The sequence below is a fragment of the Heteronotia binoei genome, chromosome 3 (assembly GCF_032191835.1).
Source record: "Heteronotia binoei isolate CCM8104 ecotype False Entrance Well chromosome 3, APGP_CSIRO_Hbin_v1, whole genome shotgun sequence".
NCBI classification, from domain to species: domain Eukaryota; kingdom Metazoa; phylum Chordata; class Lepidosauria; order Squamata; family Gekkonidae; genus Heteronotia; species Heteronotia binoei.
The window spans coordinates 75286856-75339739 of record NC_083225.1 but is presented as its reverse complement, the minus strand read 5'-3'; the positions used below and the strand labels follow the sequence as shown (position 1 = coordinate 75339739).

Here is a 52884-nt window from a genome sequence, read left to right as displayed (position 1 = left end):
ATTGGACAAAAGTCTAGAGGTAAAATTCTACCCTTATGAGTGGTAAAATCCTATCAAGCAGCAGCATTAAGAAGTTATCCAGGCATAATCCAGTATTGATTCTCAGCATACCCCAAATTGATGTGGCATAAACAACTCCTCCAGCTGCCTAGCTAAAACATTATTTCCTAACTTCTGTGTTGTAGAAATGAGCATACAGTGATTCGGATGTATACATGGACTCAAATGTGCATAGTGGGATATTTTTTTAATGTTCCCAGAGCTGGTACGAAATTCTAAAATTTAGGGTTTGCCTGATCTTTAAAAAAGCATTTTCTTCTGGTTTTTTGTTAGCTTCTTTCATGCTGTGAATGCATTATGTCTGGACATGCTTATGTACTCATGTTTTAAACTAAAAGGGGTGTACAAACTGTACATAAAGAAAATGTAAATAAAATATTTTTAATCTTTATTATACTTTGCCTTGTAGTTCAGATTTACTATACATAAAGCATATAAGCTGAACTGAGAAAAATGAGCTAACATGAAATAACTGGACAAAACGTAGCTGAAGTTAAACCCTCATAAATCTCATTATTTTAGTGGGAGAGACTGAAGGATGTACTGAACACTTTCCGATTGGAGCTTGGCATTTAATATTTATAAGTTCTTTTTGCCCATTATTGATATTCTAAGATTTTATAGAACTATTTCACAGGATAGTGTGTTATATCATTATTAGAGCATGTTCAAATGGGAAAAAACCCAACTATTGTATGCAGTCACATTAACCATAATGTATCTTGAGTATCTGAACACCAGTTTAAACCCTTTCATAGTATCACCCTTTTGTCTCCTCTTAGTTGTCGTCTGGAAACTGTATTCTCTGATTTCCCACTTTGATTCTATTTACCACGTCCAACAAGTCACTGCTTTGAAAGATCAATGTCCTGGTTGGTCATGACACTTGGATCTCCCAGCCTCCCCCTCCATTTAGAGTGGTACAATTCTTCTCCATTTTATTTCTGTTTTGATACTATGAACACTTAGTTTGAACCACAGTATTTGCTTCATTATACTTCCCCTAAGCCAGAGCTTGATTTTTTTTAAAAAATATATATGGAATGTATGTTCCATCAGGACTGTATCTGTATTGTGGCCAACAGAACTGCATGTGGAGAACTTCATTTTTCTACATCAGGAGTCCTGACGTGATTTCAAATGGGTAATTGTTTTTGGAAAAACACATTTAGTGGCGATGCTCTCCAGTATCTTCACCAAGTGATTTAGACCAGGCAAAAAGCTTTGCTGCCTCCTTCTCCCATTCTTCCTCTACAAATAGAGTTTGGTTAGCTGTGCCTTCCTGTAATGGAATTTTAACTTCTTGATGGATAGTTAAAGGAGTTGAAATATCCATCTTCTGTTCCTGAATAATAAAATATGAATTGTATTAATAAGAAATTACAGTGTTGGAGTTAGCTTCCTGCTTTTTCCACCCCTTCATTCAAAGCCTTACATGTTGCTTTATAGACTAAGGATAACTTTTAAAATCTTATAAAGTTGTGTATTTTTTTCCAATCTCAGTATCTCTTCAACAAAATTAAGCAAATAGCCTTACTCCAACCCCATATAAAGTATATACATATATATGTATAAAAAAAATCACATAACTGTAACAAAATTCACAGAGTTAGAAAATATCCCATCCAAATGCTGGCTGACATAGCCAAATTATTTGGAAAACTGAGTATATTTATTGTAATTTGGAAATAACCTACCATTTTTTCTTTGTCAAGTTTATAAGCCTTCCTCATTTTTGCAATCTTTTGCTGAGCTTGATAAGAGCGACGCTTAGAAGATCTTGGTGCTGACCATTGGTTTAATCTCAGTGGGCTGACTGTTGTGGCTTTTGGTGTAGCAAATCTAGAAGATAACCGGTGTTTTGAGCCCTTTTTTACAGAATACAAAGGCTAGCAGATTTAATGAGACTATTTTTTCCCTTCTTGAAATGTCCATCTTGCTACTGCAATTTCGTTTTGTATCCAAAATGAAATCTAAAGATGTTTTCTTCCTATTTAAAGAAAATAAAACCCGAAGCATACATAATACTTTGCTACAGATGGAGTTCCCAGTAATCTCTCATAAGACTTGCAGCATTAGTATTATGTGTTCCCAGATAATTTAAAGGGCACTTTTCAATTTTGCTATTCTAAGAAATAGGTTTCATTTAAATTCCCATCTGATAACTGAAGAAGTATGAGGCCTGTGCTGTAGATTCTTAAAAACCCAGTTACTGCTTTTTTGTTTTGAGCTAAGGAAGCACAACAGAGATTCACATCAATATTCCTCGCTAATTTTGATAAAAAGATTAAGGTAAACTATAGCATCTTTTCCTTATTGAGCAGAGGATATCTTGCTCTTATCAAACAGTACCTCTGTTTAAGGGACCAAAGTTTTCTGCCTAACAGTACAATAACTGTAATTACATCAATGCTCTTACATGCCTCTGCCCCATTATGGCAATAATTATGACATGTTGATTTTTAAAAAGTTCTGGTTACGTGTGAATGTTAATATTACTAATCCTGTTATGAGGGCACAGTAATGCTGCATGCTTTGACATACAAGATCACAGTACCTTTGGTGAAACTTTAATACCATGGTCTTCCAGCACAAACTTGCCTACATATGTAAATCCACAAGTAGCTCCAGGAGGAACCTTTAAATCTTTATCATATGGCAAAATTACATACAGGAAACATATAAAATATATAACTGAGTTGATAAATGAATACACAGACAAAATGTTCACACTAAATATTATCTGAATTTTTGATCCACTCAATTGTAGCTGGGGAAAGTTCAAAGAACTTCATCACATCTTTCTGGAAAGCTTGACACTTGCATTCCTTTGACAAGTGAAAACGTTTGTTGGGCTGCATCACAACTGCATTCAGGCCCCATTTAAACAACAGGTCTGCACATCTGCCAAATGCTTGTTCATGTTCTGTTAGCTGTCTTCCATACTTTATGTAAGCAGTCAAATTTCGTGGGCCTCTGATGATTATCAAGTGGAACTGACTGAATCCATGTTCATGCCCATTCACTCCTTAGATCAAAATTTTGTGATTGCAGGGTTTGTGCAGACCCTTTGCGGGATGTCGGGACCTTAGCCTGGGTAAACTCATTTTTTATTTTTAAACTTTGTTTAAATCATTCAGTAAGCATAACATTACTAAAACCAGTCAATACAGAATAAAAGAAATACAACGAAGCATAATTAATAACTGCTGTCTAGGGGTCATATACTTATTAATCACTATATGTATTTATAAATAAGTATTCAATCTCTCCTTTCTAATCAATAAAACATAAAATTTTTGTATTTTTCAAGTACTTTAGCCTGGGTAAACTCATGTCAGCCATGTCTTTGTGAACAGGCAACTCCCTGTTTTCAGTGATCTTTCTATGTTCACGAAGAACATCCTGTCTTTGAGATGCAGGGGGAGTGATTTGGCACAACGTAGGTAACCAGCAGGTCAGAGTGGGTTTAAGGCATCCACTGATGGTTTTCACTGTTGTAATAAATTGAACATCAGGTTTGTGAACATGGGGGCCGTTCAGCCACATGGAAGCAGCATATTCTGCAATACCAGGCGTCGTTTTGTAGAAAAATAGGTGGTGGAGCTTATCCAGGGATTGTTATTCAGCTGCACCTACTATTCAATGGGCAAGGTGGGAAGGAGGAGGGGGAACTCTTAGAAAGATGAAATGTCTCTGGTTCGGGAGGACTCGTCTCAAAGAGATGAAGGGTTAGCTGCTATTTTTCTACCGGGTAACGGACCAGAATTGTCCACTGTGAAGGTGACAAACAATATGGACTGTCTGCCAGAGTCTCGAGGCGGCAGGAGGAAGGTGGCGGGCCTAGCTCACCTGGGAAATTATAGATGTTTGTATGCAAATGCTAGAAGTGTTCGAAGTAAAATTGGTGAATTGGAATGTTTAGTGTTGGGAGAAAACATAGACATTGTGGGAATTTCAGAAACTTGGTGGAATGAGGAGAATCAGTGGGACACGGTGATTCCTGGATATAAGCTATATCGGAAGGATAGGGAGGGAAGGGTTGGAGGTGGGGTGGCTCTGTATGTCAGAGAGGATATACAGTCCAGTAAGACTGAGATCAGAGAATTAGATTCACTTTTAGAAATGCTTTGGGTTGAAATAGAGGGCCCAAAAGGAAATTTAACTATGGGAGTTTATCGCCCACCAAATCAAAAGAGAGAGGACGATTATAATATGATGGAAGGCTTAAAGATAGCAGCTAAATGTAAAAACTGTGTCATAATAGGTGATTTTAACTACCCGCAGATTGATTGGGTCAATATGTGTTCTGGTCGAGAGAAAGAGATTGAGTTTCTTGATGTTCTCAATGACTGTGCTATGGAGCAGATGGTCTCAGAACCTACCAGGGGTGGGGCAATCCTGGATTTGGTCCTAAGTAATGCCCAAGACTTGGTGAGAGATGTAAAAGTGATTGCGCCACTTGGGAGCAGTGACCATAATGTTATTGATTTCACCATTTGTATAAATAGGGAGTTGTTCAAAAAGACCGCCACAACCGCGTTTAACTTTAAAAGGGGTAAATACACTGAGATGAGGAGGCATGTGAGGAGGAAACTGAAAGGAAAGGTACATACGGTCAAAACCCTTGGGGAAGCTTGGATGCTATTTAAAACTATAATCCTAGAAGCTCAGATAAAATACATACGACAAGTTAGGAAAGGCACAAACAGGCATAAGAAAAGGCCTGCGTGGTTAACAAACAAAGTAATGGAAGCTGTGAAAGGTAAGAAGGACTCCTTTAAGCGGTGGAAAACCAGTCCAAGTGAGATTAGTAAAAGGGAACACAGGCTGTGGCAAATCAAATGCAAGACTGTGATCAGGCAGGCAAAAAGGGACTATGAGGAGCATATTGCAAAAAACATAAAGACCAACAATAAAACTTTCTTCAAATATATTAGAAGTAGGAAACCAGCCAGGGAGGCAGTGGGGCCCTTGGATAACCATGGGGTAAAAGGATTACTGAAGGAGGATAGGGAAATGGCTGAGAAGCTAAATGAATTTTTTGCCTCCGTCTTCACTGTGGAAGATGAGAACTTTTTGCCTGCCCCAGAACCACTAATTTTGGAAGGGGTATTGAAAGACCTGAGTCAGATTGAGGTGACAAAAGAGGAGGTCCTACAACTGATAGACAAATTAAGAACTAATAAGTCACCGGGTCCGGATGGCATACATCCGAGAGTTCTGAAAGAACTCAAAGTTGAACTTGTGGACCTTCTAACAAAAATCTGTAATCTTTCATTGAAATCTGCCTCCGTTCCTGAGGACTGGAAGGTAGCAAATGTCACCCCCATCTTTAAAAAAGGTTCCAGAGGAGACCCGGGAAATTACAGGCCAGTCAGTCTGACTTCAATACCGGGAAAGTTGGTAGAAACCATTATCAAGGACAGAATGAGTAGGCACATTGATGAACACGGGTTATTGAGGAAGACTCAGCATGGGTTCTGCAAGGGAAGATCTTGCCTCACTAACCTGTTACAATTCTTTGAGGGGGTGAACAAACATGTGGACAAAGGAGACCCAATAGATGTTGTTTACCTTGACTTCCAGAAAGCTTTTGATAAAGTTCCTCATCAAAGGCTCCTTAGAAAGCTTGAGAGTCATGGAGTAAAAGGACAGGTCCTCTTGTGGATCAAAAACTGGCTGAGTAATAGGAAGCAGAGAGTGAGTATAAATGGGCAGTCTTCGCAGTGGAGGACGGTAAGCAGTGGGGTGCCGCAGGGCTCGGTACTGGGTCCCATGCTCTTTAACTTGTTCATAAATGATTTAGAGTTGGGAGTGAGCAGTGAAGTGGCCAAGTTTGCGGATGACACTAAATTGTTCAGGGTGGTGAGAACCAGAGAGGATTGTGAGGAACTCCAAAGGGATCTGTTGAGGCTGGGTGAGTGGGCGTCAACGTGGCAGATGCGGTTCAATGTGGCCAAGTGCAAAGTAATGCACATTGGGGCCAAGAATCCCAGCTACAAATACAAGTTGATGGGGTGTGAACTGGCAGAGACTGACCAAGAGAGAGATCTTGGGGTCGTGGTAGATAACTCACTGAAAATGTCAAGACAGTGTGCGTTTGCAATAAAAAAGGCCAACGCCATGCTGGGAATTATTAGGAAGGGAACTGAAAACAAATCAGCCAGTATCATAATGCCCCTGTATAAATCGATGGTGCGGTCTCATTTGGAGTACTGTGTGCAGTTCTGGTCGCCGCACCTCAAAAAGGATATTATAGCATTGGAGAAAGTCCAGAGAAGGGCAACTAGAATGATTAAAGGGCTGGAGCACTTTCCCTATGAAGAAAGGTTGAAACGCTTGGGACTCTTTAGCTTGGAGAAATGTCGACTGCGGGGTGACATGATAGAGGTTTACAAGATAATGCATGGGATGGAGAAAGCAGAGAAAGAAGTACTTTTCTCCCTTTCTCACAATACAAGAACTCGTGGGCATTCGATGAAATTGCTGAGCAGACAGGTTAAAACGGATAAAAGGAAGTACTTCTTCACCCAAAGGGTGGTTAACTTGTGGAATTCACTGCTACAGGAGGTGGTGGCGGCCACAAGTATAGCCACCTTCAAGAAGGGTTTAGATAAAAATATGGAGCACAGGTCCATCAGTGGCTATTAGCCACAGTGTGTGTGTATATATAAAATTTTTTGCCACTGTGTGACACAGAGTGTTGGACTTGATGGGCCGTTGGCCTGATCCAACATGGCTTCTCTTATGTTCTTATGTTCTTAAAGGTTCAGGAGCTGTGCTCCTGTGAGCTCCTGCTGAATTCAAGGTTTGTGCAATACTATACACCAGCCCCAAAGCTGAGCATCATAAGTGTTGTAACAGATGTACCCCAAGTTGTACTAGATAATTTTTGGAGGGTGTTGTTTTGCATGTGTACTTTTGCTGCTACATTGGTAAGATGTTGTTTATAGCTCAAGGTCCTGTCCAGGGTAGTGCCAAGGTATTAGATGTACAATTGTATGTAAGTTACGTGTCATTAGACATTCAGTTCACAGTTGGCAAGATTGTTACTGAGGTGGAAATGGAAGATTCTGTTCACTCACTGTGAAGTCTTCCTTCTCTGAGGTCTCAGAGTGGTCCATTCCTGTACTCCTGGGATCATGGCTCCTCTTCTTTGTGGGCAGGGCCAGCAGACTTGAACCTGGAGGGGAGGTGCTTGACCCTCTGTTTCCAGTCAGTCTTCAAGCCATCACACCTCCCTGTAAATAACTGACACCACAAACACAGGGAGAGAAAACAAACAACACTCTCCCCCAAATTGGTGCCTACCCTACCTAGGAGAAATTCCCAGTCCTAGGATGCCCATAACACCCAATGTGCAACAACGGTGAAAATTCAGAGCTCGGCCCAGCGTAGAAGCTGAGGCCACCAGAAAATAAACGGGTGGGTAGGAATGGACCACTCTGGGACCACAGAGAAGGAAGACTTCACGGTAAGTGAACAGAATCTTCTGTTCTCCAGTAGTCCCAGGAGTGGTCCATTACTTTACTCCTGGGACATGAAAAGGCTGTGTTCCTAGGTGGGTCCACTCAGCTTCTCAGCTAGACAGCATGCTGAAGAACCCTTCTCCCAAAGGCAGCTTCAGCAGAAGCAAATTTGTCTATCCTGTAGTGCGTTGTAAAGGAATGGATAGAATTCCATGTGGCAGCTTTACAAATTACCTCCATAGAGGAAAAAGATCGGTATACTGCAGATGTAGCTGCTCCCCTAAGGGAATGAGCCGTGACCCCCTGTGTGGGATCCATGCCTTTCGCTTTATAAGCTTCAATGATGCAGCCCCTGAGCCATTTACTGATCATAGCAGAAGAAATTCTACTACCCATGGCAGCCTTCCTAAAGGAAACGATAAGGGACTCAGTTTTGCGAACTTCCTTAGTCCTGTCCAGGTAAAAACTGAGTGCTCTGTGAACATCTAGGCCAGGGGTGGCCAACGGTAGCTCTCTAAATGTTTTTTTGCCTACAACTCCCATAAGTCCCAGCCATTGGCCATGCTGGTTAGGGCTGATGGGAGTTGTAGGCAAAAAACATCTGGAGAACTACTGTTTGCTACCCCTGATCTAGGCAATGCCACAGTTTTCCTTATCACGCACCGGGTTTGGACAGAACAAAGGCAAAATTATATCCTTGCTCCTATGAAAACCTGAATTAACCTTGGGGGTAAAGGCCAGATCCGGCCGCAGCACTACTTTATCTTGATGAAAAATGCAGAGGTCTTTACGACTAGAAAGAGCCTGAATCTCAGAAATCCTGCGTGCCAAAGTAATGCTCACTAAAAACACCATCTTAAACGTAAGAAGCTTAAGGCTATACAACGCCATAGGTTCAAAGGGTTTTCTACACAGGGCGTCTAACACTATTCAGTTTCCATGAAGGAAACCGGTGAACCTGAGGAGGATTGAGTTGGGAAACCCCTTTAAGAAAATGCTTAATGTGAGGATGGGAGGAAATGCATCTTCCCTTCTTTGCCCCCTAATCAAAGATATGGCTGCCACCTGTCTGCTAAGGGTACTGCTAAGGCCTTTGTCCAATCCCGACTGAAGAAATGAAAGAATCATAGCAATCCTTGCTGACATAGGGTCAGCCTGCCTCTCCCTACACCAGGCAGTGAACACCTGCCATGTCAGGTTATAGACTCTATTGGTGGACGATCTCCTGGAGGAGAGCATGGTGTCTATGACCCCCTTGGGATACCCTAGACTATCTAACTGTTGCCGCTCAACCTCCAGACAGTGAGATTGAGTAGCTCTGGCCGTGGATGAGTCAGGCTCCCTTGAGAGAGGCGATCTGGACGAAGAGGCAGTCTCAACACTGGGCCCACTGCGGAGACAGTCTCCACACTTAGGTCCTGGAACCACGCCCAACTGGGCCAGAATGGTGTGACCACAATTACTTCCGCCCTCTGTTCCTGAACCCTTTGAATGAATCGGGGCAGAATCTGAAGAGGCGGAAAGGCATAAAGTAGTGTTGATGGCCAATCCGCATTTAGAGCGTCTATGTCCAACATCCCCTCGCTTCTGGTTCTGGAGAAGAACTTGTCCACCTGGTGATTTTTTGCTGATGCAAACAGGTTGATTTCCGGTGTTCTGAATCGTTTGCAAATTTGAAGGAAAACTGTCCGATGAACGGCCCATTCCGATTGGTCTATGGACCGACGGCTCAACCAATCCGCTACTATGTTGTCCTGACCGGCCACATGCGTTGCCTTGAGTGAAAGTAGGTGACTTTCCACCCAATGGAAGAGAAGTTTTGTTTCGGCATGCAATGACTTGAATCGTGTCCCCCCTTGCCTGTTCATTTAGGCCTTTGCTGTCATGTTGTCCATCTGGACTAACATGTGTATACCTTTGACAGATCTTGCCATGCTTTGCAAGGCTAGCCTTATAGTACTTAGTTCTAGAAAACTGATACTTTTTGTGGATTCCTGCGTGGACCACTTGCCTTGGGACATTCTTCCAGCAAGATGGGCTCCCCACCCAAAGAGACTCGCATCTATTGTCACTACCAACCTCTTCGGGTCCTGCAGTACTTGTCCCTGAGTGATTGGGAGCCATCCACCAGCATAAGACCTGCTTTAGATGTCTTGGAATTATTAGCTGCGAGGATCTTTAGGCTGATCTCCTTCTGAAAAGGTTGGAGAAAAATCTGTAGAGGCCATGTGTGGAAACGAGCCCACTGCATCACACCCTGACATGGGACCAGCATGCACAAAGTTGGGCTAGGACCATGAGGTCCTCCATACTTCCTCTGGATACATGGCCCAGAAGCTCTAACAGCTTGGACCTCCTCTCCTGCGTAAGGAAGACCCTGTCTTTTGAGTATTGATTACAAATCCGTGATAGGACAGGGTTGAGATGGTTTGTTCCAGGTGTACTCTGGTCTGCTCCATGGAGGGGGCTTTTACCAGAATGTTGTCCAAGTACGGAAACAAGGACACACCTTGAATCTGAAGGACAGCCACTAGCGTCACTAGGACCTTGGTAAACACCCTGGGGAATGACTTGACCCCCAAATGGGAGAGCCCGGTACTGGAACTGACACCTGTCGTAGGCAAACCTCAGAAACCTGTGATGGTGGAGCACTATCGGGAGGTGTAGGTAGGCTTCCGAGAGATCTACCGAAGCCATGAAATCCCCTTGCTGAATGGAAGCTAATATGGACCTCAGTATCTCCATTCGAAACTTCCTTATTGCAATGTGCTTGTTTACCCACTTCAGATCCAGAATGCCACGGACGTTGCCATTCTTTGGAACAATGAAAAAGACCGAGTAAACTCCTTGGAATCTTTCTGCCTGGGGAACCTCTTCTATCGCTCCTATGTTGACCAGATGGTCGATTGCCAGTAAGAGTAATCGGTGCTTTTTGAAGGAGTGGGACCTGGAGACTTCCAGGAATCGGTCCCTGGTAATGGATTGAAATTCCAGTGAGTAGTCGTTGGTCATTGTCTCCAAAACCCACTTGTCCAATATTGATTGGCACCACCTGTGAGCAAGCCGTTGGAGGCGTCCCCCGACTCCCATGTTGGGCACCGTCTTGGCGTAATCATGCTGATGTGGTTTTCATTGGTCCCTTGGAGGAGAGACTCTGCTTTCCCAAGAAGGAGTTCCTGTTGTCTCTGGACTTGGGTTGCCATTTCTTTCTAAAAGTTTTGTGAGTGGTTTGCCTGGGGTCCCTCCTGTTGTCCCGAAAGGGCTAAAATCTACGTTTGTTCCTATTTTCTCATTTCTTGGAGGGCAGGACCCTCTTTTTGTCCCTGTCTTCGATGAGGTATCTGTCAAGTGCATCCCCAAAGAGGAAATCTCCTTTAAAAGGAACTGCAGCCACCTTTGCTCGAGTTGAGGGGTCGGCATCCCAATTTCGCAGCCAAGTGTTCCTGCAAGCAGTAACACTAGAGGCCATAACTCTAGCCGATAACTGCATCGCCTCCAGGGTGGCATCTGCTGCGAAGGCATTAGCTAGGGTGACCATCTTCAGATCATCCTTCACGTCTTTGGGAAGGTCGTCCTTTTTAGAAACCTCAGAAAGCCAGGTATAGGATCCTCTGCAGAAGAGGGAGGCCATTGCTGATACCTTGAGGGAATTGGAGGATGCTTCAAAGTCCTGCCTTAGGGCCTGCTCAATCCGTTTGTCTGAAGGATCCTTTGGCATCCCATCAGCATCCATGGGAAGGATCAAATTAGAGGCCAGACTGTTAACAGGGTCGTATAAAACAGGCAGTTTCAGACGTCTGGTTGCTATAGGAATAAATGAGTAGAATTTGGAATAGAAGTAGCAGCTTTGGGTTTTGCAGGGTGTTCCTGCTCTGCTTTGATAATAGAGAAAAACCCTGCTGGCAGTGCCACTTGCAGGGGCTTGTAGTTAGACTTGGGAATAGTGTCTTCATCTCCCAATGGAAAGTCTGTATCCTCTTCTTCCTTGACCTTAGGAGTATACTGGAGTTTAAGGGTCTGGATGACCTATGGCAACAGACATGTGTAAATGTTTTGGGGAAAGAGCTTAGAGTGATTGGCAGAAACAATCTCCTCTTCTTCCTGAGAGTTCCCCGTCATCTTTGGGTAGGGAGTCCTCAGAGGTGACACAGTCCTCCCCCTGGTCTGAAGGAGCAGGGCTTTGAGGTGGGTCTGTAACTTGATCTGCCCTTTTATGCTTGGGAGGGATGGGAGGTAAATATTCCTCTTTATGCTTCTGCTTGGAAGCCTTCTTGGAATAGTGTTCTGGCTGAGAGCTTGCTGTACTTCCCTTCTAACTAGCTGTTGAATCCAGGAAAATAGACTGGCTTTGGTGTCCTCCCCTGTGAGCTCCACAGATTGGGCATCTGTCCTATCTTCCTGGGCAGGGGAGTCAGCTAGTTCTAAGTTGCATGTGTCATCTTTCAAAACAGTTCTTTTGGGGAAGTTAGAAGATGCGCCCATCTTGAAGCGTTAATACTGAAAGTGAAAGAGAAGATAAAATGGCCACCTTTCCCACCTAAAAAGAGCCCTCTGACTAAGGCTATGGAAAGGGTATTGCTCCCACCTTCCCCCCCAGCTAATGAGCCAACAGTGGAGAAGTCCCCTTTTAGCTGCAGTTCCCCCTTTTAGAGCCCGCAGCTGTTCATTATATGCAACAGAAAGCAACAGAAAAACGGGGAAAGGGGGAGGGGGTTAGAAAGAAGGTGGGGGCAGATCCAGGTCGACCTCACTCCCACCTCTGCTAGGAGGCTACTGTCCCCGGATTCCCTCTTGGGAAGTTCTTACTGGGCTTCGCTGAAGTGTCGGGAACTTCTGGGTCCTGCTGACTCTGGGCATGGGGTTGAGTGCCTAAAGACAAGTGCCTCTTTCCCCAACTGCTTCCGGTGGCCTGGGAGGGCTGCGTGTAATCGCGAGTCCTCTCCTGGCTTTACCTGGTTCGACCGCTGCTCAGCAGGCCCCCAGAATCGCCAGGGTGCCTTTGGGCTGGCCGTGGGAACCTGGCGTGGTGGTCTGCTGCCTCCCTGACTGGTGTGGGGCCGCAGACAGATGGGAGCAGTGCTAGCAGCCGCATGGAATCCGAGGCTGGAGGGGAAAAATTTCCCAAAATCGTCACCAGTGCACCACACACCACTTGCAATGCAAACGCTTTTTTTTAAAACTTTCACCAGGCAAAGAGCCTAGAGCTCTGCTGCCACGTCCTTCTGCTTCCCCCCCCTTGATAACATATGGTAACAATTTCCATTAATAACTTTTCATCTATCCCATATGCTTCTTTCTAATCACCCCTCCCCCGTTACTTGACCCCCGCCAGTGTTATTTACTCAAAATACTAATATTAAAAGGTACCCTTAATTCCTAAGAACTAAAATTAATATTCTTCTTTCTTCTAAAGTTTAATCATTATCAAAAATTATCCAAAGTCCTTTTACTTTCCACTCGTCTTCTACATAACTTCTAAATTTTTTCCACTCCCTTTTAAAATCTTCTAAATCATAGTCTCTTAAAGTTCTTGTTAATTTGTCCATCTCACTCCATGTCATAACTTTTACAATCCAATCCCATTTTTCTGGTATTTTTTTTCTTGCTTCCATAACTGCTCATATAGTGTCCTAGCAGCTGAAAGCAAGTACCAAATTATAGTTCTATCTTCTTTTGGAAATTTTTCCATTTGTAATCCCAACAGAAAAGTCTCTGCAGCTTTCTTGAATTCATATCCCAAGATCCTAGAAATTTCTTGTTGGGTCATCTGCCAATACTTTTTCGCTCTTTCACAAGTCCACCACATATGGTAGAAAGAACCTTCATGTTTTTTACATTTCCAACATCTGTCTGGCATTCTGTTATTCATCTTTGCAATTTTTTAGGAGTCAAATACCATCTATACATCATTTTAAAACAGTTCTCTTTAATACTCTGACATGTTGAAAGTTTCATAGAGTTCTTCCATAAATATTCCCATGTATCCATCTGTATTATTTTATTTTCATTTATTGCCCATTTAATCATTTGAGATTTCACTACTTCATCTTCTGTAGACCATTTTAAAAGTACCATATAAGTTTTTGAAATTAATTTTTCATTATCTCCAAGCAGAACTTGTTCCATTTCTGTTTGCTCTTGTCTTATTCCTTCAGTTTTAATATAGTTTTCCACCAAACTCTTTATTTGTTGCATTTGAAACCAATCATATTTGTTATCCAACTCCACAGGAGTTTTCAATTCTATTTTGCCACTTTGTATTTTTAATAGTTGATTGTATGACAGCCATTTTTCCTCACCTGTCTCAGCTGTTATTTTTATCACTTCTGCTGAAACTAGCCATAATGGTTTTCTTTCATCACCATATTTCTTATATTTCATCCAGGTATTCAACAAATTATTTCTTACATAATGATGAGACAAAAAACTATCCATCTTTTTCTTTTTCCCATAATACATATAAGCGTGCCAGCCGAATTTCTTTCCATGACCTTCCAACGCTAAAAGTTTTTTTATTCAACAGCGTCACCCAATCTTTTATCCACACTAAACAAACTGCTTCATGATATAATCTTAAATCTGGTAATTGGAATCCTCCTCTTTCTTTAGCATCTATTAAAACTTTCATTTTAATCCTTGGTTTCTTCCCAGCCCATACAAATTCCGAAATATTCCTTTGCCATTTGTTAAATTGTTTACTGTCTTTCACAATCGAAATAGTTTGAAACAAATACATTATTCTTGGCAAAATATTCATCTTAATTGCAGCTATTCTTCCAAGCAATGACAAGTTAAGCTTATTCCATTTTATCATATCTTCATCCATTTTACGCCATAGGTTTTCATAGTTATTTTTGAACAGGTCAATATTTTTCATTCCACACCCAAATATTTTACTTTAGAGGTAACTTCACATCCTGTTATTCTCTGCAACTCCTTTTGTTTATTTGTTTGCATATTTTTACATAAACATTTTGATTTTTCTTAACGTAAAATCCCACCAGTTCTCCATATTCTTGTATTTTCGCTAACAACAAAGGTGTTACGTGTAGGATTTTCATTTATAAACATTATATCATCTACAAATGCTCTATATTTGTAAATAAATCCTTTAACTCTCAACCCTTCTATTTCTTTATCATCTTGTATTTGCATCAATAAAATTTCAAGAGTCATTATAAACAACAAAGGTGAAAACGGACAACCTTGTCTTGTACCTTTGCTGATTATCATTTCTTCTGTAAGATCTGCATTTATACATAACCTTGCATGTTGTTCAGTATATATTGCCTTTATCATTCTTATAAAGTTTTTCCCCAACTCTATTTTCTCCATTACTGCAAACATAAAGTCCCAGTTCAAATTGTCAAAAGCTTTCTCTGCATCCGCAAAGAATAACGCCACTTCCTTCTCTGGATGTCTTTCATAATATTCTACAATATTGACAACAGTTCTAATATTGTCTCTTATTTGCCTTTTAGGGAGAAATCCCGCTTGATCTTCCTTTATGAAATTTGTCAAATATTGTTTAAGTCGTTCTGCCAAAATTCTTGTATATACCTTATAGTCATTAGTTAGTAATGAAATTGGTCTATAGTTCTTTACATTCGTGTCATCTCTATCTTCCTTAGGAATCAAAGAAATTACAGCTTCCTTCCATGTATTTGGTCTTTTCCCTTTTATTCTTATCATATTCATCAATTTTTGAAGTTTCGGTACTAATTCTTTCTTTAAAAATTTTAAAAATTTTTGCCGTATATTCATCTGGCCCAGGTGCTTTTCCAATTTTCATTGCATTAATTGCTGCTTCAATTTCTATTCTTTCAATTGGATGATTCAATGTTTTTCATATATTCAGTTAAGGGTGCTATTTTAATCTTTTGCAAATACGCTTCCATCCTTTCCTTCTTTACTTTAACACCTTTAAATAATTTAGCATAGTACCTGAAAAATTCTCTCTTTATTCCTTCTTGATCAACCATCTCTCTTCCATCAACCACAATTTTATTAATAATTTTACTTCCTCTCTTTTTCTTCAGTTGCCAGGCCAAATACTTTCCAGGTTTATTCGCTCCCTCAAAGGACTTCTGTTGTAATTTTTTCAAATTCCATTCCAATTCCTTATTTAACAAATGTCTCATTTGTCCTTGTAGTATTGTAATCTCCTTTATAATTTTCTTTTTCCCTGGCCTTTTCCTCAGTTCCCCTTTTTCCCCCTTTATTTCATTTTGAATGTCCAACATCTGTTTTTCTTTTGCCCTTTTGTCCTTATTGTTTAATGTAATCAATATCCCTCTCATTACGGCTTTATAAGCATCCCACACCATCTGAAATTCTGTATCATCTTTATCATTTATTTGGAAGAAAGCTTTAGTTTCATTTTCTAGAGATGTCACTAATTCTTTATTTTGTAGTAAATCTTCATTTAATCTCCATCTTCTCACTTTTTTAGACAATTTTGTAATCCATAATATTGGGTTATGATCTGTACCTATCTTCGGCAAGATCTCTATTACCTTAGTTATAAGGCCTAAGTCCTTTGTATCCCATAACAGGTAAATTCTGGAAAAAGTATTATGTCTTGCTGAAAAAAATGTATAATCTCGTACTTCAGGATTAAATTTTCTCCATATGTCTTCCAAATTTTCTTGTTTAACCAGTTCAAAGAAGGATTTTGGCAATTTTCCTTCTTTATTGTTATTTTTCCCCCCAGATCTGTCCAATGTATTCTGAATTGTTCCATTAAAGTCTCCCATAATCATGATCTGGTCATATGTCACTTCATTCTTTTTTTGTGGTGAATTTAATCCATTTACATTCCAAGATAATTTATAATCCATCATGGTGCAAATTCTTTATTCTCTTCATAAAATTTATGCAGCTCCTGTGTATTTGTAACTGTAATCCTTCTTCCTTGTAGCTCAAAGCTCAAACCTTCAGGTAGTATCCATCTATACCTCATTCCATTGTCACGTAGTTTTTCTGTTAATTTCTTATATGTTCTGTCATTTATCACTTTTCTTGGCAATTCTTTCATTATTCTTACTCTGCTTCCTCCCACTGTCAATCTCTTTTCAAAATTTTTATTCAAGATTTTCCCCACCATTTCTTTTGTCATATATCTTATAACCACATCTCTTGGTAAATTATTCTTCTTGGCATATGATGAATTCACTCTATACATATAATCATACATATTTCTAGTCCCTTCAGGATCTTCCTCCAAGAAATCAGCAATTATTTTTATTACATGTTCTTTTAAGTCTGTCCCTTCTTCTTCAGGTACTCCTCTCAGATGTATTTGTGTCTCCATCAATTTACAGTCATGGATTGTTATTTTTTCTTGCATTTTTAATAAGGTGGAATCCTGGAGTTTAAGTTTCCCTTCTATCTCCTGCACTTTTTTTTGACACCACCACTGTTTCATTTCTAAGCTCTTCCATTTATTTTTTAAAGTCCTCAATATCTTTTTAAAGTTCTTTTATGCAAGCATTCATCATCTTTTCCACCCCTTTCATCATTCTAGCTTCCATTGCTTCCAACTGATCTTGCATCTTCTCCAATGAGGCAGCCCTTGCACAGGTTACCTTTGACTCTGACATTATAAAAACGCGAAAAGTTTGATATCACCAAATTAAATTTCAACTATCAGGTTTGATAGATTAGAACTTGCCCTTTCAAATGAGCCTAATTTCGCTGTCCTCCGACCTTCCCAGGCTCATATATTTTTTAAAAATTTAGCCTCCCAGTAATTTAGCCTTCCAGAAAAAAAATTAAAAATTTAGCCTCCCAGAAAAAATAGATGTTTTTCTATGGTAATACAATCCTAGAGTAGGTCCACTTCTTCAATAGTTACTTTCTTCTTTGCTTGCCCCAAGTCACGTACTCACTGGTAACAAAGTCTCACGATACTTGACGTATTTCCTGTGGACTGTAGAAACTGCAGATCTCTGATGATGGTGCTTTCACTCCAAGACCGCAGGTAGACAAAACAATAAATTCCTTTCCAATTTTTAACACTGTCCCTAATTTAACAAAGTCCAAAATTCACCCCTTCTCCTCTTCTTCTTCCAAGCTTTCAAACTTTCTCTTTCCCACCTTCTAATATTATTTTGTTTGCTTTAAAATAGTCCCAAAATGGTAGATAGCAATCAGTACCTTTTTCTAAGGTTATCCAAATCAACACTGGTCTCGTACAGCATCAGATGTTTAGCAGTCTCAAAGAAGATTAGGATCTTGTCAAGCTTATGTCAAATAAATGACTCTGTAAGCTTCTGCAAATGATGAATATGCAACTCTTCTGCGGGGATCCCTCAAAGCCTCAAAGGAGCCCCCCGGGACTCCCTTTTAGCCAAGGTAAATCACCTCAAAGTTTCCTGTGCATCTCTTGGACTAATCTCTCACTGAGAAAAGTAGGTAGAAGGCAAAAAATTGCCCTTTATTACCTCGAACAGAAGCTACAGTCTGTCCCCCTTAGAGAGGCAGGTCAGCTCAGCATTCTCCAAATCCCGGAAGTCCTTGTCCTGCTACTGAGGCAGGGCCAAACAGACAAGAAACAGAAGGTCAAGCACCTCCCTCCAGGTTCAAGTCTGCTGGCCCTGCCCACAGAGAGGAGGAGGTATGATCCCAGGAGTACAGGAATGAACCACTTCTGGGACCACTGGAGAACAGAAACATTCTGTTTTCCTTGGACCTGGAATGATTCACCACTTATGGTGGTAGTCATCAAAAATTTTGAGGTCCCTAGTTAATATTTCCTCAGTACTTTCAATCCATTTGCACCTTACTGCAATCGCCATAACGTCAGCATGAGCAAATTTCCTGGCTATAATCTCTGGAACATCAAAGATGTATAGATTGAAAAGAACTGGAGTGAGAACCGAGCCCTGGGGCAAACTGTTATTTCTTCTGCTCACTAACTGACTGACCCATAATTACTTGGAAAGTTCTGTCACTAATTTAACAGTCTAAATCAGTGGTGGTGAACCTATGGAACGGGTCCAAGAGGAGGCACTCGGAGCCCTCTCTGTGGGCACATGCACTCCCTCGCCTCCCCCCCCCCCACACGAGGCTCTGGAGTAATATCTCATTGAAGCTCCTCCTCTCCCCAAACTCAGGCTCCTTCCCCCAAATCTCCAGGTATTTCCCAACCCAAACCTGGCAACCCTAACTGGACCTCTTTCAGAGAGACAACAGGGCACTCCAGCCCTTTTGAGCTCGTGAGCACCTTTTGGAATTCTGACATGGGGGGGGGGTGCAACCACAATGCAGCCCCCAAGCACAACACACAGAGGAAAATTCCTTTGCTGGTGTTCCTGCAGTTTTAGGGAGGGGGCTAGATGGGACCCACTAGGGCAGGAGTGGCCAAACATGCTTAACATAAGAGCCATAAAGAATGTCAGATGTGTGAGAGCCACTGGACACAAACGTCAGATGTTTTTTTGAAAGAATATGGTTTTTTTGAAAGAATATGGATTTATTACAGGAAATGTTGGATCCCACTAATTTGGCAGAAACAACAGCCGGGATCACCTCTGGTTTAGGAGTGGAAACGGAGGAACTGCAGGCTTCCTTGCTTTCAAATACAATGCTTCTGACAGCAGTATCTGAGCAGAGCTCTTTCAAGCTACAGGACCATAAGGTAAATTATTGATAAGCTGTTTTGCACTGCTGTTCTGGTTTTCCAGAGCATCCCTGATAGGTGTTTGTCCAGCCGCTGCTTAAAGACTGCCAGTGAGGCGGTCGATTGCACTGTTGAACAAAGACAGGTTGCTTACCTGTAACTGTAGATCTTCGAGTGGTCATCTGTGCATTCACACCCATGGGATAGTGCGCCTGCGCCGATCCCCGAATCGGTACCTGAAAAGCCCGGGATTTTTTCACGCTCGGCGCCAATGGGCATGCGCAGGCGTCCCAGTGCGCATGCTCACCGGCGCGGGGATCCCGCCAGTTCCTTCCTGACCGCTGGAAGCTCCTACTGGAGGGAGACCGTCAGCAGTGGGGAAGGAGGGCGGGTAGTGTGAATGCACAGATGACCACTCTATAGTTACAGGTAAGCAACCTGTCTATCTTCTTCGTGGTCTCTGTGCTTCACACCCATGGGAGATTAGCAAGCAAAGCATACCTGGAGGCGGGAAGACGGTCAACCTGACGAAACAGCTTGCAGCACCGCAGTTCCCAACCGAGTCCTCTGTTGAGCATGCACGTCCAGCGCGTAATGCTTCATGAAGGCATGCGGAGAAGACCAGGTAGCCGCCTTGCAGACATCGGAAAGGGACAACACCCTTCAGGAATGCCACCGACGTGGCCATCGCCCTTGTGGAGTGTCCACGAACAGGTCCAGGTAAAGGCTTCTTCACCAACAAATAACAAAGTTTGATCGTCTCAGTAAGCCACTTTGGAAGTCTTTGAGATGAAATCTTGGACCCTAACTTGGGGGCAGAATAAGAGACAAAAAGCTGCTTGTCCTTACGAAAACCCCGTGAACGATTTAAATAAAACAGTAAAGCACGCTTGATGTCTAGTGCATGCAATCTACGTTCCTCATCCGAGGAGGGAGTAGGATAAAACGTAGGTAACCAAACTTCTAAATTAAGATGGAATTGAGAAACCACCTTGGAAAAAAAAGTGATGTCTGGAGCTAGAGAAACCCCAGCGTCTCGAAAAACGAGGTAAGGATAGTCACAACGCATCGCCGTGAGCTCCCCTACACGACGTGCTGAAGTGATGGCAACTAAAAATGCAGTCTTCCATGACAAAAGTTGTAGGGAGCACTTTGCCATGGGTTCAAAAGGATGACGAGTCAACTTGTCCAGAACCAGAGTCAAGTCCCACAACTGTGGGGGGGACCTAGAGGGTGGATGAAGCCAGAACAACCCTTTCATGAACCTTTTAGAATGAGGGTGAGCAAACACAGAGTAACCCTCTACTGAACCATGGAAAGCAGAAATAGCTTCCAGGTAGACCTTTATGGAGGAGAATACCAACCCCTCATCCACCAACGCCAATAAAAATTCAAAAATTGCCGAAAGCCCGACCCTGTCAGGTGGCACAGGAGAGTCAGCCACAAAGTTACCAAACTTCTTCCACTTCCTCTCATAAGAGGCACGGGTGGAAGGCTTTCTACTGCTCAGGAGGACTTGCTGGACCCTGGTCGAAAACCCTAGTGGTCGATGAACCACGCTGTCAGCTTCAGATGCGGCACGTTGTGATGGAGCACGTGCCCGCCCTGAGCCGACAACAGGTCCGGTTCCGCCGGAAACTGGTAAAAGACCCCCCTCGACTGTTAGAGCAGGATCGAGAACCAACTCTGACGGGGCCACCAAGGAGTCACCAGGATGCAACGCGGCCTCTCCTGCACTAGCTTGTGGACCACCCTCGTCAGCAGAGGTAGAGGCAGGAACATGTAAAGAAACCGGCCCCCCCACGGCAGCAGGAGTCCGTCTCCCAACGAGGCTGGATCCGCTCCCCCCCTGGCACAGAACAAAGGGCACTTCTTGTTCTCGGCTGTCGCGAAAACATCCAGTTGTGGGTACCCCCAGAGTTGGAACACAGGCTCCAGAAAACGCCGGTGTAGTTCCCATTCGTGTGGAGAGGCTCCACCCCTGCTGAGAGAGTCCGCCTGTATGCTGAGGACCCCCGGCAGATGTGTCGCCTTCACAAAAATGTCTAACTGGAGGCACTCCATCCATAGATCTATCGCCAACGCACACAGCTGGCGAGACACTGTCCCTCCCTGCCTGTTGATATAACACAGGGCAGTGGTATTGTCTGTAAGTAGTGCCACAGTCCTCCCCGCTACTAGTGGACAGAAGGAACGAAGGGCAAAGTGAACTGCCAGCAGTTCTAAGTAATTTATATGGCACCGACTCAGCTTCAGAGGCCATTGACCTCCCACACAGAGATCTTCCAGGTGGGCCCCCCACCCCCACAGGGAAGCATCGGTAGTGATAGTCACAGTAGGGGTTGGAAGGTGGAATGGAGCCCCTTGGCAGATGCTGCTCTCCGACTCCCACCACTGCAGTGATTGGAGAGCTGCAGGCGGGATGATGAACCTCTTTCGAGGTGAGTCTCTGAGAGGACGAAAATGGCGCAAGGACCATAATTGAAGACCTCTCATTCGCAGTCTTGCGAAACGCAGCACGCTTGTCGCCGCCGCCATCAACCCCAGCATCTGCTGGAGCTGTTGGGCTGTGCCCCACTGCCGCCTTTGGAGGAGTTGCACCAGACTGATGATGTCCTTCGCTCTCTGCGAAGGAAGAAATGCTCGGTGTTGATCTGTATCAAGCAGAGCCCCTATGAACTGCACTGTCCTTGACGGAGTGAGATGGGATTTCTCCAGATTGACCTGCAGCCCCAGGGTGTCGAGGAGACGTAGAGTGATGGCAATATGTGCTGTTAAACTCTCCCTCGACTCCGCCACAAGAAGCCAGTCGTCGATGTATGGGAAGACAACTACTCCCTGAAGATGAAGGTGAGCAGCCACCACGCTCATCAGCTTCGTGAACACCCGAGGAGCAGTAGACAGGCCGAACGGAAGGGCTCTGAACTGGAAGTGCCCAGCACCCACTGCAAACCTTAGGAAACGCCTGAACGCTGGATGAATGCTGACGTGGAAGTAAGCATCCTTGAGGTCCAGGGTCGCCATCCAGTCTCCCTGATTGATGAGGGGCAGGATTGTTTGCAGCGTGGCCATTCTGAACTTCTGGTACAGAATAAATTTGTTCAGATTCCGAAGGTCCATGATAGGCCTCAAACCCCCGTCCCTTTTGGGAACCAGGAAGTAGCGAGAGTAGAAGCCGCCCGTCCTGGCCTCCAATGGAACTTCCTCTATGGCTTGTTTCTGTAGGAGGTTGCTCACCTCTGCCAGCAGAGGTGGGGAAGGGGGAGTGGTAACTACAACGGACTGATTTGGGGTTTGAACAAACTCTATTTTGTAGCCCTCTTTTACGATGGACAAAGCCCACCTGTCTGTGGAGATCAACTCACAGGCAGGCAGGAAAGGGCGTAGGCGGATGGAAGAAACACCAGTGGGGGCGATAACGCGTGCTGGAGGAAAGTCAAAGCCCCTGTTTCTGGGGGCGAGCACTTTTGGACTTGCCCGTTGGTTGGGACCCGTAACAGCTTCTGTTGTTGCCAGGGTAAGAGGGTCTTTCAGTCTGTGAAGGATGAGGACGCCATTGCTCAGGGGAGAATTTTTGATATGGTTTCTTGGTCCAAGGCTTAGGCCACTGTTTGGACCTGGAAGCTTTGGGGGCAGTCTGGACACCCAGGTTTCTTGATGTTTTGACACTCTTGTCAAACTCTTGCAGCGCCGTGTCTGTCGTGGTGCTGAAGAGTCCATCATCCTCAAAGGGCAAGTCCTCTATAAAGGTTCTAGTGTCCTGATGTAAAGCCGTCGACTTAAGCCAGGAGTGGCGTCGAATGCAGACGGCAGAGGTGATGGCCTTGGCTGAAGCTTCTACCATATGTTTTGCTGCAGCCAGTTGCTGTCTGGCTACAGCAAAACCCTCCTTCTGCAATTTTTTTGCAACTGCCTTCTTATCTTCACTCAATGAGGAAAGGAAGGGGGAAAGTTGTTCCCACACAGCATACTGGTATCTAGCCATGCAGGCTGCATAGTTAGATACCTTGATACCGAGTGCCCCCGCTGAGTAGACCTTGTGGCCCATTCCGTCGATCTTCTTCCCTTCCTTATCCGGTGGGGAGGAATGAACCTTCCGAGCCTTCGAAGAGGAGGAGACGACCACTGAATTTGGTCTTGCGTGGGTAAAAAGAAATTCAGCCCCTGTCTCCTGGACCCTGTACATGTGGTCCAGCCGTTTGGATGAGACCGGCGTTGATGATAGCCTCTTCCAAGGCTCCTTAACAGCCTGGAGGATCACCTTGGTGACTGGCAGGGCAACCCCAGTGGATGTGTTCTTCTGCATTATATCAAACACATTGTCGTCCACGACGGGTTCTGGCTGAGTCACAGGCAAGTTGAGGGTGGCTGCAATCCGTCGCACAAGGTCCCCGTATGACTTCAGATCTTCCGACGGTGAGATCGGAAGATCCTCGGCCGTCTGGGAAACCGGTGAAGGCTCCACGTCCTGGGCTTCACTATCTGACTCCAACGACGAAGACTCCTGGTGGGCGGAGTGCTCCGACAGCATTGGCGTCAACTCGGGGGCGACCGGACCGGCGGCAATGGCCTTCGATGGGTTTCGAGCGGGACCATGCGTCGTTCCGGGGGAATCGATACCGAAGCAGACGCCTTTCGGGATCGGTGCGAGACCCTGGACATGGAGGAGAACTCTGACTCCCGTTCCCACTCCGGGAACTCCTCTGGGTACCACTGGTACGACGAGTAGCAGGAATACGGAGGTTGCCACCTGCGCTATTCCAATGGTGGTATCGGGAAGCGGCGAGGTGTTTGGAAGGATTCCACCTCTTATCTCTCTCGGGACCGTATCCGAACAGGTTGAATGATCGGTGCCGATGCCTCCACCTCCGACGCCGATTCGCTCGCGGTGCGCCGACGTGAATCCGATGACGAAGAACGCTGAGTCAAGTCGATCTCGTGGTCGAGCTCCGAGGTTGACTGACGTGGCTGGGTCGATGGGCTGCGGCGTGGGGAGGCCATGATTTTCTTCGGCGGTGCTAAGGTCACCGGTGTTGAGGCGTCGACCGAAGGCGAAGGAGTGAGGGGTCGCTTCCGCTTTTCCTTCGACTTTGCCTTCTTAGGAGCTCGGGTTCCCAAGTCCTCTTGGCGTTTTTTAGCGGGCGTGTCCACCGAACCCTCATGGGAACGCTTTGTGGAGCCGCGCTCTTCCGGCAATTCAACCAGAGTCAGGGTCGGAGGTGCATCGGCCGATGCATGCTCCTGTGCCGGGGTGTCTGCCGACTTCGGTGTCGATGAGGTCGCCATCGATTTCTGTGAGCGAAGCGCCGATTCGGTCAGGGCCGCCGATAATCGGGCCGCTCGATTCTTTCTCGTCTGTTTGGAGAAGCGAAGGCAGTGCGGGCAGGCCTCAACGCGATGCGCTTCTCCCAAACACAGCAGACACAAGGAATGGCCATCTGGGGGGGGGGATCTTTTCCCCACAAGCACGGCAGCGCTTGAAAAACCCCCAGCGACTGTCCATAGATGGTAGCCGCTAAAAACCACTCAGAATCGTCTGAGGGAAAAACTGGGGGGAAAACAGGGACGGAATACCCCGAAGGGCAATCCGACACACAACACGCACACAAAAACTGTTTTTTTTTTTAAACTAACTAACTAAGTAACTGTCTATCTAACTACGCTATAAAAACAATAAACAGGCTAAGTAAGAGAGAAGAAAGGCAAAGGCAAAGCCAAAAGACTCTCACCGACCGGAGAACAGGAAAGGTAAACCTCTCAGCGCAGCGGTCAGAAAGGAACTGGCGGGATCCCCGCGCCGGCGAGCATGCGCACTGGGACACCTGCGCATGCCCATTGGCGCCGAGCGCGGAAAAATCCCAGGCTTTTCAGGTACCAATTTGGGGATCGGCGCAGGCGCACTATCCCATGGGTGTGAGGCACAGAGACCACGAAGAAGATCTCTTACTGTTAAAAAGTTTTTCCTATGCCAGCCTTCTCCTCTGCTGCCAGCAGGAACAGCTCCCTGCCCTCCTCCAAGTGGCAGCCCTTCTATTAATTCAAAAGAGCAATCATGTCTCCCCGCCCCCCTCAATCTCCTTTTCTCCTGACTGAATATCCCCAAGTCCCTTAGCCTTTCCTCATTGGGCTTGCTCTCCATGGTTACTTGGAAGTAATCTACAGTGAGCACTGTGGCACCTACTCTCTACACATGCACAGGATTGTAGTTTTAGTTTAAAGAAAGATGATGATATTGGATTTATATCCCACCCTTCACTCTGAATCTCAGGGTCTCAGAGCAGCTCACAATCCCCTTTATCTTCTCCTCCACAACAGACACCCTGTGAGGTAGGTGGGGCTGAGAGAAGCTCTCCCTGAAGCTGCCTTTTCAAGGACAGCTCTGTGATAGCTATGGCTGACCCAACGCCATTCCAGCAGCTGAAAGTGGAGGAGTGGGGAATCAAACCTGGTTCTCCAAGATAAGATCCCACTAAGCGGGCCCGCCATGGTGAGGAAGAAGCTGCGCCGCCATGGAGCTGTCCAGGCGACCGGTGTTGAAGCGCTAAGCATGGAAACCACTGTGTTTCGCTAACACCACTTGTAGCCATCTTCCTGCCAGGCTGGACTTCATTCCCTCCTAGGGGGAATCTCACGTACGCATCCTGAGTCATTCCTAGCCCGCAAGCAACCCATCCGTGTTATGAATGGATTAACAGCCCGACTGTTGATCCTAATTGCTCAGCAATATCCTGAACAATAACTCTTGCCTAGGAGATGATGAGAAAAGAGGAAGAATCTCTCCTGCCACATCCAAGCCTTTTGTCTACACTGGGGATACCTAGGCCAATATTTGATTCCCTATTGTCACATTCCCAGATAATCCCATCTCATCCCAAGCACCCAGCCATCTCCATACTGATACCACCGGAGCCGCCTCAGGCCCTGTTGCAATCTGGAAGTTTCCAGGATGCCCAGGACGAAGGTGAAGTTCATTGGTCAAAGCAAACACCCAATCAGGTGTCACCAAAGACTCACCATTGGTTCAGCCGATGTCCAGCCTTCGTGGTCATCAGCAGAACCTCCCATCTCCCCTCCCAGTCACCTCCCATCCCCTCGGGACTTAGGTGACTCTTTATAACCTGTGGACTAGCTACCCACAGGTGTGCTTCTATTCAGCAACCCATTTACCGCTGTGTAGATACATCCCCGATTCCTGATCAGTTTCGGGTCCTTCCCCCATTCCCTCAATTGTCGCCTTCGAAGTCTTCCTTGGAGTCTGCGAGAGGTAATATCGCCCTGTATGTCTACCCTTATATGTACCCCTATCAATCTATCTTTATTTCTTAGGTCTGTGTGAATGTGTGATTGTTTTGTATTTTTATCTTGTGTGAAAGAACTATTATTCTAAATAAATTACAATTGATTTTATTAAATTAGAGTCCTTTTATTGAGCATTTACTATCTTGATGATTGAGCCTGGTATACATTTGGTAAAAAGATTCCTATTAAGCCGGGTGTCCACCTAACTAATTCCCCAACCTCGTTTTGAGGGCATTTCGGCTAACAGACAATTCTCAGATTTAATATGCATCCACAGCACTTCTGGTTATGCATGGCTCAAAGATCTACCAGAGCTACAAGTCACAGTTCCCAGTACAAGGAGGTCTTGGGATGACAGCACTGATGTGCCAAAATTGGCTGAAAAGTTAATTGGAACCCTATATTCCATTGTGGGGTGCGGGCAGATACCTTGGGGCCTCTAGTGATTTTAGTAAGACTGGTTTCATTTTCTGCTTTTTTTCAGGCATAACATGATGTTGTTTCAGGGGATAGGTGCAAGCCCTGAGCAAATTTGAATTCCTTCTAAATTGTACTCCTCCCTTTCCACATTCCCCTCCCTAGGTCTATTCATATTGACAATGACTCTCCAGTGTATTATATCCCCCTTTGGCTATGGGCTCCCAAGTTAAAGTACTCACTAGACAACAGTTCTCAGGTCCATTCAGCAGAGACAAGCTGGCTCAAAGCATCAACCCTTTATTTGCAAGGAGCTTCAACTGGCCATAAATGCTACAAAAGTGAAACTTAATGGATTTTCCATTAAGGTCTCTCGGCCCAGATATATTCTATTTGGGTGCAGAGACCTTAATGGAAAATCCATTCTACATTTTCTTTTGCAGCTCTGCAAGCCCAAAATAGCTTTCAACTGAAGCCAGCAAAGACAAGGCAGAAGGAGCTGGGAACTTTGTAGGCAGCCTCTGAGCTTTAAAGGCTGAGGACAGGAAGGGAGGGGGAGGAGGGGGAGAAAATTGCTGTGGGTCTGATCAAAGCCCTGGGTGGGCCAGGTGTGGCCTGCAGGCCAGGAGTTTGACAGCTCTGTCCTAGATGAAAGACAGCTTTAAGATAGTGACCCTCTGGGCACCACTGTTCCTGTGACCAATTGTTTAGCTGCTCTGCTATTAGGCACTCCTGTGTGTATGCTAATACAGGCTGGCTGAAAATGGAATAATAGAAAAAGTTAAAAAATAAACCCACACCAGCCAACACCATGAATGACCTGATGGCTCAGTGGGAAAGAACAAATAGGATGTAGAGGTGTGGTTTCAACGCTCATCCCTGGAAGCTCCAGCCTTTTTGGAGCCTGTGGTCACTTTTGGCATTCTGACACAGAGTGTTCGGCACTGCTACAAAATGGCTACTATAAAATAGCTGCTACAGCTTACTTCAAGTCATACAGTTAAGATTCTTGAGCTGTGCAAGAAGCTGTTACCAAATCAACATTTTAAAAATCTGCAGTGCCAGAGGTCAAGCAGAAATCTTGTTGGGCAAAAGCCCTACCTGGCCTGCACCTGCTTTGTAAAAAGCACATGGAGAGCACCAGGAAAGGTGTTGGCAGGTGCCATAGTGCCCAAGGGAAACCATGTTGGGGACCCCTGCTCTATAGGGAACCCAAGGCCTTACTATAGTATAACCCTCCTGTTTACTCCATTTCTTTATGGATCTAGCCATACTACCCAAGCCTGAAAGGGTTTTATCTGAAACTTTAGCTCAGTGGAACAGCATGGATTTCGTACAACAGAGGTGCCAAACTGGATTTCTGATCATGAAAAGATGCATATCTCAGAAACTAGTGAAATAGCCATAGTAGAAGGATCAACAGCTTCAGTGGACAACTGCTGACCAGGGTTGTTTGACATTTGCTAACTAAACCTTCTCCATTCCATCCAGACATACCTAAACACATATAGTTGATAACTATTCAGAAACTATTATTTTCTGAACTGAGAACTAATAGTTTTCCATTCCCTCCACACAGCCTAATTGCTTAGTTCATTTTATTCATGGGAAGGGCGGGATATAAATCTCGAATAAATAAAAATAAAAATAAAATATTAGCACAGTGTCCCTTTTGCCTCTATGATCACCTTTCCCTACAGAAACTAATTGTAAGCTGGTGCTGCTGGAATGCATATGCAGTCGTCTTTATTCTGCCTCCATGTTTCTCTCCTCTTGTCTCATATCAAATTTATTATTGTATGATCCTAAGGGCAGTGACCTGTCATGTTGTTTTTGATAAAATAGATTAATTGTGGAATAACGTAATCTGTCTGATTACATATACAGAAAAGACAGAGAGCTATTGGATCCATTCTCATTATTCTTGCTAGTGTATGAACAAAATGCATGGTGCAATCCTAAACAGAGTTACACCTTTGTAAATCCAGTGAGGCCTTGTGTATCTCCCTCAGGAAGATAGCTGAAGAGAATGAAGGATGGTGTCATAACATATAACACAAATGCAGCTGAAATAATCAGTGTTTATTTAACAACACCATCTGAGGTGTAAGTTCTGACAGCATCTAATGACTACCTGGTTGCCTGTGGAGAGACACAGGAATAGTAAGAATTCATAGGCAACTGCTAGCTACCTAGCTATCTCACTTTATTTCACCCTACCTCCAAGGAATTCAGGGCGGTATTCATGTTTCACTTTCCTTATTTTATCATCACAATGTTTTGAGGTGGGTTAGTCTGAGAGAGAGAGACTGGCTCATGATCATCCAATAAGCTTAACGGCTACAGGAGACCACTGGCAGAGATTGTCCAGGGATTAGAATAAGGTGCTAGCTACAACAAGGCGCGGACCACGAAGAACTCTATCATGCCTTAACAACTGAGTCATGTGGGCCTGTGTAAGTCCTGGACAGATGTCTGGAGCAAATAGTGGGACTGAAGCTCAGTCCAGACAAGACTGAGAAATTGTTAGTCAGTGATAAAGTCGCTTGAAGAGTAGAATTGCTAACTCCCTGGAGAAGAAGTTTAATGGGAAGTTATTTACCTGGTGATTTTCTGATGTTATTGCGATTACAAGCTTCATGTTATTGCCATGAAAAGCTTCAGCTGCTCATTTCCACACATTAAGTCTCTATTAAGAGGACAGGAGATTTTTCTTCAGGCCTGCTGGCAACCCTATCAAGAACTAAGGAGTTAGCCCAGGAGTGTTGAACTTGTTTGTCATGAGGGCCAGATCTGACATAAATGAGACCTTGTTGGGCTGGGCAATGTATGTCGTCAAATGTAATTCCAGGTAGCAGAGGTATAAACTTTATAAAGGACACAAACACAAAGATTTTTTTAAAAACTTAAAATAAGACATGCTTAAAACATTAGCGCTTGTTGGTCTTAGTGGTGCTTTCTTTGTATCTCTCCCATGTGAACCAGGAACCAGGCAAAGGAAGCTTAAGGCTCTTTCCTTCCTTCCCCAGAGGACCAGGAGGGGGAGGATCCTCAGCCAATAGAAGGAAGAGAGGCTTGGCTCAGTAGCTCTGCTGTGTAATTGAGCAAGCCTGGCAGAGCAAGCTGTGATGCAGAAAGAAGCAAGAGAAAAGGACAAGGGAGCAAGACAATGCCAGATGCTTGGGGGCCTGATTTGGCACCCATGAGTTAGGTTTGACACCCCTGAGTTAGCCTATCCTGGAGAGGGTTGCATTTCCCCCTGAATGAGCAGGTTCATAGTTTGGGGATGCTGAAGATTAGCCTGTGTCTGAAGGTTTAGGTCTCCTCTGGGGTACGAAGTGCCTTTAATCTGCTTCATCTGATATGCCAGCTACAGTAATTTCTCAAAAAGCATGATCTGGTCACCATAATCCAGATTCTAAGGCTATAAATGGTATGGGTCAGGGTACCTGAAGGACCACTTGTTCCCATTATGTCCAGCCCACCAGTTAATCTCCTTCTACTAAATCCTATTCCTAGGGCCCCCACGTGCAGAGCAGCCAGGGCTTTTTCACAGTAGCACTTCATCTGTGGAGTTCCCTCCCCCTTGAGGCTCACCTGGCAACTTTCATACTCTTTTAGGCACAAAGCAAAACCATTTATTTTTATGCAGGCTTTTAACCAGAACTTTAATTGCTTTTGAATCTGTCTAGCCTAAGAACTATTATGAGTATCATTTAGGCTGCTAAATATTTTATACTCTGTGTATTTTATGCTGTTTTTCCCCTGTTTTTATTGGCTGAGTTTTTAATGGTTTGTTAATGTTAATGATTTAATACTGGTTTTATTTTGTGAGTTGCCCTTAATAGGCGTCCTAAGAGGAGGGATGTAAATGTAGGCCTTCCCAGGCCAATGCTGTCAGTGTTACAGAATACTGATAGCTGCAGTGGATAGTTCCTGTGACTAGGAACACATTAGCAGATATGGAGAAGTAACAGAGAAAAATTAGTTCAATCTAAGTGCTCTTCTATGCTACACGCATTTTGGGAGGGATAATATGGATAGTTGCATTTGGTGTCTGTCTCTGATTACTCTTATATGTTCCACATATGCTGTGGCTTTGACCCTGCAATAAGAAACAGGTTATTAGTGTTTGGTCAAGCATGTGGAATGCCTCATACTTATCAGATAAGAGGACTATGTTCTCCAATGCCTTAACCTGCACCAGATGTGGGGTTTTTTTACCCATAATGGAGGAGAGTTTGAGGTCAACAGAGCCAGCATTTCTGCACAGAAATACATATGTTCTCATTGAATAATGGAGGGATAATAAGATGCTATATAATGTCCCCATATTTTGAGCGGTAATGTTATTTATATTATGCATGCTTGAGTGTTCAGCACTTTTCTGAAGGATCAGGGACTAATGGATATGCAGAATCCTGCTTCAAGATATGGTTTCTCCTTGCCTGACTTACTTGTATGAGGTGCCTTGTTCTTGCTGGTTCAGTTGCAGCCTTGAACCTTAGATTCCTGGTGGGTGCAAAAGTCTGCAGGCCTGGCACAGGGAACCTGTAAGGCTTCTGGGAAGACATATTTTATTTCTTTCTGCTTTTTCCACTGTCCTTTATTGTCTGTTGTTTTTGCAAAGTATTCCTTTTGTATACAGTCAAAAGTTCATACCTGGGTACTTCTTCTAAACAGAGTAAAGGCAACCTATCCCTATGCTGTTCCACTTCACATATGAACTTAATGTTCCCTTGTTGGAACCTATATACTCCTGGTGGCATGCCACATTAACTGCAGATTTGTTAGAATTCTGTTCTGTCACTGTGGCTGTGGGGCAGGATGGAAAGCTCAGACATGTGTGCTCTCTGCTGACTTCAACTGGGGTATTTTTCTTTATGCCACACTTTTTGGTGATGCACAGTTTTGCCATAGAAAGCAGGAATGAGCCCTAGAGAGGGTAGAGGATCCTTTCTAATTTCAGCTTTTCCTGCACCCATGCCTCCACTTTGTCTATTCCCCCTCCATTGGTTCTGCAGGCAACAATCTGTTCCAATGTAGGGTACTACTGTGCTGGTATAGATTCACTAAACCAGTATATCTTTTGTCTCCACTGGCACTGAGATATTTAGAAGCAATTACATCCCTATCCAGTGCACATAGCATGGGGGAAGGAACACAGTGAAACCCAGTTTCCCAGAATGCAGGATCATCCCTGCGCTGCATAATAATTCACAATTGGTCTGAAAATCCTTGCTGTAGGTCACAACCTGAAAAGAAATGAAATGTCACAGGCCACTGCCACTTTTAAAACTGCCCATGCTGTCCTGTTATGGAAGAAGCCTGACAGCCTACTTTCTCTCAGGCTATAGGATGTGGCAGTAAAGCTCTGCCCAAATAAGCAGTGGAGGTGCTTCACTGGTGAATGTCATCTTATACAATAGCATCTGCTGGATGATAAAGAGTAAAGTACAAATTGCTGTTCTTCTTTTGGTTATTTTCACAAATACTGAAAATCATGATGGAAGGAAGTTCCAAAGGAAACAAACTGATATATTTTACCTGATTTGACAAACAGCCATGAGTTGGGCATGGTATGTTTCTTCATTCTCTGGTCTCAGTAGCAGAAATGGAAGTTCACACCTCAGTCTAGCTGACATTTTCCCACACTGTGCATACTCCATGATGTCATACATTATCATTGTCCTGGGAAAATTTTCCAATGATAATCTTCTCCAATAGTTATGTCTGCCTCCAAAGCATGCCGGCATCTCATCCAAATGACTACTATACTAGAGACATAAGCAACAGTATTTTTGATAACTTAATTATTGGTATTTTTGCAAGATGCCTCCTGTTTCTGCAAGTTAGAGATTAAATCATTCTAAGGAGGTAAATCTAAATGGTGGAGCTAGTAAAACAATCTTGTGTATGGCATCTATTCCACGGATCAATTACCCATATATGTTTTTAAAATGTGACTAAACGTTCCTTATAAACACAAACTGTATCTTAACAAGATGAAGTCTTCCTCTTAGGAATGATGAATATATTCATTTGATTTATTTAATCTCCTTTCTCACAAGTAGGCTCAGGTTGCCTTACAACAGAAAAACCCATCAGCAATAAAATAATATAAATATAAAATATCATTGTATTTTCTTTTGGACTGGTCAGATGCTACATCTCCCTTCAAGCCTGTACAGCCTCAGAACAAGTCTGGGCTCTTTCTCCAACTCCACCCACCTTCCAGTAGGTTTTTAAAGAAACCTCAAATCCCATGGGGGGGGGGGGGTTGTGAATATTACTTACTTGCATGTAATCTTTTACTGTTGCAACATCTATCTCATCTGTTATTCCATATTTTTTGAACTGAAGCTCATCCTGCAATATCTGCTTATAATACTTTCGATATCCCATTAATCTGCAAGCATCAACAGCTGCCTATTAAAAAGTGAAATGTATAATAAAATAGCTATGATTTTGCCATATCTCCACTCCAAACCACCGCTTACAAAACTCTCATGTTCTTTACACTTGAGGTCAGATTCCACTTTTAAGTATATAGTTATAATGACAAAAGTGGTCAGGGACCTGCCTATCTACGGGACCGCCTTTCCCCATATATCCCCCAGAGAGCACTGCGATCAGGGACAAAAAATCTGCTGTCTGCCCCTGGCCCAAAAGAAGCCAGGCTATGTGTAACGAGATCCAGGGCTTTTTCGGTGGCAGCGCCAGAACTTTGGAACACCCTCCCAGAAGCTATAAGGGCCCTGCGGGATTTATCTGCGTTCCGCAGGGCCTGCAAGACCGAACTGTTTAAACAGGCTTTTGTGGTCTAACTGAAAAAGGGCTGCCACCGGACACCGGTGGGTCAGATCATAGTTAAGAAGTCAATACCGCCTATACTGGATTGAAATAGCGCTATAGAATGGTTTTAAAGTTGATATGTAAATTATGGTTTTATATGTTTTATTGGATTAATTGTTTTTATAATGTTGTAAGCCGCCCTGAGTCCGCTTGCGGAGAGGGCGGGATATAAATGAAAAGTAATAAATAAATAAATAAATAATAAATAAAGGATCAATTTAGAATATGAAAATCTTAAAAGAATTTGGAAAGATTCTACAATAACTGAGAGGCAATGTTATTCTCACAGTAGAAGAGTGGATATGGGCTCACTCTTCGCACCGCAAACCTCATTTTACACATGATGTAAGCGTCATGTAAAGATGCCCATGGAAGTCTGCTCTGCATGCTCTCCCTCTACTTCTTAAAGGCAAAGATTCATGAGAATTCTTCATTCCAGGTGGTGGAAAGTGCTGTCAAGTCACAGCTGACTTATGGTGATCCCACAGAGTATTCAAAGCAAGAGATGTTCAGAGGTGGTTTGCCATTGCCTGCCTCTGTGTCATGGCTCTGGTATTCTGTGGCTCCAGAGTAGCATGTAAAAAAATTATGTACAATGTACATCATTATAGAAATTTATTTCACAGTGCTGACACTCAGGGCTATTTTTGTAACATGAACTCCTTTGCATATTAGGTCACATGCCCCTGATGTAGCTTACAGTGGGCCCTATACTAAGATCCCTGTAAACTCTTGGAGGATTGGCTACATCAGGGGTGTGTGGCCTAATAAGCGAAGGAGTTCTTGATACAAGAAAAGCCGTTCTCACCCGCTCAGCGTCCACACCTGCCAGGGGGGAGTAGCGATTTGAAGTATATTAAAAGCGTCCTTGCTAAAAATAAAATACTCTCCAGTCTTTGTTTGCTTTTGTGCTGGCTGTACATTTGTATCACATGGCCATACCATGGCCCATTGCTAAGACTGGGTGATTTCACTACCGTTGGAACTCAGCAAGATGACAGCCCATAGTAATAAAACAGTCTTTCAGCAAGAGTTCAAACAACACAGCTGAAGGACAGAGATATATAGCAGGGAGGTTGTGAAGCTATAAACTATTAGGCTCAGTAAAGAAGAAGAAAAAAAACTTGCAGGGTGTTCAACATTCTCAGAAGTGCATCTGCTCTGTCTCTCCCATCTTTCCACTGTATCCTCTAGTCCTTAACTTCCACACAAAGAACAGAAACTCAGCCACAGATGTAGTGATTTTGTGGGAATTGTCAGATAACAAAAAGGCTAAATTATTATTGGCCAACAGTTTTGAAGAGGGGAAAAGAGGACGAATCCAGTACTGAGCCCTGCAGTACCCCACTGCTTACCCACAGGAGAGGAGTCCAGCTACCATGCCAGGGGAGCTGATCGGCTCTTTACAAGGATTCTCAAGTGCTCAGACACAGACCCTTTCAACTGTTATCTAGAGGACCATGAGCTTGGTCTGCCTGATCCTCTAATAGAGCGCCCAGTTCAAAATAACCCACCTCCACTAGAACCAACTATTGTAATTGAGAGAAGGTTTACCAATTCAAGATCAGTTACTTCACCGAACAATCCCAATCTCTGTACTTTTGCCGAAAGGATAATAGTAACTGAGAACTCGGATGTTTCCATGAGAACAGGTGGAGCAGACCTTCAGCTTCAGCAATCAGGAGACAGAGTTAGCTAGAGTCTGTAATAATGTCATAACCAAAGTCTTATTTTCCTTCCAATCTTTCCCAAATGCAGGATGGTTTGAAATTTTGTACCATTGCTTTCAGATTTGTCCTGATCTGTATTGTTGATTGTTGGGTATTGTCCTTTAGGGTACCTGTGAGGACTTTGCGAGAAGACACTATTGCTTCTTCTTTGTCTTCTTCCTCCTCTTCCTTCCCACCCACCATATTCCTCCAGTAGTCTTTGCAGCCCTACCTTTTCCTCCTTTCCATTATTTTGCTCCCCCTGTCCCATTGCTTCCTTCGGAGGTGTCTCCCCTTTCCCCCCTCAATGGTACTCCCCTCTGTTCTTTTCCCTTCCTTCTCTACCTTGGAAAATTTTCCCAATGGCAATCTTCTCCAATAGTTATGTCTGCCCCCAAAGTATGCCGGTGTCTCATCCAAAAAAGATGTATGCTTTTTTTTTTGTCTTATCTGTTTTTCCATCTCCAGTTTCACCTTTTCTATCCCACCACATTTTATACACCTTTTCTATCCTACCCCATCTTGTTCACCGTGTCTTTTTGGCTTGTTGCTCATTGCAAGCCAAGGAGTTGCTTGCTTGTGGGGCCTTGCAGGCCCTTGACAGCATTGAGCTTCTATGCTCACTGCTCCATTGCCCTGTGTTCTGTGGGTTTCATTAGCAACTTGTGATCCTGTTACTTCTGACCTTTCCAGCTCTCCAGTGGGAGTTGCCCAGTATTTGCTTGCTGGTGGATTACCCAGATTGATGGGACCAGGGGCTCGGTGTGTGGCTGGTGTACTGCATAGAGGCTATCATAATTTTGGGTAAGGGCAATGAATATCTGATTGGTTCTTCTGTGGTGTTGTCTTGACTGCCTTTTTGGCCAGTGTAATTTTTAACTCAGTTTCGCCCATTTTGGATCCTGTCTGTTTTATCCTATTAAAGGGTCTGGGTTTTTTATGTTTAATCATATCCCCTGTAAAGCTCTTTTACTGTAAAATTTCATTCTTTTTTTGTTGTCTGTGATACTGAAGATTATTGTCTTTTTTATCCCTATTATTAATTAACAATTGGCGTTACAATTCCATCTATCTATATTGTTTTATCTTGACATATGGGCAAATTGTATGCACATTCCTTTCTGTAAGCTATTGTTATGCCATTAAAGGTTATTGGACTAGAGAATACAAAAAAAGCCCTGCTGACACTAAACATTAAATACTAAGAGAGAAATCAGCTGGAGGTATTCACATACCACAAAGTACCAATTCAAATAATTGCACGATAAGTTGATAATTTAAAAATCCAATTTGGCAGTAATTTACTGAGAACTGTTGTAAATCATAGTAATCAGCAGAAAGTTGTTGATGGGACAGGGCCTGTTTCAAACTTTTCTTCTTCAAGATTAACCTTTCATATTTTAATTGCAGCACATCAATAGCTTAACAAAATTAAAACAAAATTTACTGCCAAATAGTTATAACTAGCCAAACACATATAATTGCAATAATATTCCATGTAATATCAATAATACAGTGATACCAAACTTTCTTGTTTCAGTTGCGGCACATCAATAGCTTAACAATGTTCTAAATAGCAGTTGTAAAATGCTCACATGTAGATCAATCATCAATACCTTTAAAAATGGCAATTAAGCAATATTACTTCATTACATGAAACTATTCACAAGCATCAGCTGCAAACCTCTCATATTCAAAGGATCATCTACTTCTTAAAGATACAGTGGGTCACAGAGAATGCCATATTACTTAAACAAAGGCGCTCAAATCACATTGCTCATTTAACCCAAATGGAAACATAGAATACAGAGTATACATCTAATAAAAATTATCATTGCTATAAATACTTGACTATAACTAATGGATTGTAGGGGTTTTTAATTAATTTCTCAGTAACAAAAACAAATATAAATTTCTGCACCGCGGGTGTTCTACTACAACTAATGCAATTCATACATTTATAATGCCCTACTTTCCGAGGAGAAGCCCTAACTATTTGAGAGTCAGTTATGTACTACTATGTCTTTGATTGACCTGGACCTTGTGTAGCCTGTCCTGTCTTTTGGAACATAGTTTGTCAGCATAGGTTAAATATCACTATGTCATGTTGAATAACCTTTGATCTGAAGAAATGACTGTATGGAATATTTTGTCGTAGATATAGAGGATGGTGACGCATAGTGCAATAATGAATTTCCGCCTGAAGGTGTAGAAAAAATCTAAATAAATAACCTCATTGTACACAAAGACTTCTATATCTAAATATGCTATCCTCTCATAATGGGTTGTCTTTGAAAAAAGGATGGTGGGATGAAAGAGTTGAACCACTACAAAAATTGCATAAAATCCATCATGTCCCTAAATATCATAAAGATATCATCAATGTATCTAAGGTATACTGAGAGCCTATATTTATAAAGATTTGATGACTGAAAGATTAAGGTGTCTTCAAAATGTGCCATAAATAAATTGATTATAACAGGTGCAATGAGACTACCCATAGCCACCCCTTGAACCTGAAGATTATATATCAACACTAGCATACTGTGCAGGAGATTCCAGGATGTTGAGGCGGTTACGAGACAAAGCAAGGCAACCAGTCCCCCCACATCACCACAAATTGATCACCTTTCCTATTACCATGGGTGTCAAAATTTTACCCATCAGAAATGTGGCACACTAGCCTGTCATGGGTGCTGGGGACCCTTCAGAGGAAGTTGAGTCTGATGAGGAAACTGTGCCCCTGCCACCTGCACCAGTGCCCCTGCCTCCTGCTGGAGAAGATCCCAGCCCCCCTGCCTCGCCCTCTCGGGTGGCTCGTGTGCGTGACCGCCTCCGGCAGGACCTCAGGGATCGGAGGAGGGCGGCACGCTCACAAGCAAGACGCTCCCTGAGCCCTGAGTTCTGAGAGGATTCTGGCCCTTCTAAGAGCAAGGATGCTTGAGTGGTAACAGGATCCTGGCTGCCTCCCTGAGCCAGCAATTAGCCCAAACGGGCAACAGCCAGCAGAGGGCTATATAGCTGTGGGCTTTGGGAGGAAGCTTTGTGGAAGCAACTAGTCATCTCCCTGACATTCTAGCATCCACTCCGGCTTGACTTTGGTTCCTGACTCCCTGACTTTGGCTTTGGACTTCTGGACTCCCTGACCTCGGCTTCTGGACCTCAGACCTGCGATACTTCTACAGTGATTCGGATTTGGCGCCTCGGACCCTCCTGCTTACTGGCTACAGACCTCGGACTGCCTCTGGACTTTGCCTGACCCAGCCCCAGCCGTGACACTAGCCACCGGTAGCATTTCAAAACAAGTTTTATTTAAAACAGATTGACAGAGATGGGATTTGTACAGTTTCTGGGATTTAGAATCTGTGGGCAGACAGAACAAAAATGAATGCAACTCCTTCACAGGCAACTTATTTCTTAAGACAGAGTTTCCTTCAGATGGCTCAACACTCACTAAAAGTAACTTTGATGTTAAAGGTTTATATTTTTATAATTATTCTAGATCTCTGAGGAACTTTTCCTCTTTCTAATCACACAAGCTTGAGGGTATCTGCCTCATTCCTTGGGTAGAAGACTCAGGTCTCTCACTTCCAGACCTCTTTCCTCTGGCAAACTAGTTATTCTCTTCTCAGTAAGAGCAATAACTCTAGTCTTTGGCACCTTTGAAGGCCCTTCTCTGACACCTCAAAAGCCTTGGCCAAGTCCTATGCAGCCAGACTGCCCGTCTTTCCCTTGGAATACTAGGCTTACTACAAGAACCTTTGCCCCTCTCTTTTTTTTGGTACACAATCAAAGACTGCTCTTAATTTCTGGGATCAGTGTCCCACCAGAGTCTCCAGTATTCAGAGCTACACCACATTCACGCTGAAACTGACTGCTTTTGTGACACACTGTCACACACTCTAGCAGGGGTGTTGAACTCATTTGTAATGAGGGATCTGACATAAATGTGACTTTGCTGGACTGGGCTGTGTCAGGCCAGGCCATGTGTGTATCTATTTAAGAAGGTAGCAGGAATATAAACTTTTTAAAGGACAGACAAACACGACTAAATATTTTTTTTAAAAAACTTAAAACAAAACATGCTTAAAACATTAGCACTTGTTGGTCTTAAAGTTGCTTTCTTTGTATTTCTCCCATGGGATCCAGAGACCTGTGTGAAGGAAGCTCTGGCTCTTTCCCTCCCTCCCCAGAGAACCAGGAGGGCCTCAACCAATAGAGAAAATCGAGGTTTTGCTCTGACGCTCCTGTACAACTAAGCAAGCCTTGCAAAGCAAGCTGAGATAAAGAAGGAAGCAAGAGAGAGGGGGAAGGAAGCAGACAAGAGCCTGTTTTGGCCCTTGGGCAGCATGTTTGACACCTCTGCTCTAGAGTCTCCCAGGAGCCACTGCTCTCTCCTGCAGGTCCTCTTCAACTGAACTCCTCTCTCCCACTGCTTCTCTGACTCCTAAATGCCACAGCCTGACTGTTAGAAGTCACTGCCCAATCACAGTGAGTTCTGTGACCTGACACTCACTGAGAATTCCATCATATGCACTGTCCTTTTCTTATGCATAGGCTTGCAGTTTGTCACAGAGGCACTCCCCAGGATAAGCTACAAGAGGTCTTGAAGAAGAAAACTTTGAAATGAGAGTAGAGCCAGCACCTGATCCCATCAACATCTCTTCACTGATTACTATGAAGATTTACAACAGTTCTCCGTAAATTACTGCCAAGTTGGATTTTTAAATTACCAATCCATTGTGTAATTATTTGAACTGATAATTTGTGATGTGGATACCTCTAATTGACTTCTCACTTAGTATTTAATGTTTGGTGTCAACACTGTGACACCCATAGCCACCCCTTGAACCTGAAGATTATATATCAACACTAGCATACTGTGCAGGAGATTCCAGGATGTTGAGGTTGTTACGAGACAAAGTAAGGCAACCAGTCCCCTCCCATCACCACAAATTGATCACCTTTGCTGTGAAATAAATCTCTATAATGATGTAAATAATTTATGTGTTACTCTGGAGCCATGTACTTAGTACTTTTTTGTTGGGTCTTGGATACAATAACACCAAAAATACAAAGAAATTTGCCTTTTGGATTGTCAGGGTGCAATCTAGACACAGCATTGCAAGGATGACTAGTTTTGTACATGAATATCATTTGTGTGAGAAGTCACTCCCTAATTAGTTTTAGCAATCTATCTTCAGCATCCGCCTCTGTCCCCCCAAATACTAAGAATGGCAGCTACTAAGAACAAAATTACTGCCAGTGCATGCACAGAACTTTCTGATGAGTTGACCTTTTATTGGATATAACATGAAACCTCCAAGCTGCTTTTGATACTTGTTAATATTAATATGAAACACTATAAAACCCCAATTTTTCCCCATGAAAATTTAACTTAATCTTTGGTTTTTAGAATATAACAATTCATAAACTGGTTAGCATCAGTGCCGGCCCAAGGGCGCATAGCACCCTAGGTAGGCTTCCTGCCCTCCTCTGCCTCCCTTGCAGTGCCGCAATGCAGCGCTGCGCTCCATCACCCCCCCACGTGACGAGGCTAGGCTCCCCCCCACCCTCCCCCGCCTTCCTTCCTCCCCCCCCCCCAAGCACTGCAATGCAGCCGTGCTCCGTTGCCTCCCTCACTCACTGAGACTGGGCCCTACCAGCTTTGATGCGGCCAAGCGCCATCGAATGGTTTGAAGCCTACGTGGAAGACTTCTCCCAACTCCTTCCTGGAATTGGAAGTGAGGGGGAGCGAAGCCTTCTCCCCCATGTACTTCAAAGCATTAGATGGCAGGCCAGCCGCATTGAAGCTGGTAGGGCCCAGCTTCGGCGTGGTGTGGTTCAGCAACCTGTGTGTGTGTGGGGGGGGGTTTACAGATTGTGACTGCATTGCAGCGCTGGGGAGGGAGGGAAGGCAGGTGGTGGTGGGTCCCACAGCCGTGAGGAGGGGAGGCAGGCAGGCAAACTAGATGGTTGTCGTGGGCACCAGGAGGGGAGAAGAGCCCAATTTGGCACCCTCTCCTCCTGGCGCCCTAGGCAACCGCCTAGTTTGCATAGTGGGCAAGTCGGCCCTGGTTAGCATATAAAAATGGTAGCAAATATTCCGTGTGTGTGTGTGTGAGAGAGAGAGATACTACAGTTATAAACTAATTTAACACTTGCATAGTGAAGAATGCACTGTCTCCACTGAAGTCCTAGTTAGTATAATTAAAACTATTCAATAAATAAATTCAGTCCAGCAATTAATTTGTTAGTCTTCAAGGTGCCATGAAAATACTTTTTTGTTCAAAATTTAATTATTAACAGCAATTTATTATCTCTGATGGAGAAATACTAACAGAGAAATGTTCTGAAAACTCTGGAGATCAGGTGTCCCCAACCTTTTTGAGCCTGTAGGCACATTTAGAATTCTTACAGAGGGTGGTGTACACAACCACAAAATTTTGCTACAGAGGCAACCACAAAATGTCAGGGAGCAAGTTTATGCTTAAGTCTGATAACAGCTCTTCAACATTTCAGAGAAAAGCTCTGTTTAATGGGATACCTTTAAAAATTAACATACAAAGTATTTTGGATATTTAAAATACTTTCTTGCATGCACACAGAATGTATACATAATAAGATAGCTAAGAAACCTTCTCCGGCAGTATTCATCTTCATTTTGCAGGTGTCTAACTCATTTATGCAAAAGGAAGAAATTCTTCTCTTTCTCTGCTTTAGATGAGCCCTTCTCTTGTCAGTCCAGACATTATCAGTCTGCACTAGTTCTTTTAAGAATGACAGTTGGTGCTGAAGGGCTTGTGAGAGCTCACTGCACGAGATGTGTACAGTGAGAGATTCTGGGCAACTTTTGATAGGAATCTAATTTTTTTTAAGTTACTGAAATTCGATGCAATGATATTGCTATCAACTTCCACATAAAATATATTCAAATTGGAAGGATTTGATGACTTCAGTAGAAGTTCCAGTTAGGTGCATTAAACATTTTAGCTGTTCAGACCTATCATGTTAAGTTACAAGGAAGTCCCACCGTGTCTTTAGAATATCACTCTGTTATTTGCACGTAAAAGTACTTGCACAGGTAAAAGCTACGCATTGTTCGATAAATATCAGATACTCAAAAAGCCCACTTGGCCCCACCCCCTTTCTAAAAACCAGGGCTTTTTTGTAGCAGGAACTCCTTTGCATATTAGGGCACACACCTCTGATGTAGTCAATTCTCCAAGAGCTTACAGGGCTCTTAGAATCATAGCATTGGAAGGGGCCTCCAGGGTCATCTAGTCCAACCCCCTGCACAATGCAGGAAACTCACAAATACCTCCCTCTAAATTCACAGGATCTTCATTGCTGTCAGATGGCCATCTAACCTCTGTTTAAAAACCTCCAAGGAAGGAGAGCCCACCACCTCCTGAGGAAGCCTGTTCCACCGAGGAATCGCTCTAACAGTCAGGAAGTTCTTCCTAATGTTGAGCTGGAAACTCTTTTAATTTCAACCCATTGGTTCTGGTCCTACCTTCTGGGGCCACAGTACAGGGCTTACTGTAAGCTCTAGGAGGATTGGCTACATAAGGAGTGTGTGTGGCCTAATATACAAAAAAAGCCCTGCTAAAAACGCTTGGTGGGAATCCCGAAAGATGTCAGCAGGAACAGCAGCACCCATGGGCATCATGCTGGGGACCTTTGTATTGATAGTGTGTATTCATGTTTCTGAATTGTACTTGTGGCAACTTCCCTTATTTCTTTTAACAATTTCTTATTTGCTAGGGGACTCTGTAGATTGGCAAGGTACAGACTTGTATCACCTGTAACCAATGTTTCCTCTAAGATGTGAGCAAATGCTTTGTTTCCTCTAAGATGTGAGTCTTGTGAGCAAAAATTCTACTTCCTGAACTACAAGCATTAAAGTAGCGAGTGAGTGATTTGGCTGCTGCATAAATTATTTTGCTCTGGGGCCACCCTTCCTGAGCTAAGGCAAAAATGCATGAGCCGGAGGCTACGAAACCATGAGCTAGCTCACACTAACTCAGCTTAGAGGGAACACTGCTTAACTAACAAACTCAAAAGGCAGCTCACCAGCCATGTATTAAAGCCTTACCCACTCAAAGACAGCAAAACTATGTGATTTCGCAAGGCTTCCTTGGGATAATGAACATATCTGGTCTACTGCCTTTGGCTTGGTATGTCACTAATTGTGAAATCCTGTTACAAACTTGGTGCCCAGCCTAACTAAAGTTAATTATGAATTCCCCATTGGTTTGTGTCCTCTGGATCTGTTTGGCTAACAGTGTAGCCTTGCTTTGGATACAAACATCCTTGTTCCAGTGGAAGAGGCACATTCCACCACCGCAAGGCTCCTTGTGGTGACAGAAGTCTTTACTGTTAGTGGAATGGATTCACTGGATCCAGCCTACTGCAAGCAACCAACCTGATAGGACAAACTTGATCTATTGGTTTCATAACAGGATCTATTGGTTTCATAACAGGTTTCTGCACGTATGTTTTAAAGAAGCACAATAATGTAGAAGAAGAAAGCGGTTTATGAAACAACATTTAAATAAGTTATGTGATCTCTCCACTGAAGTAACTGATGAGAAAGAATATAAAACCTAATAGTGAGTAAAAAGGAACATTCAGTAAGTCACCTCACTTCTTGGTGTTATTATTGTTTTCCCACTGATGTATTTGTTACCTTGTCCCATTGAGATACAAAATATCTTGAACACAATGAAGGGGGGAAAGCTGGACCCTGCAAATCTGAAAAGAAGAAGAAGAATGAATTCTCTACTATCACGAAAAAGCGTCCTCCTTATTATATGCAATTTCATGTTTGTTCTCATGTAGACAATACCATTAGAACCTTTGAAATGTTTTTCTACATTGTAAGTTAACAATGACAATCAAAACAATTACATCTCTGTCAATTACAACACAGAGGTATGCTCCAATTAAACCAAAGGTACTGATTTCAACATCAGCATCCTAATCCAACATGTGTAAATGTATGTGCAAATCATTTTCTTTTAAAAAATCAGATCCTCTGCATGTAAATGCTTCCATGGTGAAGATCCAATTTCCCTGATGGATCCATATAAACTGCTACTGTATATGGTTCTTGCTAGATGAACAATAGATATACAGTATTTATATTGATCTTTGGCTTGGTCAGTCATCTGTTTGGGGAGTGGAACTGAATTCCGGCCTTTTCCTTTACCCTTACTAGTAGGTGATCAATGCTGTCAGCATTGACAGTTTGCCTTTCTTCGGTGTAAATGAGGCTCTTTGGACTGCAGCCAGTAGCCCTGGATACCTGACCCCCTCTTCACATTGACTGAGGGTAGTGTCCACATGCGCATTCCCTACCTGTGATCAGGGATGCTGCTTTCTGGATACTGCCGATCAGGGCTCTTTTTTTGTAGAAAAAGCCTGTCATGGACTGGGTGTGGTTGGAAGCAAAGTCCAGTCCGGGGTCAAGCCAGGGAGTTCTAACTGAAGCCAAGTCAGGTAGCCGACTTGGGGGCAGGCAGCAAGGTTGTCTGGAGCTGAGTTAGGAAGCTGGAGAGTTCAATCAGGAGCACAAGAGCCAGGGTGGTTGCAAGTCAGCATGGAGGCAACTTGTTGCTTCCACAAGGAGCCCAGCCCCAAGCAGGGGGACTAAATGGGCCTCTGCCGATGTTCCCATTAGCGTGTGGTGAAGCTTCTGTCAGAACTCAGGACTAAGTGACCGCCTTCCTCGCAGGCATGGTTCCCTGCGACGGCTAGCTCAGTTGAGTCTCTCCCTCAGCTGAGCTACCTGAAGGGGTGAGTCTAGTGGGCTTCCTGCTTGCTGCTATGCATCTTCCACTGCTGCTGACTCAGGCACTAGCAAGCTGTTCAGCTTTAGGAGCACCAAAGGGGCTGGCTACAGGCTCTGCTGTCAACTCAGGCGGAGCCCCAGCATGGTCGTCACCCATGACAAAGCCCAGAAGGAACTCATTTGCACATTAGGCCACACCCCTGATGCAAAGCCAGTCGGAACTGCATTCTTGTGCATCCCTGCTCAAAAAACCCCAATGCCAACCATGGGGAGGGGGTGTATGCTGGACATGGTGTGCCTGAATGCATGCATAAACACCACTCATGAGCTTGCAATCGTGTGGAGGTGGGGGGATAATGGCAGAGCACTTGTGCCTGCTCGCGCATGCTTTCTCTGCAGATTCAGTCAACTTGTAGAGCAGTCATATATGTCCAGGGCTAGTGCATTTACTTATAATATGACAATCCTTAGTGTATGGCTTTAGCAAGATATGATTTACATGTTCAGCAAAGATTCTGTTCTGCACTGGTTCAGATTTTAAGTAGCATGTCTTCTATCTTTAAATGCAAAAGGAAGATAGCAAGAAGGTCTAGATCACTCCCTGTCCCTGGTGTGCTAGATCTCTACATGCAGGGAGGTTCTTTTACATGGGAAACATTTAAAGTTCTCCAAGAGAAACAACTGTAATTAAACTATTTTCCTTTCTAACCACATGGATGCTTGTTACACAGGCAACAGTGTCTTATTTCATACACAAGGGCACACTAAAATAAACAATTACCAGTGAAATACACTAAAATCCCCTTGAAAACAGAAAAGGCAAGAAAACAATAGGAAAGATTTTTTTTTTACAATTTACAAAAGCAAAACTAGGCTTTAAATTACATAATCAAATGCAATAACAGTGCAATCTTAAACTGACTTACAAACTTATACACCCATTGATTTAAGTGGATTTAGGAGGATGTAACTCTGTTTTGGATTGCACAGTTATAATCTGGAATATATGACTGAGAATTGCACTGACTAACCTAATGACTTGTCATCTGAAATTATCTCACTCTGGATGGGTTTTTGTTTTTTCACAGTAAACTCTTGCTAACCCTATAATTCTTCTATCATTATTCTTATAAGGGCACTGCTATATGAGAAAACAAATCAAGGAAGTAATATTTATCAGTAGGAGCTATTTTTCAGACATTCTTCTATGAAGGAATAATATAATATTGTAGTCAGCTTGAGACAGTGCAACAACATTTAATAGTTGAGATCAGAAACTGAACAGGAGTATTTATTATTTAGAGAATATCTACACCACCCTAAAAAGATGCTTATCTCAAGTGGCTGACCACGGAAAAGAATACAAGAAAAGCAGAAATAAAAGTTGAGCAATAACTCCCTCCTCCCCAAAAAACCCTCCCCTAACCCACTAGGGACATAAAGGCAGAGCAGGGGGAAGCGTTAAATAGCATTCTTCCAGTATTAAAGGCTTGGGTAAAGGGAAATGTTTTGTCCTAGTGCCTAAAAGACAAGTGCCATGTGAGCCCACAAGGAAAAGGGCATCCAAAAGGCACCAGCATTGAGAAAGCCATCTCAACCCCCCCCACCCCAGGCAGGGGTACAGAGAGCACCTGTGAGAAAGGCATGAATTGGTGGGTTGGACAGTGTGGGAACTGACAGTTCTTCATTTAACATGGTTTCATGCTTACCTGAAAGGTATGAACCAGCACTTTGAATTGTGCGCAGAAACAAATGGGCAGCTGATGCCTATCTTTCAGCACAGGGGTGATAGAATCCCTGTATCCAGCCTCTGACTACTTTACTTTGGACCAAATGCAATTTTTTTAAATATAATTTTTATTTTCCAGAAAACAACTAACATTGTAACAATTTTAAAAAAACATTCAGTACAGATAAATAACATACAGATTAATATAGTGATTCATACTTATTATCCAGTTTTAACTGAGTCTTAGGCTTCCCAACCCTCCCGCCCTGGCGGGGAACCCCCAAAATTGCATCCTCCTCCCCCGCTCTCAAAAAATCTGGGGGTGGGGGGGGAGAGAGAGAACATACCTTTAGGCATCGTGTTGTAGAGCTTCTGATCTGTTTTAAAATGTGTCCCTTTAAGGCTGCACAGGAAACAGGAAGGGCTTCATGGGAAAGTAACAGTTTCCATGGAGAACGGCCCCTCCCTTTTTTTTCCTGTGGAGCCTTGCTTTTGTTTTCCCAGCAAGCACATTCTGCTGGAAGAAGACCAAGTACGGTAAGTGTTTGTGTGTGTGTGTGAGAGAGGGAGGGGGGGGGAGGGGGGATTCCCTGGTATGGAGGCCCTCCCCCCCTTTAGAAAGCATGGGGGGGGAGGGAAATGTTTACTAGGCACTCTATTATTCCCTATGGAGAACGATTCCCATAGGGAATAATAGGGAATTGATCCGTGGGTATTGGGGGCTCTGGGGGGACTATTTTTTTTAGGTAGAGGCACCAGATTTTTAGTATAGCATCTAGTGCCTCTCCCCAAAATACCCCCCAAATTTCAAAACGATTGGACCAGAGGGTCCAATTCTATGAGCCCCAAAAGATGGTGCCCCTATCCTTAATTATTTCCTATGGAAGAAAGGCATTTAAAAAGGCGTGCTGCCCCTTTATATGTGATGGCCAGAACTCCCTTGGAGTTCAATTATGCTTGTCACATCCTTGTTCCTGGCTCCACCCCCAAAGTCTCCTGGCTCCGCTCCCAAAGTCCCCAGATTTTTCTTTAATTGGACTTGGCAACCCTACTGAGTCTGTTTCCATTATAGGTAAGTTTGCAGAATACAATGATCTACAATAATGCACAAGTCTTAAGGTAAATTGACTTCAATTGGGGTTCCTTTTTTAAAAAAAAGCAACAAAGTTTTATAATAATTGTTTGCTGGTAGTACACTCTGTTGTGTCAGATAATCTGTGATTGGATACCATATGTTGATAAGAGTCTTGTTGTTTGGTTCATATATGGATTTTCAGCTATTTTTCCTAAAATAAAGTGTTCCCATGGTTTCTTTTGCCATTGAGGTATAGATGATAATGTTTTATCTTTCCAATAGTGTGTAAGTAATGCTCTAGCAACTGAAAGTTATCATATTTGTTCATTTAGTGTATTTCTCTAAGTCCCAATAATTCAGTATTGCAGACTCCAATTTAAGGGGCAAATTATGAGTTATGATCTGTTTTGTTTCTTCCCAGATTTGTGTCCAATAACGTTTAACATGTGGGCAGTTCCACCAACAATGTCTAAAATCTGCTATAGAGCCACAGCCCTTCCAGCAGTAAGGGTCTATATTTGGATGCATTTTGTGTAGAGTCATAGGTGACCAATTGCAATTTCTGAACTGCTGTTTCAAAGGCAGCTACACTGCTGTTTCAAATGCATTACAATAACCTAATCTGGATGTGATCAGAAGGCATAGATCTCTATGGCCAAATAACACTTTTTAAGAAACATCCCTAACTTGGTTTATCAGCTAAAGCTGACAAAAGCTGCTACATGCCATGGAGAAAAGCTGAGACTTCAGCAACAAGCTTGCTCCTTCAGAGAGAGTGCAATGCCCTTCTGAACAACTGACTCCTCAGCCCTCAACCAGGTTTGTCATTTATGCAAGAGAACTTCAGGATTGTCTGGACTGAAATTATGTTTATTGCTCCTCCCACACTACTCTTACTACCTCCTTCATTTGTTCAGGATTTCTGCAAACCCACCAACTCAGCAGTTAGGGAGCAATAGACCTGGATGTTATTTGCGTATTGGTGGTACCTCACTCCAGATCCATGGATAATCTGTCATACTGTCTACCAGTACAGAAGACAAGATGTCCCCTGTGGAACTCCACAGCATAATAGCTCCAGAGCTGAGCAGCAGTTCCCCAGCACGATCTTCTGGAAGTAGCACCGAAGTATGGTGCACTCCATTCCCAACCCAACTAGCCTTACAAGGTAATGATTGGTCCATGGCAAGGGTACAGTGGATCCTCTAATTGTCAAACCATGCTATGGTTCACAGGATAAACCAAACCAAGCATAAATCCTACTATGTATATACAGAGGGACCAGAATATTCTACAGCAGTTCCATTGTGGTCATGCCAACCTTCACATAAACACTAAATCCCCAAGGACCACAAGCCAAGCCAAACATCACTTCTGTCAGCCCAGGCAGGGAGATGGGCAGTGAGGTAGGGGGCACTGGCACACCAACAGAATTCCTTTTCTATCGCAAGTCCCCAACTTCAGGTACATAAGCTCAAAACTGGGGTTCTGAGTAACAAAGCATTTGAGTGCCACGAGGGTCCAACAGACCACAGCACACCCCCTTCCTGCCCACCAAGCCCAGGTTGGTGCTGACCCAGGAATCTTGTCATTCTGTACACTGATTGAACCAATGAATGTGCCCATTTTACCTGAATCGGACTTTGCACAGAAAACTAGGATCCTTAAGAAGTTCAGCCTCCAAGGGACTCACTCTTTTCAAAATATCATGACTAATGCAATGCTCCTGAAAGAAAAATGATCTTTGCTTACTCTCTTTAAAATCATGAGACACATACAGTAACATGCTTCCCTCTGAAAAAGAATGGTCACTCCTCAGAAATTAATGTTAACCATCATGTTCATCTAATTATCACCTTCTAATACTTGCAAGCCAAGCCAAACATCACTTATGTCAGCCCAGGCAGGGAGACAGTTGGAAAGTGAGGTGCGTGGCACTGGCACACCAACTGAATCCTTTTTCTAGTCCCCAACTTCAGGTACATACTCTCAAAACTGGGATTCTGGGTAACAAATTAGAAATTTTAAGACTTTTAACCCATCTAATCTTCAGACAAAGTAGCAATAATATGTAGCTAAAACATAAAGTAATTTAAAAACCCGCTCTTCAGAAAACTAAGCCATTATTCACTTGTTTGACTTCCAATGCAAAGAAAACTGGGAGGGCAGTAAATAAGAAAAATAAATAAACCTGCCTGTCAGGTCTGTAGCTAGACATGTTGTGACAGTCAGGGTTCAGAAGACCACTGAAAATCAGCATGAAACAGTCAGAACTGAAATATTAATTTACTAGGCTTACGTGATTGCTGACAACAGAGAGCCATACACACCGGCAGCCTAAAATCCCTACTGGTTGAGGAAGGGCATGCTCTTTTAGAAAGAAACCAATTTTCCTGTATGTTTTGCAAGGTTCCCCCAGAATGAATTAACCCCCTTCTGGCGCTGTACCCAGGAAATCCACTTTGAAATTCGAGAGAGTGGTAAGAAAAGGATGAGAGCACAGTTAAACTACAGGATGAACAGCTAGCTAAACATCATCAAGTACAATAACCTACCGCTGCACGGATTGTATGTTTAAGGAGCTTAAACAACCTTGTTTTTATATGAATCCACCATGCTCTTTGAATAGTTTTTGCTGCTTTTTCTTTTTGAGTCCTAGTGGAAGAAAAGGCAAACATCAAATGGGTGAGCATTCTGAGGTTTGAATATTTATAGAATGTTTTAAAGAAGGGTTACTAGAAAGACTAGTCAGCAGACTGCACAATAACTGATACAGAGCTACTGACATTTTGGCAACAACTTGCAATATTACATTTTTAAAAAAAAAACAGTGTGGTAAATTCAAAGGATTAGCATAATTCAATTAAATTCAGGTGTATTTAATACTGCAATCTTAAAACTAGTTTGGTAAGTTTAATGACAACTCAATTGTAATTTTAAAAAATGTATTCCATTTTAACTGAGAACATTTGTTTCCTGGATTCCAGTGGAACGTAGGTCCAAAACATTAACATTTGATTTCAAAAGAAGGAACTTTACAAAAATGAGGGAGCTAGTTAGAAAGAAGCTCAAAGGGAAACAAATCCCTATTAGCTATACAAAGCCACACTAATTGAAGCCCAGATAGATTAAAGGGTAAATTAGTTGGATGGGAAAACCTCTGAAATTCCTTCCTTTTGGCCCAGGTTTATAACAATAGTGTCATTAACGGACACTCTCACATTTTGACATACTACTGTTTTGTTGCTTTCGCATGCTCATACTACTCAGGTCAAAGGTTTGCTCAATTTGTTAATTTTACTATTCTGTCATTGGATCTTAAATCTATACCATTTTACATTCTGAGCCATTGCCTACCAGCTATGTGTGGCTCTGCTCACTGTGCCGGATTCCTCATCTGATGAAGTGTGCTTAGAGCACACAAAAGCTTACATTCTAAATAAAACTAAGTTGGTCTTAAAGGTGCAATTAACTCCTATTTTGTTCCAGATAGATTATGTTTTCTAGGATATTTATTATTTATAGTCCACCTTTCTCTATATGGACTAAAGGTGGAATACACATCATAGTACATTTGCTCTGTGAGGAAGAGCACCTCTTGATTTCTGCCTATTATACAGCTCGGCAATCTTTCATTAAAAAAAAAAAAGGTAGCAAGTTTACAACCAGATCCACTTGCACAATCCAGCCTGTTTTGTGCCAAACACAAAATGTAAGCATTTTCCAACAAACTGCTTATAAACCAAATTGCTTTATTTTTCTCCTGGTATAACTTGGGATTTTGTTAGCTAATCCACTTGGCTTTTCCCTCTTGCCAGAAGTTTTGAACTTCCCAGACTTTACTCAACCCCCTTAGAATGGACACAGTTCTAAACAAAGCATTCATCTATAGATTTGAAGATCCAGTGCAGTCCAGTCACTACATATCTTGTACACCAAATTGCCAAATTGTTTTTGATACATTTTTGTTTGTTTTTGGTACATTTGTGGCTATGATTTGCCAGGCAGACAGCCAACAGAGGTAGAAATTCAACCATCGAAAATCTGCCCAACTTTGTGCAAGGGTGATCTGAAGAATCATTTGTTTTTACTCCATCCATGTAAATTAGGATAGCCAACCTCAAACTGGGGCTTGGAGAGCTGTTATTACAACTATATTGATGAGTTCTTCTGGAAAAAATGGCTGCTTTGGAGATTGGACTCTATGACTGTGATCACACATACTAAACAATGCACTTTCAATGCAGATTCCAACTGGATTTTTCCAGTTCACACAGTAAAATCCTGTTGGAAACTGCATTGGAAGTAGATTGAAAGTACATTATTTAGTGTGTGTGATCGCAGTCTATGGCATTATACCGTGCTGAGGTCACTCCCCTCCTCAAACTCCGCACTTCTCAAGCTCCACCCTAAATCGCCAGGTACTTCCCAACCCAGCAGCCCTAAGAAATCCATCAAGAGATTCGAAATAAGGAGCGCAAATGCCCCCGCCTGCCCCACCGCCATTCCACAGCCTTACCTGTTTTTTTTGTCATCGGTGGACTGGCTGAAGAAGTACGGTTCGTAACTTCCCCACATCGTTGCGCGCTGAGGCAGAAACTAAACATCCCGGCTACTATCCTCCAGAGCGTCTGGGCGTTGCCTAGATACCAAGTCTAAAAACTCCAAAAGTTCTTGGCACCGCCCATCTCCGCATACGTATCTACATCAAAGACTTGCGCAGTGCAGCCCAGGCTTTCCGCGAAGTGAGACTGATATGTACCTTTTCGGTGTCCGTACTTTGCGGGTACTACCTTGAACGTCATTACCTCCGCGCCGTAACCTACGGAGCGGTACCAATATGTTCAAG

The 52884-nt window shown here is 43.2% G+C and overlaps 1 protein-coding gene across 2 annotated transcripts; it reads right to left on the bottom strand.

Annotated features, from left to right (window-relative positions):
- Window positions 1–427: 427 nt before the first annotated feature.
- Window positions 428–52613, bottom strand: C3HXorf58 (chromosome 3 CXorf58 homolog). Of its 2 annotated transcripts, XM_060234081.1 has the most exons (8): window positions 52555–52613; window positions 50591–50690; window positions 49667–49761; window positions 44081–44192; window positions 33169–33300; window positions 32419–32648; window positions 1758–1902; window positions 428–1405 (listed from the first exon to the last, which is right to left on the bottom strand). In XM_060234081.1, the coding sequence occupies exons 1-8, from the start codon at window positions 52611–52613 to the stop codon at window positions 1229–1231; spliced, it is 1050 nt and encodes a 349-aa protein (XP_060090064.1). In that variant the 3' UTR covers window positions 428–1228. The 2 variants fall into 2 exon arrangements, with proteins under 2 accessions (XP_060090064.1, XP_060090063.1); XM_060234080.1 differs by lacking the exons at window positions 33169–33300; window positions 52555–52613 and having other exon boundaries at window positions 1116–1405; window positions 50591–50715.
- Window positions 52614–52884: the final 271 nt, after the last annotated feature.

What these genes read in the sequence shown, in the direction of transcription:
- C3HXorf58 (XM_060234081.1), bottom strand. Translation starts at nt 52,613, where the DNA reads ATGTGGGGAAGTTACGAACCGTACTTCTTCAGCCAGTCCACCGATGAC. An exon ending in ACCGATGACAAAAAAAACAG is followed by an intron (nt 50,691 to 52,554) that starts GTAAGGCTGTGG and finishes TTCTTCCACTAG; the next exon opens with GACTCAAAAAGAAAAAGCAG. An exon ending in TAATAACACCAAGAAGTGAG is followed by an intron (nt 33,301 to 44,080) that starts GTGACTTACTGA and finishes ACTTTTTAATAG; the next exon opens with GCAGCTGTTGATGCTTGCAG.